This window comes from Triticum dicoccoides, chromosome 4A (genome assembly GCF_002162155.2).
Source record: "Triticum dicoccoides isolate Atlit2015 ecotype Zavitan chromosome 4A, WEW_v2.0, whole genome shotgun sequence".
In the NCBI taxonomy this organism is placed as follows: Eukaryota; Viridiplantae; Streptophyta; class Magnoliopsida; order Poales; family Poaceae; genus Triticum; species Triticum dicoccoides.
In genome coordinates this window covers 403,489,209-403,558,084 of record NC_041386.1, presented here as the reverse complement: position 1 = coordinate 403,558,084, position 68,876 = coordinate 403,489,209, and the positions used below count along the sequence as shown (strand labels likewise).

Here is a 68,876-nt window from a genome sequence, read left to right as displayed (position 1 = left end):
AGCCAGAGAAAAGGGGGAGAAGGCATGGGGAGAGTGCGAGGCCTGGGAGGGTGCGTGGCGTCGCGGACGGGGTCCAGGGCGATGAGAGGAAGCAGGAGGTGGCCAGGGGGAAGCAGGAGGTGGCCGAGGCCTCTCGGGCGCGCGCCACGCCTCGCCTCTGTTCGTCCTCCTGGCAAAGGAGGAAGATGACAAGGGGGGGGGGGAGGAGGTGGGCTGGGCCGGCCAGATGGGCTGGCCAGCTGGGCCGGCTACAGGTAAGTGGCCCAGGTAGGCTTCTGTTCTTTTTATTTTTTTTCTCTGTTTTGTTTTATTTAATTTATTTTGCCACTGTTTTGAATTTAAAATAATTCAAACAATGCCAAAAACTCCTCTGAATATTTTATATTGCTAGATGGACTTTTCCAAAAGCTTATAAAATATATCAGGGGTATTTGAAATTATATTCTAATTATATGAATATAATTCAAATTCAAATAGCTAATGAATTAAATCCAAAGTCCCAAAAATAATTCCTTAAAAATGTTCAATATTTTGGTTTGGACCAGAACCCTTACCAAAAATTATCAAACATTTAAGGAGAGCATTTTGGAGCAATGAATGAGATTTCTAGGGTTTTTGCCCCTCCTTTATTTAAGTTTTGAGGCTTCCAATTTCCCTCAGTTCAAATTTCAGAATTTAAACATGATGCACACATGAAGCTAGCCTAGAGCATTACCAGAAGCTAGGGATGTGACAACTCACCCCCACTAAACAAGAATCTCGTCTCGAGATTCAAGCGTAGGGTAGGATGAAGGGGAAACGCAAACTAGTACAATCTTCACGATCCAGGTTGCACTTCGAATGAACGTTGATTCGATCACCATCATTGTCTCGAAGTCTTGCTCTGAGAAATCCTGCCAACATGACATGGAGAGAAGAAAGAGACTCTAGAAGGGTCGATCTTCTCGAAGATCGAACAACTCCGGATTAACTCACGGAATGAGACATAGCAACCTCTCTCGAGCTGAGACACTAAACATACATCCGTGTGAATGGAGTGGAGTAGATGACGAAGGTTCACTAGGTAGACAACAATTCCAGGCTTAAGAATGTGGTGATCGGTTGTCAAGGTAGCGAGGAGTTGGATTGCCATGATACCACAACGAAATATCCTGGAGAAGGGTGATTCGTAGATTATTATCTTAAGTGGCAAAAAGAATTACCTTTGATATAGAGATCATTGAGACTCTCTATATCAGCCTAAGGCAAATCACAGCAATCGACTGGCGGGGGTCGGTAGAATGGCATACTTGGACATGGATGATGTGGATTACCTTGTTGAAGACAACGTAATGGATGAATTTGCTTATCACCGGAGATGGGAGGGACCCGTGGTAGAAGGGCACATTGGCGGTGCAAGCTGGGAGCAAAATGCAAATGCTGGGAATGATTCTGGTAACTGGGGAAGAACCCAACAATAGAGAGTGAATTCACTGTTTTGAGAAGTTATAGCATAACCGAGGAAGTTGAGAGCAACCCTAGTTAATGCCAATGGTAACGCCTAACGCTTGTGCGTGCTCTCAAGAACTTGAGCATTTCCATATTCCTCAAGGTTTTACCAACATCTGTGTCAAGGATCCTGGCAACACAACATACCACCATGATGAACAACGACGGACGATGCAGATGCATAGGAAGATAACATCAACTCAGATTTCACCCTAGCGAGGCCAAGGAAACAAAATCTGGATGAACGACCGAGAGACATTTAGCACTCCGCTTCTAGTGTTCTCCTTGACGTGCTAGTGTAACCCATTCATAGATATGGTTTGATAACTAGAACATCAAGTAAAGGTCGGACTTCGGGAGCAATAGAATCCATAAGGAACAGTTACGGAGGTAAATCCTACGAAATCCTTATGGGGAGGTGGCCAACTTCCTCAAACAAGATGCTACAATAATAGGTCTTCCGGCTGGGTGTGTTGGCCACGACATCCACTTTACCGGTTATCGAGGGACCAATATTATAGTTCTTGGGAAATGTTCCAACCATCATATCTGTCTGAGACTCAGATCTGGTTGGTGTCAAGATATTCCAGACTCATCGAGTCTAGGAAGAAAAATGAAAGTTTGCCGCACAAACCGACGAGATAATGTTGCGGGATTCTCAGGAAATGAACTACGATAGCAAGCTCCAAAACATGAGCTGGTTCTGCTACACACATGTGAACATGTTGTCCCAGACAAGCATGACCACATGGTAGTCTTATAATAAAACACTACCGAGTTCTGGTTGGGAACCATCATTGAGGATATAGGAATCTTGTGTATGACCTAGGATTAGCACATCAACTCCTTTTCCTTGAACAACTCAATCAGTGGCTTGGTGTGCTAGGGATACATATGGAATGAAGATGATCAGTCTATCAGACCATAGAATACTTCGCACATGCATGACTGACTTGGGATGATTCCAGAGGAGCAAAAACAAACTTTCTCGAATTCATCGGATCATAAACCCACAATTCATCGGATCTCGACAACCAGCAAGAAGATTCAGGAGAACATTGTATTGAGATCCAAAGAGAGAGAAGAAGCCATCTAGCTAATAACTATGGACCCGAAGGTCTGTGGTAAACTACTCACACATCATCGGTGAGGCTATGGTGTTGATGTAGAAGCCCTCCGTTATCGATTCCCCCTCTGGGAGAGCTCCGGAAAAGGCCCCAAGATGGGATCTCTTGGATACATAAGGTTGTGGCGGTGGAAATATGGTTTCGTGGTGCTCCTAGATGTTTTCGGGGTATATGGATATATATAGGAGGAAGAAGTAGGTCAGTGGAGCCACGAGGGGCCCACAAAGGTGGGGGCGCGCCCAGGGGGCAGGCACGCCTCCCTGCCTTGTGGCCTCCTCGTTGATTTCTTGATGTCCAGTCCAAGTCGTCTAGATCACGTTTGTTCCAAAAATAATTCTCCCGAAGGTTTCATTCCGTCTTGGATTTCGTTTGATATTCCATTTCTGTGAAACACTGAAATAGGTAAAAAAACAACAATTTGCACTGGGCCTTGGGTTAGTAGGTTAGTCCCAAAAATAATATAAAAGTGTATAAGTAATCCCATTAACATCCAAAATAGATAATATAATAGCATGGAACAATCAAAAATTATAGATATGTTGGAGACGTTCATTAGGGCATGAATATAACATTGACTTAAGCCTCCCCGAAGCTTGAGCGATACTTTCTCCTTCACGAGGCCAAAAATTATATATATAATTCCGATCACGATGAACCAGATGCATAGGATAAATATTCTGATGAAATTCCAATTTCAATCGGTTGTATTTCCATGATCCAATATCATCCAATAGCCTATACCATGTCAGTGATTTGCCCTTCAAAGATAAAGGGAAGACCTTCTTCTTGACAACATCCTTGGGCATACCTGCAACATTAAATAGTCCACAAACTTCATCCACACAGATTAGGTGCATATAAGGATGTAATGTTCCATCTCGTACACAAGGATTAGCTAGCAGTTTCTCTATCATACCCGAAGGAATTTCATAATAAATATTTTCAGAAGGTGCAGTAGGTTGAGGAAAAACTCTTTGTTCTTCCGGTCGAGGTGAAGGTACCCCGAACAGGCCCCTCAAAGGATTATTTTCCATAGTAACAAGTGACAGTAAATTTCAGCACACTATATAAATGTTTCCTTACCAAATTGCACTTACCAAAGGCGTTTCACTCCCCGGCATCGGCGCCAGAAAAGAGTCTTGATGACCCAAAAGTATAGGGGATCTATCATAGTCCTTTCAATAAGTAAGAGTGTCGAACCCAACATGGAGAAGAAGGAAATGACAAGCGGTTTTCAGCAAGGTATTCTCTCCAAGCACTGGAATTATCGTTAATAGATAGTTGGGTGATAAGACAATTCATAACAGGTAACAAGTAACAAAAGTAAACAAGATGCAGCAAGGTGGCCCAATCCTTTTTGTAGAAAAGGACAAGCCTGGATGAACTCCTATATAAAGCAAAATGCTCCCGAGGACACATAGGAATTGTTGTCTAGTTAGTTTTCATCATGCTCATATGATTCGAGTTCGTTACTTTGATAATTTCATATGTGGGTGGACCGGTGCTTGGGTGCTGCCCTTCCTTCGACAAGCCTCCCACTTATGATTAACCCCTCTCGCAAGCATCCGCAACTACGAAACAAGAATTAAGGTAATCCTAACCATGGCATGAAACATATGGATCCTAATCAGCCCCTTACGAAGCAACGCGTAAACTAGGTCTTAAGCTTCTGGCACTCTAGCAACCCATCATCTACTTATTACTTCCCAATGCCTTCCCCTAGGCACAAATAATGGTGAAGTGTAATGTAGTTGACATTCAGATAACACTACTAGAGGAGAGACAACATACATCTCATCAAAATATCGAACGAATACCAAGTTCACATAATTACACTAAAAAAAAAATACACTTCCATGATGATACGTGTTTGTCACAGTAGGTCACGTTTTCTATCATGCATGTACATCCATGAAGATTTTATGACAGAATCAAGATAGTAATACATGTGTTGTCGTAGAAGTGTTCTATGACATTACATTATCATCACAGAAGTGTCCACTTCCATGACGATAAATCGCGTGCGTCATAGAAGTGCTTTCGTCAAGGGTAACCGACACGTGTCATCCACCATAATGGGTCATCGTTAAGCTATCGGGTTCCGGTTTGAATCTGATAACCCTTTCACAGTGTTGACCAATGGGGATTTTCCATGTGTGAAATTCTCATTCGCTGGCAGTTCCACGTGTCATCTTGGCGTTCGGACAGTTGTCATCCAGCGAATGGACGGAACGGGCCTATGATACATCACACGTGTCTCGGCGCAACAGTGGCCCAATTAGGTTAAAAGGCCGTGCCTGTCAAAATAAGTGGGTCGGCCCATTAGTGGCCTACTTGAGTCAGGCCCATTCATGAGCATGGCTCCATACAAGTTACACATAATCGGCCCATCAAAGGCCCATTCTAGAATTGACAATTTCCAGCCCATCGTCAGTTTCAGAACGTTAATAGCCCGCTACCTCTTTGGGTCCAATTACGGCCTGAGCTTCTTTCAACCTGTTAGCAGCCCATCTTCAGTTCCAGCCTGTTAATGGCCCGGAACGTCTTTCGGCCTTTCTCAGCCCATTCTGCAGTTGGGCCAATTTTAGCCCATTGTGACTTTAGGCATGTCCTTGGTCCATTCGGTAAATGGGCCAATTCCTAGCCCATTTTGTCTTTCAATCTGTTAACGACCTGCACAACAGTTGGGCCTTTGACTTTGAGTCCATTAGGGGACAACATTCCGCAGGGCAAAATTTCAGCCCGACGCGACTTTTGGCTTGTTAAAAGCCTAGTTTGCAAATTACGCCTACTTTGGCCCATAACACTTTCGGCCTCTTACTGGCCCGTAAAGTAAAAGGGCAGAGACAAAATTGACATTTATTTCGGCCTGTAAGAGGCTCGCGGGCCTTTCCATTTATATGGCCCTATCGAGCTTTTGGCCTGTTAACGTCCTGCTAAGAGTCGTTGTTACGGTTGGCCACATCATTTGGGAACCACTAAATATTATTTTGACCATCCCAATAATGGCCCGCTTTGACTACACATGTTTGTTCATTCGTATGGCATCCAGGAAATGTTTGAGCATGTTGGCCCCCGTTTCAACGATATAGCATATTCAAGAATTATCCTACTCTATCCTATCGCCTCTAAAAAACATACACTATACAATAAAAAGACTAAGGCATAGAAACGTAGAATAATCCAACACTATACAATAAAGAAATTACAGTCGAATAAACCCACTGGCATTATAGTTTGGCACCAATCATAATAAAGCATACACAAACAGCAAAGTACATACACTGGACAAATAAAGCTCATACATCATGGACATGCATCAACAGAACTTACCATTTGAACTATAATCTCTTGAGAAAATATGTAGCTCATACATCTTGCTGTATTGGCCGGATTCAGATAGCACAAATTTTAGTCTACAAAATCTCCAATTCCTTCGTGGTTACCTTAGTGTCTCGTTTCATTTGTTGACTCATGCATCTAAAACCTAGAAGTCTAGTCTCAACTTGTTGATTGTATGTTGAGAATCATGTACACGTTGTCTTGCCACCTCTAGTTGATGCTCAAGAACATCAGCACATTCCAATTCCAATCCATAATCATTTGGTAATGGCCATGCCGCACTGCTCGCAGATCTTTGTGTTGATGTCAATTCATCCTGAAATATTTCTGTATGTACACATGACTAGGGCAAAAATATATTTACAACAGTGAAGAGAGCAAGACAAACTATTTTGTACATGGCAAAACAGGACCAACAATAATGTTACACGTCATGAAGCATAAGTAGGTGATATTATGAAACTGACAAAAATGGTAGTTTGTGTAGCCATCATACATAAATCTCTCTTAGCTCACTAGAGGATCATGATGTTGGGGCCAAATCCAAAACATAGACAAGTTGCAAATTTAGAAAGCACGTTGCGTATAAGTAAGCTAGCAGTTGGCCATTCTGTAGCTCAATTAAAGTCTTAGGTAGCATAATGAACAACAGAGGGATTCATACAAACATACTACAGCAAGCAAAACTATGCAATCATTAGCCTAGTATAAACTAGATTGTGAACCTCATGCAGTAATAGTTGGTTAATAGACTTCAAAGCTTCACGCACATTTCGCTAGAGTAATTAAATGGTAAGGGCTTTAATTATGTCAACTAATAGTTATACAAGTACCCAACATCAGGCATCATTGTTTGGGCATCTCATTAACCGAGGACAAATAGAGCAATTGAAAAGAGCAAATTAACTATGCCTGAAACAAACAAGCAATTGAACTATTGACTTGGATACAGTGACTTACCTTAACTAGTTGAACAGGCTCAGCGTTGCTCGTACTTCTCTTGCAAGTCTCCTTCCTAACATCTTGTACTTGGAAATCCTCAATCTTATCTTCATTGCACCCCCTCTGCAAGGTGAGACAAACTAGTTACTCGTCTCCTTGGAAGATAAATATGCATACTTTCTAGTCTGTGAACAACACAAAAGGATGAGATTATAACAAAACAACACCACATAATGAAACATGCCACATCTCTTGCACTTGCACACAATGAAATGAGTATTTACTATGTGTGCACTATGTAAAAACTAGGCATACCTTCGAACTCGATCTCCAGGTACTCTTGGAGAGCCTACTTTAGTGTACAACCAAACCTTTATGTCATCTATGAGTTAGGCAAGCCCCCACTATAGCAGGCATTAGTGTTTCAATCATTGACAAGCTCAGTTAGAGTGCTAGGTCAAGAACAACAAGTAATCGAAAGCAAACAGTCCTAGTATGGCTAGCTGATACAAAAAAGCAATTGAACACATGTGTGAGCAAATCTTACATATCAAGAAAAGAAGCAAAGAAGGAGGCTTGAAGGCCATCACTTGACTGACCAGATTTAAGCGGCATTTAAACATCATGTGTAACATATGAACTAACATAAACAATGCATATTCCAGATTCTACAATGATATGCACATGTATTAGGTTCTGCCATGTATGATGATGCCTAAATGTACACTATAGCAGGTTGGAGTGATTCATCAGTGCATGCACAATTGAATTGCAGGTTAAGGTCCAGTTCTCTTCCGCCTTTTCAGAGCTTATTGTCAAAATAAGCCATAAAATATGTAAAGAAGTCATTTTTGAGTTATGAGCTCGGGCTTAACTTACTTCGCTTTGGAGGGGGGTGTTTCGAGTACAAGCTTACAAAAAATGGAAGGGAAGGGGAATAGTGAAATCACTCTGTTGTCTGCCTATATTACACTCAAAATGCCATTGCTCACGACCGTGTCACACCTGACCCTCAAGTAAAAACAAACACACAAGCGTTCATTGCCCTGCCCGCTTGCATCTCCTCTCCCCTTTCTCTCTACCTCGATCCCCTGCCTGCAGCGCTAGGGATCCTCTAGCGAGTCGTTGCCACTGGTCCCATCTGGCCTGGTCCTCGATGATGCTCTGTCCAGCTAGTCCACATGGCCAGCGGTTAGGGAAAAATCTCCCTGGCTTCTCCTCCCTCTGGCGGGGCCCCTCATTCTCATGGTCTCCAGCAACTCCTCCATTGTGGTCCGTCCAACGCACTACTCCAGCGTGCGTCGCAGAACTACGGTCGATGCCACACTGCGGTAGAAGGCACCTCATTCCCCTTGCCCTCCTCCCAGGCCGTGGCCTTGAGGTGTTGTTAAAGGATGAGCTCATCCAACAAGGTGAGCAGGTCCTCTCATTCTTTTGCCAAATTTTCATTCTGATCCACTATACGATGAATTGCTATGAACTGCTTCTGCTGCTGCTATATGATGCATTGCTATGAGCTTCTTCTGCTGCTGCTATATGATAAATTGCTATGAGCTGTTGCTGGTATATCATGAATTGCACATTGTTGCCGCTGCTGCTGTATGATGAGTTCCTATGAGCTGTTGTTGCTATATGATGCTTTGAGGTGCTGTTGCTATTTGATAATAACCATCCACTTGGACCATCGAATTTCAATAAATAATTGTTCTTCATTTAAATTTGGGTCATGTGTTCTTCATTTAAAATAGGCAATGGGATCTATATGGAAGACATTGACCAAAGTAGATTGTGCCAAGTAGATGGTATCTTTGTATTTGCATTTTGAACAAATATTGATGGTGTTTTCCTATCATATTAATTACTGCACTGGGTTCAATTTTTCACGTTTGCAAGTCAAATTAATTTTCATATGGGCAGAAAAATGACAAAATATAATGCAATCTATACTTTTCACTAATCATACCAAACATAAGCTGAAAAGGAAGGAAATGAAAAGAACTGGTTGGCTTATTACCTGGAGCTTCTATTCACAGGTTCTTATTTTCTTAGAATAACTCGTAATAACTGTCCCTAAGAAACTTGGCCAATAGAACGGACATACAAATAACATGTCACGATGATTGCAATGGAGGCCTAGTTCTTTTGCCAGATTGTCCCAGAATCTGACCCCTACCCAGATTCTCCCAGAATCTCTGAGGCCCATTTGTTTTACAATCCTATCTAGTTAGGGTCTAATTAGGTAGGATTGTAAAACAAAAGGGGGTCAAAGATTCTAGGAGAAGCTAGAGAGGGGCAGATTCTGGGAGAATCCTGCAAAAGAACTAGGCCAGAGTGACCTACCATAGCACATTGTATGGGCTCACCGCTGCCTCTCCTTTTTTTGCGATGTTCCATGAAATTGCCACAGATATCTTGTACTTCTTCATTGCGTAACCCTATCTGTAAGTCGACACGACAAATTTCATACGTCTCTACATGATAATACATTGCATATCTGTTGCGCATATTTAAACCACCAATTAACGATTGTGTGCGTAGCATAAACTAGCCATGACTCTGTGTGCTGGACTAGCAGGCACTCTAAGGGATCCTAATGTAGTGCACTGGAATTCCTACATGCCACCTATGATTTTGTGTAACGTACTACCTCTGTTCCTAAATATATGTCTTTCTAGAGATTCCAGTATGGACCACATATATGTGTATAGATGCATTTTCGAGTGTAGATTCACTCATGTTGCTCTGTATGTACCCTATAGTGGAATCTCTTGAAAGACTTATATTTAGGAATAGAGGTAGTATCATGTATGACATCTACATATCCATTTTAGCAGCCAGTAGTAGAAATCATTGCCTACACAAAGGGGTTACTGGTCGAAAATCCAAGCAAAGCACGCTGGCAGGCACACAACAATACTAGAGAGAGAGACACTTAAAAGATCATAGCAATGCGTCAGTCCAGGATCTTGGTTTGCCAAGATGTTAGATACAGAAGAAACATCGTCCTTGTAGTTTTGGCCAGCTGCATAACATGTAACAGAGACCTGTTAGTATATTTCAAGTACATCGGGCAGGTGATGTTGAACGGGTTTAAAGGTGACAAGTACCTAGGCCATGGCGGGTGCTTGGCATCTTGCCATACGATGGGAATCAGGTTAGAAACATCAAGGGTGATGACGCTGCGCTGGCTGTCGGGGTCCGGTAAGGAGATCTAGAACCATGGAGTAGGGTGTTTGTGGAGCGACTCCGGTAGGGGGGACTATGGTGTGGGCGAAGCGGATCTGAGGCCATGGACGAGGGCATCGGTGAAGCTGCTACGGTGGTTGGGTTCAGGATGGTGTTGACGATGCGGATCTGTGGCCGTGGACGGGGCGTCAGAAGCTGCTCCGATAGGTTGGACGAGTGTGCGACGAAACGGATCTGAGGCCCTGGACTTGTGAGTTGGCAAAGCAGCCCTGGTAGGGTTGAGAATGGTATAGGCGAAACTACTTCGGTAAGGTTGATGATGGTGTCGGCGAAGCGGCTCCGGTAGGGCTGAGTAAGGTGTCGGCGAAGAGGACAAGAGTCCGTCGACGGGGGCATCAGTGGGGCGGCTCTATGGGGTGTGGACGAAGCGTCTCCGGTGGGGAGTACGTAAGAGCCACTGCAGATGCGCTGCGGGTGACGAGAGTACCAGCGAAGCAGATCCGGCGCGATGGACAAGGACGTCACTGAATGGGCTGTGGTACAATGGTGGATGATCACTCTACTTGTCTCTAGGGGAGGTGGGAGGGTAGATGCGGCCACAGAAGCAGATTCGGCGAGGTGGACGCCACTGGGAGTGAATTGGCACTGGTACGCCGGCGGATGAGCAGTCTAGGGTTTCGAGTGGGGAGGGGTAGAAATGCAGATGAAGTACGAAAGGAGTGATGTATGATGCTCTGGTGCTGCGGAGTTAGTCATTTTTGCGGGAGGGGAGAGGAAATTGGGGTGCCGTGTGGTGGGGGAACCAGAAGTTACCAAAGCATCCTCGACCTATTGTGTAAATGAGGGCGGTATTTGTAACTGTTGTTCTCCATGCACCAAGGACAAACGTGGAATTTCGCATGCTAATGACTAGGTGGCAGAAATTTTAGAAGGAGGCAGGAGATTTTGCCACATGTGGGATCGTTCGTATCTAGTTTCATCTAATTTTGGACAGTGCTAGTTGGAAGGTCATGCGAGACTGTGTACACGGGGCACGTGTCAGCAGTTAATAACTTGGTGTGAAGTCCACCCCAAAAAAAGACAATAACTTGGGATGATGCACCAATAACTTGGACGTCCATTACGGGCGTGCCTAGTCGTACGGGTGTAGAGGCGCGTTCACAAAAAAGGGACCAAACGCTCAGCCTATGTATTTCTAGTGTAAATAGATAATTTAGTACCATTGGTTATTTACTTTAAACATAATGCGTTTATGTGTTATTGTGGAGGTGCACAAAAAGAAAAGGATATTGTAGTCCCACAAAAGAAATGGATATTGTAGAGGCGCACAAAAAGAAATGGATGTTGAATTCATATATGAATATTAGATATATTACTTCATAATAGAACCTTAAATCATCCAAGACTAATGAATTTGAATGCAAGACTAACAATGGTGCATGTACATGATAGCTACATTGGTTGTTTAAATAAACATCATTGTAACTTTGGCATGCACAAGTGAAAAAGTATTATTTAGAAAAAATGTGATACGTGAGTGTCCAATCTTTATAGTGTTCAATCGATATTGTATCTTTGGCCACAATACGAAATATATATTGATTTACGTTCAAGCGATGCACATCCATGATCGCCAGATAGTGGTACGTGAATGAATTGAGCAATCTCTCTCACACTCATACATATCTCATTTCTCCGTGGGCATCGGAATCACACACGCGTACTTCGTGTATTTCTCTCCCTCCGTCAAAGTTAGAATTCGTCTTTCTAGCCCGTCCTACAAGTCTCTCACACAGAAACGCAATCACTCTCTCTATTGAACACGCCCACCCCTTTAATTCCTATCACCCATCGCCACTAATGTCTCAAAGTATAATTATGTCTCTCACACATATGCCTAAGGTTAACTCGAGTTCCGGAACCATATGAATACATACAATGGGATTCCAATAGAGCAGCTTTTGTTTTGAGATTTTGCTCTATCTCTCTCTCTCTCTCTCTCTGTCTCTTTCACAAACACACGCGCGCGCGTAGACATTGTTTCTCCCTTCATTTTTTTCTGACACTTCCATGCACACCATTTGTTTATCTCCATGATGCTTTAAGTATGCCTCGCACACATTCTATCTACATATCCCTTGCATTGCACGGTACATCAAGATGCATGAGTGTTTTATCTTTTGAGAGAAAAGGATGAACGAGGGAAGGCCTTATCTGCAAATGTGGAGAGGGGTGTGGGTATCTTTTTGCAAAATTGCCATAGTTTCCTTCCTATTCGTGAGATATAAATCCGACGACCTATATTGCAGGATGGCATGCACACCATCGCCATCAATTCTGTTTTCTACTCCCTCTGTTGCTAAATATTTGTCTTTTTAGAGATTTCAACAAGTGACTACATACGGAACAAAATGAGTGAATCTACACTCTAAAATATGTCTGCATACACATCCGTATGTGGTAGTCCATTTCAAATCTGAAAAAGACAAATATTTAGGAACAGAGGGAGTATAAGAGTAGACATAGATATATATCTCCAGCATGGTCCACAACAAAAATGTGGTGGACTGCTTAGCGCCGGATGCTCGCAACACAATGACCTGAGTTAGAATTCTGCCTTTAACTTTAGATTTTTATATTATATATTATTTATATTTAATATATACTTCTTTCGCTATTGTACTGATAGTGCAACCCACAACGTACTTAGAATACAAGATTAAGGATGGATGTAATTCTTTTTTTACTTTCTGTATGAAGCTCCAGCCAACGTACGAAGAGCAAAGAAACCACCTGAATACGCAGTCGTCGCCTCGGCGGTGGCCTTCAATGGACCAAAGTGGTGGCGGCCTCCCGTGTTCTACTTATCCTCCATGATGGCGGCGGACACAGAGATGCCGGCCACCGACTCATCGCTCTCCATGCACCCGGCTTCTGTCTCTTCCTGCATGGCGCTGCCGCGGGCACGGGAGGCGCGGCCACCGCATACACTGGTGGTGCGGAATGACGCAGCAGTGACGACGCACGTGCCGCCGTGCCGCACGTGGAGCAACTCATCACTCCTCATCGAGCTGAACTAGGGCGGCGAGTTTCTGAACCACGCGCGGGCTTGGGGCGGCAACTGGCACCATCGGGCCATGCGAGGTTGGTGAAGCACCGAGTGGCCTCACTCGTATCTAGAGGGCTCAGCGGGCCACCCATCCGGGTAGTATGCTGGAGAACGGCTCCTCAGAAGCCACCAAAAGAGTGGAGAAAATGGTGGATGAGGAGATGGGGCAGCAGCGAAGGGGTGCGATTCTTTCCCACTGTCTGTCTGGCCTCGTTTAAATAGAGGGCGGGCGGTAGGAGCTTCGCTGGCGTCTGGTCTCGTTTAAACTAAGGGCGGATGGGAGGAGCTCGGGCGGCGTTGTGTTTAATTCTGGCCCCCTCATGAACGGACGTGTGGCCTGAGTAGGTTTCTCAGTTTGCATGCTGTTTTAACAGAGGCGCTTGATGGAGGCGAGGAGGCGTGTTCAGCCGGGCGTGCTGCGGGTGGTGCAGTACTATTCAATTTGATAGTGGGTGGCGTAGTTCCCGATACACCTTTAATGCAGACGGGGGAGCGGGTAGCGGTTCCCGAAATGTTGAACGGCCAATGATGCATCCTCCTTCAATTAGCATCGTGAATGCATGAGGGATGTAATGGGAGGAGGACCAAGAAAAGTGGCAGCACGATCTAAATGCAACACAGTTTGCACTCATATAAAGGCGCCCCTCCATTCCAATTCATCTACAACATCGTACGCACCTAAGCATTTGCCTAAGCACCTACACTAAGTGCAAAAGTGCTCACTCCAAACCCATGGCGGCGATGCGCGCGAGCGGCCAGCGGCTGTGCCAGATGGTCCACGATGCCGGCTTGCAGCATGGCGCCAAGGATCGTCTCCAGACAGTGTTGGCGACCGGCTGGTAGATGGCCGATGTTGACGCCATCTATGACTCTCCGCTGGACCAGATGATCGTTGCCACCACCAACAAGTTCACCGTCATCAAGCATCTCACGAACGACATCGCCGTACTCCTCTAGCCCACGCGCCAGGGATCCTCATTGCCTGCCACCCTAATCGGCCTCCATGGGAAGAACCTCTTTCAAGCACTGGTGGCCCTATAACTTCCCACCGACACCATGAAGAATGTCCACCTAGAGGTCGCGCTCGCCACGAGGCACCTCGCCCTGCAAGAATTCATCGACCTACACAACCACGTGTACGAGCAAATCGTGTACATAGGTATCTACAAGGCCAGTGAGGATGCTACGATGTTGGCCTTCCTCAACCGGCTGGAAGCCTTGGATGCCTTTGCTGAGAAGCACCTTGACCTCGCCACAAAAGCCGCCGCTCCTTAGCCGCCGGTCGGTGGCCTGATGCACTAAGTTGAGGAGCAGGAGGTCATATATGAAAACAAGAGTGTTTTCTTTCAAGTTTGTGAACAAGTACTACCATTCTACTACTCCCTCCATTTCAAAAATATAGTGCGCCTGTCCTTCCCAAGGTCCAACTTTGAACATAAATTTGACCAACGAGACCGACTGCGACGGGAGAAAAAATATATAATTGAAAACTTCTTTTGAATACGAATTCACTAGTATAATTTTTGCTCCCGCCGCAGTGGGTCTCGTTGGTTAAATTTATTGTCAAAGTTGAAGCACGAGAATAGATAAGCACTATAGTTTGGAACAGAGCGAGTAGTACATTGGATCCGTTGAAACACACGGGCACATTGCTAGGAAAAGTAAAAGGCCCGCCGCATTCGTGTCGCACCCCCACATGCCCGGGAATTGGGAGTACTCCACGACCCATACGGCATGCCACATAGCTAGGGAAGGCGTGTTGCCTAGCATTTTCACTTTCATGTGGTACCGCGGTTGAGCAAACCGACTATTGGCAAACTGCACCCCCCCGCCGCGTCGGAAAATAGAAACGAGGAGGGGAAGATCTACCTGTAGCATGGAAGCCAAGAAATTTGGTGTCAGATGGTGCTCGTTGATAGAGTAGTAGCACTCTGTACTACTACTCCTACTAGTACTAAGTTTGTGCTACAACTAGTACTACCACTAAACCGCACCCCGATCTCGTGTATGTCACTCTTACTATGTAATAGTTGCCTCTATTTAGAATGTCATTCTCGTCTGGATCACGAGAGTCGGAGCGCTGTAGATGGGTGTATTTTTGTGGTGTAGCAAGACTTCTTATGAACTATCATGTCTTGATGTTTATGTCAGTAGTAGTCACTAGTCAGTGTTTGAATGTTGTATATATCGTTCTTTTGAACTGTTTATTGTCTCGAACTGCTGGTGGGCTAAATGAGGGATCACCATTCTCTAGTGTTCAGAATATATCTCCTTTTTTCAAGTTATAATTTGAGCTCGGTGTCTTTTCGATGATGTACACATGTTTGGGCCAGTGAGGTGTAGTTTAATATGGGCCAAGTAGTAGCGCAATGCCAAACAGGTCAATTATGACTCTCAGGCCGGGCTCTCCAAAGGTCCTAAAAAAATGGTCGGGCTCTTAAATAAAGAAAGAATAAGGAATCTTAGGCCGACATGTGGGCGCCACCGGTGTTTTCGTGCGCTTGCGCGCCGAGAGCATATTGGCGCGTGTTCAAAATTCATGCTACCTTTTCATCCCCAATCTCACATCCCTCCCCCACCTCTGGAATCTCCAGTACCCCCAAATCCTCCTCCTGTACTCCCTCTACTCAAGCGCACTATCATGTCGCCGGTCAACGCATATCTCCGAGCCAGAGATCCTGAGGTCCGTCCTGCCTTCGGGCGCTGCGTGCTGTTGCTCAATAGTGGCATGGCGGCGCTTGATGACCAGTTTGCCGGCAAAGTGGTGATGGTAACCATCAATGGCAACTAGCCTCCTGTCTCACCGGACGACCTTGTCAAAGCTCTTGGCATTGCGCACGACATCCAAATAAGTGACTTGCTCGTCGAAGTCTGTCTGCCACCGGCTGATTTCTTCATCAGGTTCCGGACAACTTTTGACTGCAGTCGTGTGTTCGAATCTTCCTGGCGTTTGTTATGCGATGGTGCACTGGTGAGCTTTGATCGGTGGCACCCAGGATGGGGCTTGATGCACTCTAAGCTTGAGTTTTTAACAAACCTTACCTTCGATGGCATGCCTCGACGTGCTTGGAACAACGAGTCCATGAATGAGCTTATCAACGACCTTGGAGGTGAGCTCTTAAGTATGTTTGTTCCTACAGACAGCTGGGCTCTGACGGTTATGGCATGGATGAAGAAGCCGTCCACCATACCGAAGGTGATTGTTGTTGATATACCGGTGCAGGAACCGGGGTTGTACTATTCGTCACCACCAAGGACGACGCGGACCACATTAGGGATGTACTTGTATCGAGTGTTCGTGCATGTCGAAAAAGTGGTCAATCCATCAATCGAAGTCCTACCGCCGTCGCAGGTGCCAGGGTCCATCGACGACGTCCATTACATGAGTCAATGTAAGACTTTCCCCATGTTGCATGGAACAATGAATGGCATAGGGCCTACTCCATCGCGTGGCGAAGGCCACTACTTCTTTGGGAGAAGAGGCAGGGCTAGCTGCCTGGATGTGCTCTAATTTGAGGTAACAACTAAATCTTTTCAGATACTAGTTAAATTGGAGATATGGGTGTGAAGCACTGATGTGCCACTGCACTTTATTGTGACATGTTCTATTTTTGTACCTGAACTTTTTTAGAAAGGGTTGTACGTCAACTTAATGTGCTAGTAGAACTTATTGTGTTGTCTGTTTATTTTCCTTTCACAACATTCAAGATATTTCCCTGTCATTGATAAAGATGATGAACCATTATGTACGAGTTCGTTGGTGTCAACATAGCCCTACCCGTAGTGGTCCACTGCTTCCACCATGATTGTGCCACCTGCGTGAAAATAGTGTATGCAAGTTCAGTGTGCTATGATGTTCTATATGATTGTGTCAACTATATAAGTTTTTACTGAGCATGAGCAACGCATATGGCTGAAAGATGTATTTTCGAGCATCGACCGATGGGTCTCTCTCTCTCTCACACACACAAACACGCACAAGTGGGACATGTTGAATTATTTCTTCGCTCGTGAAAACTTTTAATTTGGTTCCACTATACTCTAACTTTTTTCTTATGTTATTAATTGAGCTCAGTGACTTGAAGAAGTTATACAGAAGCCTTGTTTGGGCCTTTCTGGCGTCGCTGAATGTGGGCTGAGTAGCGTAAAGTTGAACTGTACTACACAGGCCTTTTTTAAACATCAGCAATGCAACTGCGCCGATAGTTGTACACAATATACGGGTCAACTTGTTATTCTCCGCCCCGCTGAGTTTCCAATCTTTCCTAGGAGGGATGCATTAGGCTTAACAATAAAACAGGCTTTAAGAAATAATAAATGCGATGTAATTATAAAAACTGGGCAGTAACTATATAAAAAAGCATCAAACACGTAATTAGTTTAAAAAATATTATTTTTGGATTTTGAAAATTTTAATTTCATTACTTGTTGCGCGCGCAATATTTCATTGGATTTTTACGTAATACAAATTTATTTTGAAATTATATTTAATCTCACTAGAAATTTCGGGATAAAAATATTTCAGATCCCATCAAAATGTGGGAAATTTATTTAATTCTGCTTTGAGCGGTTGATTGAAATTATTAATCGTTGTCCTAGCTAGAAAATGGGATGTACTTTTAAGAAACTATAAATGGGCTGTCGTAAATTCCATTAGAATTCAAAAATGGGTTGTACATTCTTACAAATCGCAAATGGGCTACATGTTCTCTTCCACACACTTGTGGGCCTACTAAGTTGACGCGTCCCCTAAAAAAACTAAGTTGACGCATATGCGAGGCTTTGTCAACTTATAGTCCCCACATGGTTATAGTAGGAGTGGCCGTTGAATGTCCATCCAACGGATGTGTGCTTCTTCTTCAATCTCGGATATTCTTGCTTCAGCCACCAAAAAAATGATTCCTCCCCCTGACATCTGGGGCGCACCGTTTCGGAGGCTGACCTGTGGGCCAACTAAGTTGACGGGTACCAAGGGCTTTGGAAAATTAGTCAATATAAATGACTCTAGCTCCAGTGACCGTACGATGTCCAACCAACGGCCGTCGCGCTTCTTCAACCTCTGGTCTTCTTGCTCCAGCCGCCCAAACCAGTGCCGGCCGTGCCGCCTGCTCTTGCCTCCCATGTCTGGTTGTGCTGCCACCACTGGCCATGCCATCCCTCTATACTCACCCACACCTTCTGTTATTCTCCGGCGACGGCAGCCTCACACCGCAGCCGGAGCAGTCAACCCACGTATTCCCCTCCGCGTGGGCATCCACTTCCACATCTTCCCCGGCTCCGCGTCGTTACCTTCCTAGTCCTCGCCGTTGTCCACCGCCTTGGTGCTCTCGGCGTGGCATGATCAACGTGGTCAACGATGGACAACCATCGGAAGAAGAGATTAGGCGGTGAGGCTGACAGCTGGACCCACCAGCTACATCTTCAAACACAAGGAAGTGCATCCTTATTACTCGCAAAATAAAAACTATTCCTCCCCCTGACAGCTGGGACCGACCAGCTATATCTTCGCATGCAAGGAAGTGTGTCCTTGTCCTCCCTAACCATTGGGACCCACCCGGTCAAAGCGTACGTAGCGTTGTCTGTCTGGTTGCAAATGTGTACGTACATACTGGTGATCTATCTCTCCGCAAGTATGAACCGTGGCCGAGTAAGTAGCGGCACGTGTTTTGTAGAGCACCCGACATAGCAGTTCATGCAGTCCCGTCTAAGTCCTGTACACGTACAACCATAGGGCAAAAAAACGACCACATACGTACATACGGGCGGGGTCTCAAGAGCGTACTCGCGCATATATACGGATGACCAGTTCTTGTGTACATGGAGAGGCAACGGATGGCAGCAATGACATCCTATTCATCACACAGCGAACCGACTGGGTCTGAATGGAGAAACAACATCGTATTCATCGGGAGGCAACCGACTGGGCCGGAATGCAACCTGTTCAATGGGAGCCTACCGGCATGGACGGAATAGCCGAAACGGGGTCTGGCGTACCGCAGAACAGAGGAAATGGCCTTCTGTTCGACCGTCCATGGTCGAAACGGGATCATGTTCATCGGGAGGGGTCTCGCGTACCGCAAATCGGAGGAAATGGACTTGTGTTCGAGTGTGTATGGTCGAGATGGGGTCCTATTGATCGGGAGGGGTGTGGCCTACCGCAAAACGGAGAAAATGGACTTGTGTTGAGCGCTACGGTCGAAACGGGGTCCTGTTCATCGGGAGGGGTGTGGCATACCACATAATGGGACAACACAGGCTACTGTTAATCTCCACCGTCGACTGCCTCCATGCGATACTGTTCATCCACCGTCAACCTCCTACACCCTCCATGGGCTACTGTTGATCCACGCCTACTGTTCATCTAGCCTCGTCCGGCTGCTATTTATACAACCTCCACGGGGTACTGTTCATCCACCCCCAAGTGGCTGGGGTGCGGCGGCCTCCTCGGGGTCCTGTTCATCCAGCGGCAACGGCCTACTACCACAGGGTCATGTTCTTCCAACCCCCACTGGGAACTGTTCATCCATAGCCAACCAACTGGCTCGACTCACCATGTCTCGACTCGTTGTATGTACCGTGCGTACGGTAGCAACGGTCACTGTCCATCGAGAGGCAACCCAACACCGGCTGGCTACATTTCACACAAGGGCTCGATCAGCTTTAGTAAGCAGCAGCAGTGATCGATCGCTCGGGTCTAGTTAGTAGAAGTAGCGAAGGAATTTCTCGGGTTCAGTCAGTAGTGAATGAATCGCTCAGGTTCAGTTAACAGCCAATGGATCGATCACTCGGGTTCAGTAACATGCGATCGCTCGGGTTTAGTTGGCCAATGCCTCGCACACACACGCGTACACAAGAGAAACTCGCAAACCACAGTGCATCGCTCGCCCTGACCACCCACCATAACAGGGAACTCCCCGATATTTACCTCGCCCTCGCTTCTACCATGGTTTTTTCCATCATGGACGGCCCAAAGAATGTCATGCAGCTGCGTCTCTGGCCCGCCAAGGACGAAGAACCAATTTTTTGTCATGATTTTTTGTCATAGAAGTAGGAGCCCACCACATCTATGATGATACCAGGTTTTGTCACAATTATCGTCATAGAAGTGTCATATGCATGATAGAATAAATTTTGTTCGGCCCAAAATGTCACGGATGTGTCTTTTTTTTGTAGTGTTACTTATAACAAGACTTCTCCCATGTCCACAGGAACAAACGTAACTACTCACAAAACATATTTATGATCAAGATCAGAGGAGTATTGATTATCATTAAGGATCTGAAAATATAATCTTCCACCGGATAAACCAACTAGCATCAACTACAAGGAGTAATCAACACTACTAGCAACCCACAGGTACCAATCTAAGGTTTTGGGACCAAGATCGAATACAAGAGATGAACTAGGGTTTGAGAGGAGATGGTGCCGGTGAATATGTTGATGGAGATTGAGCCCCTCTCGATAAGAGGATCATTGGTGATGACGATGGCTTCTATTTCCCCCTCCCGGAGGGATGTTTCCCCGGTAGAACTACTCCGTCGGAGCCATAGATTGGTTCTGCCCAGGTTCCGCCTCGAGATGGCGGCGCTTCGTCCCGAAAGCTTCCTTCTGATTTTTTCCAGGTCAAAACACACCATGCAGCCAAAGATGGCACTGGAGGCCTGCTAGGGGCCCACAGGGACGGGGTGGCGCGCTCTCCACCCTTGTGGCTAGCTGGTGCCCCCCTCTGGTACTTTCTTCGCCCACTATTTTTTATCTATTCCAAAAACATGCTCAGTGAAGTTTCAGGACTTTTGGAGTTGTGAAGAATAGGTCTCTAATATTTGCTCCTTTTCCAGTCCGAAATTCCAGCTGCCGGCATTCTCCCTCTTCATGTAAACCTTATAAAATAAGAGAGAATAGGCATAGGTATTGTGATATCTTTCCCTAATAATAAAGCACGGATTGACTCCGTGGGTTCACCGTCACAATACGCTTTTCCCCGTGAATTTACGCTTTCAGTTAAAAAAACTCATATTCAAGGTGGTACTAATTTTTTGCTTAGGTAATTTTCGGTTTCATCGGCTCCTACATCACGTTTGCCGTCAGTCACGCCTCCCTGTCTCAGCCCATACGTCACCTGCATGGGCCTCAGCCCACCGAATCGAATCCAGCATCCAGACAAGCCGATAGAAGAGATAGAAAGAAAATACATGTGTCCATACATGGAGCACGGGCTCTCGCCTCCTCTCTCACTCGCCGCCGCCACCACCCACGTCGGCCGCTTCTCCGGTGACCTCCGGCGCCGTGCAGCACGCCCCCGAGCTCCCCACGGTCCACGCCACCCTCCCCTCCGGCCAGAGTCTCTGCTCCCGTCCTCTACCGCCCGCTCGCAAGCCAATCCCCCATGGCTAGGGTTTCGGGTAGGGCTTCGCAGCCGCGTGTCCGGCTGCCCCAGGTTCGTTCCTCGTTCGTTCTTGGTCTCCCTTTATCTAACTAATCATGTTTAGGTTTTTTAGGGGATAAACAAGGGGAGGTATAGCAGGGCGTTGGAAATTTGCGGGAGTGGGGGAGATCGATGAGGACGAGGACTGTCTGGTGCACTGCTGGTGCGGGGAGGGCAGGGGAGAGGGATGGCTGTTGCGCTGCTATTAGCTGCATATAGTATTGCTCCTTTCCTGTTGTTTGTTGATTGATGCTGCTGCTGCTACTACTTTGATGCAGTTGCTGCTAATTTGATGTGGAGGACGTGCAGGGACGGACGACGAGCGAGCAGAGATTTATCCGGGACCTAAATTTGGCAGGTAAAAATTGGTCTATTTGCCGCTAGCTGGCTTCATGTGATGCTATAGTGTGCTATGGAGAGGTACAGAGGTTATTTTACAGGACCATGAAGGTTCATGATTGGCAATTGATCTTTGGCTATTGGCTTATTATGATCAAAACTAAGAGTATATGCGCCACTTTTAGTGGTCTTGCGGAGTTGGAATGTAATGCTTCACTGTAATTGCTTTACCGAATCTACAGACTAAGAAAATTTCTATTTCTTGTGTCAGGCAAATGGGTGAGCTCCCACATCCCTCTCGGTCTCCTTTGATTTGTTGCAGATTTCTTCGAAGCCCATGACCTCTCTGTATGTTGATTGCACCCATGTACTATATACTTCCAATTTCTTCTGTATCGTGTATATACCAATTGTTTTCCTTTACTTTGTGCACAATGATTATGCTCTAGCACTAATATAAATTTTGGATTCATAATTGCAGCCTATCATTAATTTGCCGCAAAACTACAACCAATGTCAAAATCCTTATTTTAGTCAAGACAAATAACTATTTAAAAACCCAAAACTAGCTGCATTCAATATTTGATAGGTCAATTCCATCATTCAGTATTTGGAGTAGATGCTACAGTTATAATGAAACAGTAGGATTCATGTAATTGTGCACAGCAGCAGCGAGGCGCTCTAAATTTCTACATGACACCAAACTTCGAACAGAACGCCTCCATGGTTGATGATGTGCTCTTAGATTATTAGTTTCTTTGAATTTCTCTGCTTCCATTAGATTAAGGTTATAATGCAAACGTATAGATAGATGTATCAATCCATTCAGACACAGTTTTCTGTTTCCTAGCCTCCATGTGTATGTAATATTATTATTTTGGGAAAGGATCATTTATTAAGGCAACAAGCCAACACAAATAAGAAAACTTGGCCGCTACATGTTACTAACTCTAAACTGAAAAGGTTCTAAATCAACTGACTTGACCGGAGCTCTATCTTAAAGATTTGATCATAACAGAGTTTGAAAGGTTTCCCCGAAAGAAGAAAGTAGAGTTTGGAAGGTTAGGTGAGACACGTCATTAGATTTCTTATGAGCATTGCGATATCCTAGGTTAGACAGGTACGCAAATTAATCAAAATTTTCATTTAACATGCAGTAGAAACAAATATATGTAATTATCAATATCAGTGTGCCGGTGAAGAAACTCAGTCACTGCCAAAGTACTGTTCTCCCATGCTAAATCTGAAAAAAACTGCATGCACATTTGTTTGTTTCAGCACAAGAAAACATTCAAACTTAATATACCTATCGCATCTCATGGTGTATGATTAACTTGCACTTCATTGTTTCTATTTCCAAAATTTATTATTCATGGTCGGTTATTGCCGTTTTAATACAATCAACCTTTTCAAATATATTTGGATTATATTAGGAAACTGCATCTATGTGTTTCTGAGTTAGAGCTCCTAACGGGCTACTTCTGCTTCCTTAGTTGCTTCCATTTTAACTTTAGATCGTTATTAAGATGGACCTCCGAGCCATATAGTCCATAAGGAAGTGTTCAGATACTTGTAGATCATGCAAGTGAAGAGTGGCTTTAATACTTTTGAGTGGACATAAAGTAATTTTAAGATCAATAGTTGATGTTCTCGCTCTTAAAAAATACTGACAATTGATGCCAACGACCCGAATGGTCCAACACAAAATATTTATTCTTCTTCGTAAAAGAATTATGTTTTCTAATTATTATATAGGAGGGCACATCAAATGTTTTCATTTGGTGCATCAGTTCAAAGCAAGCTAGAAACATTAAGTGTTCTATTTTTGTAGATCAGAATCCTAGATGTGGTCAGTTTATATCATTTTTCCGGTACCTCTGTTGTGCATATATTTCTCAAACGAATTCTGCCATTGATTAGGAGTGAAATCACCATGACATTTACAAGCTTTGTCTTCCATGCTCAGGTCAATGATACCTGAAATTCTTGGGACTTCTTTCGAATCGAAACATTAGAAGATAAGCTTGTGGTGACTTTGTTAGGTTTTGGCATTGGACCGTTTGAAACTTTAGATTGGCAGAGAGATAGAGACCCTGGTGCTCTGAAGGGTGTTGAATTTGAGATCAAAAATTATTGTTGTTAAATAATCTTTGCTTCTTTCAATTGGAAAATTTAGCGTTGTTGGTTGTTTGATGTTGCAGTGGGCCTTGGCAGTGGCGAGCTAGGTGCCGGCGAGGTAGGCGACATCGTCAACGAGGGCCATCATGGCCTCCACCTATGCCCTCTTGCAGGTGGACTGCTGGTCATCGGTGCAGCGGGTCGGGCTCTTGCAGCAACATCTATGATATTCTCTGGACGAGCTGCAGGTAGGCCAGTAGATGAGGATTCGACGGCCACCACCGAGGTATGACCTCCTCTCCTTGCCCTTGGGCTGGCATCTCTGATCAGGTTGTAATCTGCTGCTGTAGTGTTGCTCTTTGGGGATTCCTATGGGATCTATTTTTGATTGGTCAAAGCTGGTATGTTGGCCACTGGTTGGTTTAACATGATGCTATAATGCGCTACGGAGAGATATGTTATTCTAGTACAAGTGTCCGGTCAGTTAATTTGAGGATTTTTGCCTTTTGTTCTTCAGGCCTATAGCTTTGTGGTTTCAGTCCAACAGTTAAAAGTTGTATTGGCTTGTAAAAATTTATGTGACTGGACGAGTAGGTGAGGATGATCTCATATGGAAAATACTGCTCCATGGTATTAAAATCTGTTATAGGTGTTGGAAGTCAATGCTAGGAGCTCCTGGGATCTGCTCATGCATGCTTGGTCGGAACTTTTCTTTTGAATCAATTGATGAACCGATGGCATCAGATATGCCGTATGTGTACTCCACTACGTACGACCGGGTGAAAACAAGTTTGATCGATGGAGATGGATTTCTATCCTGTTGGTGCAATTGTATGTTCAGGTGGTTCTTTCATGTCCGTTCTCTCTAGCTTCTTGATGTTTTCTTTCTCAGGTGTAATTTAGTTGCCATTTGTAATAGCCAAATTTTCATGTCAAACATGATTTAAAGATTTTCTATGCCAGTTGACATGTCATTTATTTTCTAAACAGCCTATTGTTGATGGTGTTTGATCTCCTTTCTGACATCTTCCAAGAATAAGTTCTCATGTTCAGTAAATGCAATTTAGTTGATTATTTTGAATTATTGTAGTATGTTAATAGGATTTAATTGTACACAAATTTTGTTTTCCATAGGGATACAAACAACAATGTAACGACTCTAGAAATCTACATCTTAATACTGCCCTATTTTTGGGGATTCGAATCTTCATGGTTATGATAATGGTTCAAAACTCCATTTGACCTTGGAAGGGTTATGTTCTTCATATGTTTTTGTAGCCCTTGCATGAACTATTTTAAGACATGTTATTTACATTAAGGTCACCAATGTGCACGTTTCAGTCAAAACACAGTGCAAGGCTCCTTTCTTATGTTGATAACATACTTGGCAAACATTTCAGAAATGACATTTTGTAGTTATGGTTTGACCTACTTGACACAAATTAAATTTTGTTTGTACATTTCCTTTAGTTCTCCACTTTTAGAAATTTTAATGTCAGTTTTTTGTCAATTTTTCACACTGTGAATCCGACAAGAACCTTCAGATAAAATAAATAAGAGGTATTATATGTCTATTTACTAAAGCCTTGAGAGGCAATGGCAGACTGGCACTAAATAGCCTTATTTACATTCAGTACATCGCTGAATACATGCACAAGTAAACCAAAGTCACAATCATGCAAAGGTATAAACGAGACTGTTGGAGTAAACGACCACGGGTAGCCTAGCCGGCTCCCCCTGGCCCTTCTGAAAAAATTATGAGCCGATCCGGCCCTCAAGAATCCAAGACGTGGGGCCGCCTTCCCCTTGCTGGCTGTCTCCCAGGCCGACTATCGGAAGGCAGCCCGGTTTTAGCCCTCATGAAGAAAGCCGCGGGAGGGCCGGCTCCAAGAAGCCGGCCGCGAGAAGTCGACTCCCACAAAGCGGTCAAGATCGTACCCTTGAAGTCTGCATCCACATAACGGCGATGTGGCGGGGCGTGGCTACAGTAAAGCCTGCCACCCCCGAATCCCGGAGCACGCCTGGCACAGTGTGCCGTACGGGGTGGCCATGACCCGTCCGGCGCGACACTGTTGCCATGTTGACCCTGACGCCACCCATGACGGGCTGTCAGTGCGGCCCACGGGCGGTGGGCCCCTTCAGGCAAAGAGACACCCGAAGGCGGCCAGGCCTCCCCCAGTCGGCCCAAGACAGGGCCGGCTCCCCACAGCCGGCTTGCTTCCTCCCTCGAAGGAGACTCCCTATTAAAGAGACAAGACGAGGTGAGGCTACAGTGATCGCCCGCCGGGCGGCAGCACTGTAGCCACGCTTACCCCGGCGAAGCCCTCGTCATCAGGTTTGAGGCAACAGCAACCAGCCACCGACAAGGCCCTTGAAAGTGGGGCCTGCCTGTCGGCCAAGGAGCCGGCAGCCGGCGGGACCCACCAGCCGGCGGGCCCCAGCAGCCGGCGCAGAAGCCGGCGAGCGTAGACACTGACGGCTAGGGCCCACGCCCAGCCGGATTACCATTGTACCCCCGGGGGGCGGGCCTATATAAACCCCCCGGGGCACCCATGCAAAGGGTTGATCTGAGCTAGTTTTAGACACCACATAGAGAGGAGAGGAGAGCTAGCCGTGCCCTTCTTCTTCTTCTCGCCAAACAGCTCAAGGAGCATCTTGTAGCCACTCGTTCATCTAGTGATCATGCAGAGACCCTGCAGAGCAGCAGTAGGGGTATTATCTCCACGGAGAGCCCTGAAGCTGGGTAAGATTCGCCGGCGTGCATGTCTTCGCCTCATCCCGCTTCCAGGCACCGGCGACGTCTTACTGGCTCCCACAATGATAAGCCACCCGTTGGCATATGTCGCACGTACCACCCGACATTTGGCGCCCAGCATGGGGCAAGGTGCACCGTCGTCCAGAGACCTGTTCTGGACGGGAACCCTCTTCCTCCCCAGCGAGCGTAGCCAGCCCGGCACGTCCGATGGTGCTTGCCACGACGCGCTGCAAGGCGTCACCAACGTCTGCGCACCGAGCGGCCTCGCCGATCTCCCTGATGAGACCCTCATCCCCGACGAGCCCGCCTCTGACGCGGGCACCGACCACCTCGTCAACCTCCTCGGCCAGCTTCACGTCTCCGGCGAGCCTGCTGTGGACTTGGACTCTGTTGGCTCCACCGATCCGATGCCTGTCGACTCCGACACGGCCTCGCTCGACGCTTTCCCCACCGACGTCGCGATCTACAACGACCCGCTTCCCCGGGCCGATGGCTGCGACAGTGCCACCACCGAGGTGATGGTCATCGGCCACGGCGGCGCTTCTGGCGAGAATGCCCTCGACGCCCCGCATGCGGCGGTCCACGACTTGTCCATCCCCTTCCGGCCGATGCCGACGCCGAAGCACTGGAGGCTCGCCGCCTCGCCCTCCTCGCGGAGGGCCGGAAGTTGGCTTCCATGAGACGCCTCATTGAGGCCCACCAGCACGAAGCCGACCGCGCCGCCTTTGGCACGCCGCCCCCAGGAGGGCCAAGCTGAGCCGGCGTTGTCAGATAGCGCGGCGCTGCCCTCGCCGACACGCTAGGAGTCGACCGCCCAGTCTACGCCACTCCACTCGAGAACCTGCGCGCCGCCCAGGCGGCCGTAGACGAGCTAGACGGACCAGGGGCCGAAGAACTGAAGGAAATATGCCCTAGAGGCAATAATAAAGTTATTATCTATTTCCTTATATCATGATAAATGTTTATTATTCATGCTAGAATTGTATTAACCAGAAACATAATACATGTGTGAATACATAGACAAACAGGGTGCCACTAGTATGCCTCTACTTGACTAGCTCGTTAATCAAAGATGGTTATGTTTCCTAACCATGGACAAAGAGTTGTTATTTGATTAACGGGATCACATCATTAGATGAATGATCTGATTGACATGACCCATTCCATTAGCTTAGCACCCGATCGTTTAGTATGTTGCTATTGCTTTCTTCATGACTTATACATGTTCCTATGACTATGAGATTATGCAACTCCCGTTTGCCGGAGGAGCACTTTGTGTGCTACCAAACGTCACAATGTAACTGGGTGATTATAAAGGTGCTCTATAGGTGTCTCCAAAGGTACATGTTGGGTTGGCGTATTTCGAGATTAGGATTTGTCACTCCGATTGTCGGAGAGGTATCTCTGGGCCCTCTCGGTAATGCACATCACATAAGCCTTGCAAGCATTGCAACTAATGAGTTAGTTGTGAGATGATGTATTACGGAACGAGTAAAGAGACTTGCCGGTAACGAGATTGAACTAGGTATTGAGATACCGACGATCGAATCTCGGGCAAGTAACATACCGATGACAAAGGGAACAACGTATGTTGTTATCGGTCTGGTCGATAAAAGATCTTCGTAGAATATGTGGGAGTCAATATGAGCATCCAGGTTCCGCTATTGGTTATGGACTGGAGACGTGTCTCGGTCATGTCTACATTGTTCTCGAACGCGTAGGGTCCGCATGCTTAAGGTTTCAATGACAGTTATATTATGAGTTTATGAGTTTTGATGTACCGAAGGAGTTCGGAGTCCCGGAAGAGATCAGGGACATGACGAGGAGTCTCGAAATGGTCGAGACGTAAAGATCGATATATTGGACGACTATATTCGGACATCGGAAAGGTTCCGAGTGATTCGGGTATTTTTCGGAGTATTGGAGAGTTACGGGAATACGTATTGGGCCTTATTGGGCCATACGGGAAAGAAGAAAAAGGGCCTCAAGGGTGACCGCACCCCTCCCCTTGGTCTGGTCCGAATTGGACTAGGGAAGGGGGGCGCCCCCTTCCTTCCTTCTCCTTTTCCCTTCCTCTTTTCCTATTCCATATGGGAGGTGAAATCCTACTAGGACTAGGGAGTCCTAGTAGGACTCCACACTCGGCGCGCCCCCTCCTAGGGCCGGCCTCCTCCTCCCTTGCTCCTTTATATACGGGGGCAGGAGGGCACCTCTAGACACAAGTTGATCCGTGTGATCATATTCTTAACCGTGTGCGGTGCCCCCTTTCACCATAGTCCTCGATAATATTGTAGTGGTGCTTAGGCGAAGCCCTGCGAAGGAGTACATCAAGACCGTCACCACGCCATCGTGCTGACGGAACTCTTCCCCGACACTTTGCTGGATCGGAGTCCGGGGATCGTCATCGAGCTGAACGTGTGCTAGAACTCAGAGGTGCCGTTGTTTCGGTGCTTGATCGGTCGGGCCGTGAAGACGTACGACTACATCAACCGCGTTGTGCTAACGCTTCCGCTGTCGGTCTACAAGGTTACGTAGATCACACTCTCCCCTCTCGTTGCTATGCATCACCATGATCTTGCGTGTGCGTAGGAAAATTTTGAAATTACTACGTTCCCCAACAGTGGCATCCGAGCCTAGGTTTTATGTGTTGATGTTATATGCACGAGTAGAACACAAGTGAGTTGTGGGCGATATAAGTCATACTGCTTACCAGCATGTCATACTTTGGTTCGGCGGTATTGTTGGACGAAGCGGCCCGGACCGACATTACGTGTACGCTTATGCGAGACCGGTTCTCCCGACGTGCTTTGCACAAAGGTGGCTAGCGGGTGACAGTTTCTCCAACTTTAGTTGAACCGAGTGTGGCTACGCCCGGTCCTTGCGAAGGTTAAAACATCACCAACTTGACAAACTATCGTTGTGGTTTTGATGCGTAGGTAAGATTGGTTCTTGCTTAAGCCCGTAGCAGCCACGTAAAACTTGCAACAACAAAGTAGAGGACGTCTAACTTGTTTTTGCAGGGCATGTTGTGATGTGATATGGTCAAGACATGATGCTAATTTTATTGTATGAGATGATCATGTTTTGTAACCGAGTTATCGGCAACTGGCAGGAGCCATATGGTTGTCGCTTTATTGTATGCAATGCAATCGCGCTGTAATGCTTTAATTTATCACTAAGCGGTAGCGATAGTCGTGGAAGCATAAGATTGGCGAGATGACAATGATGCTGCGATGGAGATCAAGGTGTCGCGCCGGTGACGATGGTGATCATGACGGTGCTTCGAAGATGGAGATCACAAGCACAAGATGATGGTGGCCATATCATATCACTTATATTGATTGCATGTGATGTTTATCTTTTATGCATCTTATCTTGCTTTGATTGACGATAGAATTATAAGATGATCTCTCACTAATTATCAAGAAGTGTTCTCCCTGAGTATGCACCGTTGCGAAAGTTCTTCGTGCTGAGACACCACGTGATGATCGGGTGTGATAGGCTCTACGTTCAAATACAACGGGTGCAAAACAGTTGCACACGCAGAATACTCAGGTTATACTTGACGAGCCAAGCATATACAGATATGGCCTCGGAACACGGAGACCGAAAGGTCGAGCGTGAATCATATAGCAGATATGATCAACATAGCGATGTTCACCAATGAAACTACTCCATCTCACATGATGATCGGACATGGTTTAGTTGATTTGGATCACATAATCACTTAGAGGATTAGAGGGATGTCTATCTAAGTGGGAGTTCTTAAGTAATATGATTAATTGAACTTAAATTTATCATGAACTTAGTCCTGGTAGTATTTTGAAAATTATGTTGTAGATCAATAGCTCGCGTTGTTGCTTCCTTGTGTTTATTTTGATATGTTCCTAGAGAAAATTGTGTTGAAAGATGTTAGTAGCAATGATGCGGATTGGATCCGTGATCTGAGGTTTATCCTCATTGCTGCACAGAAGAATTATGTCCTTGATGCACTGCTAGGTGATGGACCTATTGCAGGAGCAGATGCAGACATTATGAATGTTTGGCTAGCTCAATATGATGACTACTTGATAGTTTAGTGCACCATGCTTAATGGCTTAGAATCGGGACTTCAAAGACGTTTTGAACGTCATGGAGCATATGAGATGTTCCAGGAGTTGAAGTTAATATTTCAAGCAAATACCCGAGTTGAGAGATATGAAGTCTCCAATAAGTTCTATAGCTAAAAGATGGAGGAGAATCACTCAACTAGTGAGCATGTGCTCAGATTGTCTGAATACTTCAACTGCTTGAATCAAGTGGGAGTTAATCTTCCAGATAAGATAGTGATTGACAGAATTCTCTAGCCACCGTCACCAAGTTAGTAGAACTTCGTGATGAACTATGATATGCAAGGGATAACGGAAACGATTCCCAAGCTCTTCGTAATGCGGAAATTGACGAAGGTAGAAATCGAGAAAAACATCAAGTGTTGATGGTAGACAAGACCACTAGTTTCAAGAAAAGGGCAGAGGGAAGAAGGGGAACTTCAAGAAGAACAGCAAGCAAGTTGCTGCTCAAGTGAAGAAGCCCAAGTCTGGTCCTAAGCCTGAGACTAAGTGTTTCTACTGCAAAGGGACTGGTCACTGGAAGCGGAACTACCCCAAGTGATTGGCAGATAAGAAGGATGGCAAAGTGAACATAAGTATATTTGATATACATGTTATTGATGTGTACTTTACTAGTGTTTATAGCAACCCCTCAGTATTTGATACTAGTTCAGTTGCTAAGATTAGTAACTCGAAACGGGAGTTGCAGAATAAACAGAGACTAGTTAAGGGTGAAGTGATGATGTGTGTTGGAAGTGGTTCCAAGATTGATATGATCATCATCGCACACTCCCTATACTTTCGGGATTAGTGTTGAACCTGAATAAGTGTTATTTGGTGTTTGCGTTGAGCATGAATATGATTTGATCATGTTTATTGTAATACGGTTATTCATATAAGTAAGAGAATAAATTGTTGTTCTATTTACATGAATAAAACCTTATATGTTTACACACCCAATGAAAATAGTTCGTTGGATCTCGATCGTAGTGATACACATAATCATAATATTGAAACCAAAAGATGCAAAGTTAATAATGATAGTGCAACTTATTTGTGGCACTGCCGTTTGGGTCATATCGGTATAAAGCGCATGAAGAAACTCCATACGGATGGGCTTTTGGAACCACTTGATTATGAATCACTTGGTACTTGCGAACCGTGCCTTATGGGTAAGATGACAAAAACACCGTTCTCCGGTTCTATGGAGAGAGCAACAGATTTGCTGGAAATCATACATACAGATGTATGTGGTCCGATGAATGTTAAGGCTCATGGCGGGTATCATTATTTTCTGATCTTCACAGATGATTTGAGCAGATATGGGTATATCTACTTAATGAAACACAAGTCTGAAATATTTGAAAAGTTCAAAGAATTTCAGAGTGAGGTGGAGAATCATCGTAACAAGAAAATAAAAGTTTCTACAATATGATCGCAGAGGTAAAATATTTGAGTTACGAGTCTGGCCTTCAGTTAAAACAATGTGAAATAGTTTCACTACTCACGCCACCTGGAACACCACAGCATAATGGTGTGTCTGAACATCATAACCGTACTTTATTAGATATGGTGCGATCTATGATGTCTCTTACCGATCTACCACTATCATTTTGGGGTTATGCATTAAAGATAGCCGCATTCACGTTTAAAAGGGCACCATCTAAGTCCGTTGAGACGACACAATCTGAACTGTGGTTTGGCAAGAAACCAAAGTTGTCGTTTCTCAAAGTTTGGGATTGTGATGCTTATATGAAAAAGTTTCATCCTGATAAGCTCAAACCCAAATCGGAGAAATATGTCTTCATAGGATACCCAAAGGAGACTATTGGGTACACCTTCTATCACAGATCCAAAGGCAAGACATTCGTCGCTAAGAATGGATCCTTTCTAGAGAAGGAGTTTCTCTTGAAAGAAGTGAGTGGGAGGAAAGTAGAACTTGATAAGGTAATTGTACCTTCTCCCTTATTGAAAAGTAGTTCATCACAAGAAATCTGTTCCTCTGACTACTACACCAATTAGTGAGGAAGACTAATGATGATGATCATGTAACTTCAGATCAAGTTAATACCAAATCTCGTAGGTAAACCAGAGTGAGATCCGCACCAAAGTGGTACGGTAATCCTGTTCTGGAAGTCATGTTACTAGACCATGACGAACTTGCGAACTATGAGGAAGCGATGATGAGCCTAGATTCCGCGAAATGGCTTGAGGCCATGAAATCTGAGATGAGATCCATGTATGAGAACAAAGTATGGACTTTGATTGACTTGCCCATGATCGGCGAGCCATTGAGATTAAATGGATCTTCAAGAGGAAGACGAACGCTGATAGTAGTGTTACTATCTACAAAGCTAGAATTGTCGCAAAAAGGTTTTCGACAAGTTCAAGGTGTTGACTATGATGAGAGTTTCTGACTCGTATCTATGCTTAAGTCTGTCCGAATCATGTTAGCAATTGCCGCATTTTATGAAATCCAGCAAATGGATGTCAAAACTGCATTCCTGAATGGATTTCTTGAAGAAGAGTTGTATATGATGCAGCCGGAAGGTTTTGTCGATCCAAAAGGAGATAACAAAGTGTGCAAGCTCCAGCGATCCATTTATGGACTGGTGCAAGCCTCTCGGAGTTGGAATAAACGCTTTGATAGTATGATCAAAGAATATAGTTTTATACAGACTTGCGGTGAAGCCTGTATTTACAAGAAAGTGAGTGGGAGCACTACAATATTTCTGATAAGTATATGTGAATGACATATTGTTGATCAGAAATAATGTAGAATTATTCTGCAAAGCATAAAGGAGTGTTTTTAAAGAAGTTTTTCAAAGAAAGACCTCGGTGAAGCTGCTTACATATTAAGCATCAAAATCTATAGAGATAGATCAAGACGCTTGATAAGTTTTTTCAATGAGTACATACCTTGACAATATTTTGATGTAGTTCAAAAAATGGAACAGTCAAAGAAAGAGTTCTTGGATGTGTTACAAGGTATGAAATTGAGTAAGACTCAAAGCCCGACCACGGCAGAAGATAGAAAGAGAATGAAAGTCATTCCCTATGCCTCAGCCATAGGTTCTATAAAGTATGCCATGATGTGTACCAGATCTATTGTATACCCTACACTGTGTTAAGCAAGGGAGTACAATAGTGATCTAAGAGTAGATCACTGGACATTGGTCAAAATTATCCTTAGTGGAATAAGGAAATATTTCTCGATTATGGAGGTGACAAAAGGTTCATCGTAAAAAGTTACGTCGATGCAAGTTTTGACACAGATCTGGATGACTCTAAGTCTCGATCTAGATACATATTGAAAGTGGGAGCAATTAGCTAGAGTAGCTCCGTGCAGAGCATTGTAGACATAGAATTCGCAAAATACTGACCGATCTGTATGTGACAGACCCGTTGACTAAAATTATCTCACAAGCAAAACATAATCACACCTTAGTACTCTTTGGGTGTTAATCACATAAATGATGTGAACTAGATTATTGACTCTAGTAAACCCTTTGGGTATAGGTCACATGACGATGTGAACTATGGGTTTTAATCACATGGTGATGTGAACTCTTAGTGTTGAATCACATGGCGATGTGAACTAGATTATTGACTCTAGTGCAAGTGGGAGACTGAAGGAAATATGCCCTAGAGGCAATGATAAAGTTATTATTTATTTCCTTATATCATGATAAATGTTTATTATTCATGCTAGAATTGTATTAACCGGAAACATAATACATGTGTGAATACATAGACAAACAGAGTGTCACTAGTATGACTCTACCTGACTAGCTCGTTAATCAAAGATGGTTATGTTTCCTAACCATGGACAAAGAGTTGTTATTTGATTAAAGGGATCACATCATTAGATGAATGATCTGATTGACATGACCCATTCCATTAGCTTAGCACCCGATCGTTTAGTATGTTGCTATTGCTTTCTTCATGACTTATACATGTTCCTATGACTATGAGATTATGCAACTCCCGTTTGCTGGAGGAACACTTTGTGTGCTACCAAACGTCACAACGTAACTGGGTGATTATAAAGGTGCTCTATAGGTGTCTCCAAAGGTACATATTGGGTTGGCGTATTTCGAGATTAGGATTTGTCACTCCGATTGTCGGAGAGGTATCTCTGGGCCCTCTCGGTAATGCACATCACATAAGCCTTGCAAGCATTGCAACTAATGAGTTAGTTGTGAGATGATGTATTACGGAACGAGTAAAGAGACTTGCCGGTAACGAGATTGAACTAGGTATTGAGATACCGACGATCGAATCTCGGGCAAGTAACATACCGATGACAAAGGGAACAACGTATGTTGTTATGCTGTCTGACCGATAAAAGATCTTCGTAGAATATGTGGGAGCCAATATGAGCATCCAGGTTTCGCTATTGGTTATTGACTGGAGACGTGTCTCGGTCATGTCTACATTGTTCTTGAACCCGTAGGGTCTGCACGCTTAAGGTTTCAATGACAGTTATATTATGAGTTTATGAGTTTTGATGTACCGAAGGAGTCCGGAGTCCCGGATGAGATCAGGGACATGATGAGGAGTCTCGAAATGGTCGAGACGTAAAGATCGATATATTGGACGACTATATTCGGACATCGGAAAGGTTCCGAGTGATTCGGGTATTTTTCGGAGTACCGGAGAGTTACGGGAATACGTATTGGGCCTTATTGGGCCATACGGGAAAGAAGAAAAAGGGCCTCAAGGGTGACCGCACCCCTTCCCTTGGTCTGGTCCGAATTGGACTAGGGAAGGGGGGCGCCCCCTTCCTTCCTTCTTCTTTTCCCTTCCTCTTTTCCTATTCCATATGGAAGGTGGAATCCTACTAGGACTAGGGAGTCCTAGTAGGACTCCACACTTGGCGCGCCCCCTCCTAGGGCCGGCCTCCTCCTCCCTTGCTCCTTTATATACGGGGGCAGGGGGGCACCTCTAGACACAAGTTGATCCGTGTGATCATATTCTTAACCGTGTGCGGTGCCCCCTTCCACCATAGTCCTCGATAATATTGTAGCGGTGCTTAGGCGAAGCCCTGCGACGGTAGTACATCAAGATCGTCATAACGCCGTCGTGCTGACGGAACTCTTCCCCGACACTTTGCTGGATCGGAGTCTGGGGATCATCATCAAGCTGAACATGTGCTAGAACTCGGAGGTGCCGTAGTTTCGGTGCTTGATCGGTCGGGTCGTGAAGACGTACGACTACATCAACCGCGTTGTGCTAACGCATCCGCTGTCGGTCTACAAGGGTACGTAGATCACACTCTCCCCTCTCGTTGCTATGCATCACCATGATCTTGCGTGTGCGTAGGAAATTTTTTGAAATTACTACGTTCCCCAACAAGAACTCCCCCACATGACCAGACGCATCCAGCAACTAATCGATGCAGCCGCACAGCGACACGAAGCCGACGCCCGCGCGGAAAGCCCTCCCCCGTGCCGAGAGCACGGCGCGATGCCCCGGACGCCGACTGCGGGTAAAACCCGCGCGCGACACGAGAAAGAGCCGGCTGCCAGCCGAAGCCGAACCCGGATCTCCATCGAGCGAGACGCAGAAGGCCGTCCTCGGGCCATGGAGCGGCGGGGCAACCCGCCTCCGCCTCCGCCTCGTGGAGAGAGATATCCCACCCCACCGCCTGTCACGCATCTGACGCTCAGCGGCCGACTAGGTCGCCACGAAGGAGTCGGCGAGAACAATGCCCGCCATCGGATCGACCGCCTAGCGCGATCCCTGGTGCTAGAAGAAGAAGATGATGTCGGCCCGCCTTGCTTCGGCCCCCGCATCCGCGACGGGCCTTTCCCCAAAGGGTTCTCGCTCCTAAGAGACACGCCCAAGTACAACGGCTCCGTGAAGCCGGAAGATTGGTTGATCGACTACTCCACAGCGGTTCGCATAGCAAACGGCAACAGGCGCGTTGCCGTGAAGTACGTGCCCCTCATGCTGCAAGGCATGGCGCGGACCTGGCTCAACAGCCTCAGGCCATACAGCATCAACAGCTGGCTAGACTTCACAGAAGCCTTCGTCCGGAACTTCACCAGCACCTACAAGCGGGCTGCCAAGCCCAGACGGCTCTCCTTGTGCGTACAAGGCCCCGCCGAATCCACTCGCGACTACCTCACGCATTGGGCCGAGCTCCGCAACTCTTGCGAAGGGGTGCACGAGGTGCAAGCCATAGAATACTTCACTGCCGGGTGCCGAGAAGGCACCCTCCTCAAGCACAAGCTCCTCTGCGACGAGCCGACTACCCTCGATGAGCTTCTGGTCATAGCGAACAAGTACGCCACCACGAACTCCTCAATGAAGACTGAACTCCGGGTAGACGCGTCTGGGAAGGTACTCAACCCGGCACCCAAGACGCCGGCTGGGGACTCCGGCCGACGCCCGTACCAAAACAACCACAAGCGCAAGGGCCCAGTTCCGCTCTCCACCAGTCGGCAGGTGGCGACAGTCGAACACGAGCAGCCTGAAGGGCGGCCCACACCCAAGAAGCAGAGGGGCGGCAGGCCGGCTTGGCAGCCGGCCTTCTCCTACGAGCAAACTCTCGACGCCCCGTGCAAGTTCCACAGCAGCGCGAAGCCGTCCAACCACACAACCCGGAAAGTGCCACTGGCTCACCCGAATCTCCAAAGGCGAAGGGCTCGCGCCGCCTCCGCCTGCTGGTCCGCCGCTTCCGGCTCCTCAGCTACTGACCGCTCGGCCAGCAATCGGAGCTGTGCATGATGAGTTCCCCGACGAGCATGCCATCTATGTCGTCTTTACAAGCCAGCCCGAAGGCCGGTGCTGCAGACGCCGAGAGCACCAGGAAGTCAATGTGGTCGCTACCAACCCCGCCGAGCACATGCACTGGTCAGAAAAGCCAATCAGCTGGAGCCAGGCCGACCACCCAGAGGTGATGCCATCTCCCGGCTCTTATGCGTTGGTTTTAGATGCCACCCTTGCAACGGACAGACGCGCCGCCCATTTCTCCCGCGTGCTGATAGACAGCGGGAGCAGCATCAACATCCTGTACCGTGACACCCTGGAGAAGCTAAACGTCAAGACAAAGCAACTCATTCCTACTCGGAATGTGTTCCATGGCATTGTACCTGGCCTGTCCTGCGCCCCCATTGGCAGGATCAAGATTGACGTTCTCTTTGGGGAAAAGGATCATTTCCACCGGGAAGCGATCTGGTTTGAAGTGTTGGACCTGGAGAGCCCCTACCATGCATTGCTTGGCCATCCTGCCTTGGCAAGGTTCATGGCTGTTCCCCACTATGCTTACCTCAAGATGAAGATACCGAGCGCCAAGGGCATCATCACCATAGCCGGTGATTACAAGAAATCTTCCGAGTGCACAGCAGCCAGCAGCCGGCTGGCCGAGTCCCTTGTGATTGCCGAAGAAAAGAAGATGTTGGACCGAGTCGTGGCCATGGCCGGCAAACAGCCGGCCCTGTCCCCCGATCCCAAGGAGTGTGATGCCCAAGGATCTTTCCAGCCGGCCAAGGAGACAAAGAAGATACCTCTTGACCCCGAGCACCCAGAAAGGTTTGCCGTCATCGGGGCAAACCTAAACAGCAAATAGGAAGGCGAGCTCGCCGATTTCCTCCTTGAGAATTGGACATCTTTGCATGGTCCCCTAAGGACATGCCGGGTGTTCCGAAGGAATTCGCCGAGCACAAGCTACATGTCCGAGAAGGCGCAAAACCAGTCAAACAACCCCTCTACCGACTGTTGGAGGAGAAAAGAAGGATTGTAGGAGAAGAGATAGCCCAGCTTTTGGCAGCCTGCTTCATTATGGAGGTTTTCTTTCCAGAGTGGCTCGCCAACCCGGTCATCGTGCTAAAGAAGAACAACAAGTGGCGCATGTGCATAGACTACACGAGCCTCAACAAGGCCTACCCCAAAGATCCCTTTGCCCTGCCAAGGATTGATCAAGTGATAGACTCCACGGCTGGATGCGAGCTGTTAAGTTTCTTGGATGCTTACTCAGGATACCACTAGATAAAGCTAGATCCGGCTGACCGCCTGAAGACCACCTTCATCACGCCATTCGGAGCTTTCTGCTACCTGACTATGACATTCGGCTTAAGAAATGCCGGTGCCACTTTTCAGCGTTGCATGCAGAAGTGCCTCCTCAAGCAGCTTAGCAGAAATGCCCATGTCTATGTAGACGACATCGTGGTGAAGACGGAGAAGCGCGGCACCTTGTTGGAAGACCTCAAGGAAACATTTGAGAACCTGCGCCGTTTCCAGATCAAGCTCAACCCCGAGAAATGCGTGTTCGGAGTGCCAGCCGGCCAGCTCCTAGGCTTCCTGGTCTCCGAACGCGGCATCGAATGCAACCCAGTAAAGATCAAGGCCACTGAGAGAATGGTGATTCCCACCAAACTTCGAGACGTCCAGAAGTTCACCGGGTGCTTGGCCTCCCTGAACCGCTTCATCAGCCGGCTCGGAGAGAAAGCTCTCCCCCTCTACCGCCTCATGAAGAAGACCACTCACTTTGAGTGGAACGACCAAGCTGACCAAGCTTTTCACGAGCTGAAGAAGATGCTGGCCACGCCGCCTGTCTTGGCGGTGTCGACTGAGAAAGAGCCCATGCTCCTCTACATTGCTGCAACCAGCCGGGTGGTCAGCACTGTCATCGTAGTCCAGCGCCCAGAAGAGGGCCGAGCCCGGCCGGTCCAGAGGCCGGTGTACTATTTGAGTGAGGTGTTGTCTACCTCGAAGCAGAACTACCCGCACTACCAAAAGATGTGCTATGGCATGTACTTCGCCGCCAAGAAGCTGAAGCCCTACTTCCAAGAGCACCCCATCACGGTCGTATGCACCGCCCCGCTTGCCGAGATCATAGGCAGCCGGGATGCATCCGGCCGGGTGGCGAAATGGGCCATCGAGCTGCCCCCCTACACAATCTTCTACCAGCCTCACACTACAATCAAGTCCCAAGCATTGGCCGACTTCCTTGTCGACTGGGGTGAGACCCAGTACCTGCCACCAGCTCCTGACTCCACTCATTGGCGCATGCACTTCGACAGGTCCAAGATGCGCACCGGCTTGGGAGCCAGCATCATCCTCACCTCTCCCAAAGGCGACAAGCTCAGATACATGCTGCAAATTCACTTTGCCGCCTCCAACAATGTGGCCGAGTACGAGGCGCTCCTACACGGGCTCCGGCTTGCCAAAGAGCTCGGCATACGCCGGATCCTATGTTACGGCGACTCGGACTTGGTAGTCCAGCAATCATCCGGTGACTGGGATGCCAAGGACGCAAATATGGCAAGCTACCGCTTCCTCGTTCAGCAGATCAGCGGGTACTTTGAAGGATGCGAGTTCCTCCATGTACCGCGAGCAGACAACGAGCCAACTGATACCCTGGCTCGAATAGGCTCCACTCGGCAGACAATACCAACCGGTGTTTCTCTGCAACGCCTCCTCAAGCCGTCTATCTAGCCGTCTCCAGAGTCCGATTCCATCTACATGCCGCCTAACCCTGACGCAGCCAGGTCCGGCTCGAAGAACCAAGCAGGTGACCCGGGGACTTCGATAGTCGGCCCGGGGATGTCAGTAGGCGGCTCGGGGACTTCCGTAGTTATGCCCGACCCGGGGACTGCCACACCCGGCTCGGGGACTGCGGTAGTCAGCCCGGGGACTGCACCAACACAATAGGCGGCGGCCAACTCCAGCATTTCACCACCCAGCCCGCCCGCCGTGGTCACAGTAGCCGTGTTGGCAATAGAAGAAGTCGCAGCCCCATCATGGGCCCAGTCCATCCTCAATTTCCTAATAAACCAAGATCTGCCGGCTGACGAAACAGAGGCAAGACAAGTCCAACACCGAGCCGGAGCATACACAATCATCAACAGAGAGGTCGTCAGGCGCAGTGTCACTAAAGTCTTCCAGCGATGCATCGAGCAAGAGAAGGGCATTGCAATCCTCAGAGACATCCACCAAGGAGAATGCGGCCACCATGCGGCCTCAAGATCACTCGTCGCCAAAGCTTTCCACAATGAGTTCTTTTGGCCGACTGCTTTGGATGACGCCAAGGAGTTAGTTAAACATTGCAAAGGGTGCCAAGTCTTCAGCTCCAAGCAACACATGCCGGCTTTGGCACTCAAGACCATTCCCCTCACTTGGCCCTTCACCGTTTGGGGACTGGACATGGTGGGCCCATTCAAGACGGCACGCGGCGGCATGACACATCTGCTTGTTGCCGTGGACAAATTCACCAAATGGATTGAGGCAAAGCCGATCAAGAAGCTGAATGGGCCGACTGCCGTGACATTAATCGCAGATATAACAACTCGGTACGGCGTGCCGCACAGCATCATCACCGACAACGGCACGAATTTCGCCAAGGGAGCATTGGCATGTTTCTGCACGATGCAGGGCATCCGGTTGGACTTAGCGTCCATTGCCCACCCGCAGTCAAACGGCCAAGTCGAGCGAGCCAACGGCCTCATCCTTTCCGGCATCAAGCCCCGACTGGTCGTACCATTGGAACGTTCGGCCGGCTGTTGGCTCGATGAGCTGCCGGCCGTCCTCTGGAGTCTGCGCACTACCCCAAACAAGTCAACCGGCTTCGCTCCTTTCTTCCTCGTGTATGGTGCCGAGGTGGTCATCCCAACTGACATCGAGTTCGACTCGCCGGAGCGCTAGAGGCGGCGGAGCATGCGGTGAGCCGGCTGCAGCCGGGCTCGGACCGCCAAGAGTTGCTCCTCATGCGTTCGGCTCGTGTCCGGCGTGATTTCAGTGCCCGCCTGCCAGCGCGCCTCGCGGTGGGCCTTGATGGTCTGGGCGGCAATGACGGAGTAGCCGAGGAAGTAGTCTGCACAAAGAACAAAAAGCAGCACAAGTCAGAACACAAATCAGGGGGCAAGGGGCAAGCAAGTAGTGAGGAAGGCGACTTACCATCGATCAGATCCTCAACCCGGCCGTAACCCTCGCTCAGCGCTTGTTTTGCCTCAGCCCAGCCCGCCGCTTCGGTCTCGAACTCAGCTTTGAGGGCGTCCTCGCTGTCCTGCGCCTTCTTCAGGGCCGCCTTGTGGCTCTCCTCCTAGTCGGCCAACTTCTTGGCCAGGAGGTCACGCTCCAGGACTAAGGCGTTGCACTCGGCTTCCTTGGCGCGAAGGGCGGTCTGGGCCCCACTAAGCTGCTCCCTCAAGTCGGCATTGGCTCCTGCAAGCATGATGTAGGATCGAAAGTATGTCTAGAGGGGGTGATTAGACTACTTGACCAAATAAAAAATTAACCTTTTCCCAATTTTAGTTCTTGGCAGATTTTAGTTATTATAGGACAAGTCAAGCAATCATCACACAATTCAAGCAAGCATGCAAAGAGTATATTGGCAGCGGAAAGTAAAGCATGCAACTTGCAAGAATGTAAAGGGAAGGGTTTGGAGAATTCAAACGCAATTGGAGACACGGATGTTTTTCCCGTGGTTCGGATAGGTGGTGCTATCCTACATCCACGTTGATGGAGACTTCAACCAATGAAGGGTAACGGTTGCGCGAGTCCACGGAGGGCTCCACCCACAAAGGGTAACGGTTGCGCGAGTCCACGGAGGGCTCCACCCACGAAGGGTCCACGAAGAAGCAACCACCCACAAAGGGTCCACGAAGTAGCAACCTTGTCTATCCCACCATGGCCATCGCCCAAGAAGGACTTGCCTCACTAGCGGTAGATCTTCACGAAGTAGGCGATCTCCTTGCCCTTACAAACTCCTTGGTTCAACTCCACAATCTTGTCAGAGGCTCCCAAGTAACACCTAGCCAATCTAGGAGACACCACTCTCCAAGAAGTAACAAATGTTGTGTAGGTAATGAACTCCTTGCTCTTGTGCTTCAAATGATAGTCTCCCCAACACTCAACTCTCTCTCATAGGATTTGGATTTTGTGGAAAGAAGATTTGAGTGGAAAGCAACTTGGGGAAGGCTAGAGATCAAGATTCATATGGTAGGAATGGAATATCTTGGTCTCAACACATGAGTAGGTGGTTCTCTCTCAGAACATATGAGTTGGAATTGTGTATGTGTTCTGATGGCTCTCTCCACGAATGAAGAGGAGGTGGAGGGGTATATATAGCCTCCACACAAAATCCAACCGTTACACATAGTTTTCCAATCTCGGTGGGACCGAATCAACTAACTCGGTCGGACCGAAAAGGTAAACCTAGTGACCGTTAGAGATTTTCGGTGGGACTGACATGCAACTCGGTAGGACCGATATGGTTAGGGTTTAGGCATAACGTAATCTCGGTGAGACCGATTACGCAAACTCGGTGAGACCGATTTTGGTAATTAGCTAACCAGAGAGTTGGTCAGGCAAACTCGATGGGACCGATTTGCTCTTTCGGTGAGACAAAAAGTTACAAAAAAGAAACACTGAATTTACATTGCAATCTCGGTGGGACCGATTCGCTCTTTCGGTGAGACCGAAAAGTTACGAAAGGGAAACAGAGAGTTTGCAATCCCATCTTGGTGAGACCGAGATCCCTATCGGTAGAACCGATTTGCTAGGGTTTGGCAGTGGCTTATGACAAGTGAAACTCGGTGGCGCCGGATAGAAAGAATCTGTATGACTGAGTTTGGCTTAGGGTTTAGGTCATATGTGGATATGGGAAAGTAGTTGAGGGTTTTGGAGCATATCACTAAGCACATGAAGCAAGAGGCTCATTAAGCAACACCTCATCCCTCCTTGATAGTATTGGCTTTTCCTAAAGACTCAATGTGATCTTGGATCACTAAAATATAAAATGAAGAGTCTTGAGCTTTTGAGCTTGAGCCAATCCTTTGTCCTTAGCATTTTGAGGGTTCCACTTTCACATCCATGCCATGCCAATCATTGAGCTTTCCTGAAATAATCATCTTGGAATAGCATTAGCTCAATGAGCTATATTTTGAGGGTTCCACTTTCACATCCATGCCATGCCAATCATTGAGCTCATCTTGAAATAATCATCTGGGGTCAGCAACTGGCACTGCAGATGACCTCGGACCTCGTGGCACTCTGGCAAAGGCATCAGTTGTAGTCCTGCCTCTCCTCTCCTGCATGTCATCTTGGAGCTGCTCCACTGCAGTCTGAATCTCTGTCACCTTGACATCCAAGTCATAGAACTTTTGTTCCATGATTCTCTCTAGGCTTGCCTGGTTCTGAGTTAGGGTGACTAGTCCTTTCACAATCCGCAGGGTGGATGCAATTAGGTAACCAAGCTGCTCTTCTTTGGTTTTCAAGAAATACTCAGATGCCTCCTCTTGAGTTGGCATCTTGGCAGCTTTCTCCTTCCTGGTCTTCTCCTTCTTTGCTTGTGCTTGGGAAGACGATGGTTCATTCTCAGTCATAACAACTTGATTATCTTCAAAATTTGGACGGATGGGCAAGTGTTCCTTGTCCAATAAGTATATGCCTGTGCCCATCTTAGAGTTGATGAGCTCCTGAATCTGTGGGGCATAACCATAGCTCCTCTTCTGATCAGCTGCCGTCCTCTTAATGGTCTCTACCATGAGGCTCATCACTTTGAACTTCCGAGGCACATCAAAAATATTAAGCAAATTTACTGCATGGCCTCTGATCATCTTGTGATCACCTGACTTGGGCAATAAGGTGTGCCTTATGATCCAGTTAATGGTTGGCAGCCCTGACAGAAGATAATGCACAGACCCAAACTTGAAAGTTTCAAGAGCTTCAGTTGGAATTTCCTTGTACATATTGGACATAGAGTTGTGGTCCATCTTCTTCTTGGCATAGATATCCAAGTCATCCTCATGCTCCTCTGGGGCATTGATGAGCTGTGCCCACTCAGCAATAGTAGATTGGTACCTCGTACCTTCAGACATCCATGTGATATTTCCATCTGGGTAGAAATGTGCTGTGGAGTAGAACTGCATGATAAGCTCCTCGTTCCACTTTGTGAGCTTCTGCCCAACAAAGTCTGCTACTCCACAAGCATTGAAGCTGTCTTGCACTCCAGGATAGTGCTCTTCATTGTCCTTGATGTAGGTCCAGTCGACCCATCTCATATCACAGACTATTGGCTTCTTATCAAGCAGCACTGTCTCATAGAAGTCCTGCTGTTCCTTGGTGTGAAATCTATAGTCAACAGCAGTCCTCCTCCTTGAAGCATACGGGTCTGCTTCTCTCCACTTCCGGAGTCCTGAATCTCTCCTGAGCTTCATGTCCTCAGCCACAGGATGAGCATCGTTGTGGTCTAGGATCTTGGGCTTGAGCTTTCTCAGAACATGCTCTTCATCATCTTCTTCAGCAGCTTCAGGCACTGGGGCCTTGTTCTTCTCAGTAGCTGGGATGCTTCTTGTATTTCTCTTTTGCTTTGGCTTTGGAGCTGGCTTGGCCTTGGAAGCAGCTGCCCCTGATCTTATGGCATCACCCATCAGCTTGGGTGCCTTAGGTGCTGGTGCAACTACCTCTTCTTCTTCCTCTTCTTCCATGATGGAAGCCTTTCCAAGCACTCTGGCTACGGTCTTCTTGACCCTTTCCTTTCTTTTCTTGCCTTCAGCAGCAACTGGCTCTATGGGAGTGGGCTTCTCAGTTGAAGCTCTGGCCTTTGACATAGGCTGCCTGCCTGCTGGCCTTTTGATTTTCAATCCTGGCTTTGTGCCGTGTGCTGGCTCAACTCTCTTTGATGTGGCTTCCTCTTCCTCTGCCACATAATCTTCATCCTCAGAATCTGAAGTTCTCTTCTTCCTCTGTCAGGTGGCAGCTTTTGGCAAATTGCTTGGGGTACTTCTGCTGCCATCATCTGAAGAGCTGGAGGGACTAGTGCCCTCACTCATCTGCACTTGCTGCTCTGACAAGTTCTGGCTATCACTTTGGTCTGACATGATGCAAACTCTGACTGCTGACCCTGTGAATAGTTTATAGATGAGGTAGAATAGATGAGCATCACAAAATGTAGAGATTTTTGCAAAAGAATGATCCAAAAACTCAGTTTTAGTTTCCCACTGAAATCATCTCGGATCTACCGATTTTTAAACTCGGTGATACCGAAGCAGTTTTGGAACCTAAACTAGTGAACTCGGTCAGACCGAGTCACAGTTCGGTGGCACCGAGACTGCTAGGTTTCACAAAGTTCCAAAATCGGTCACACCGATAAGTAATTCTCGGTCAGACCGAGTCTCACTTGTGCAATGGCATAAGCCAAATCGGTGGGACCGAGTTTTTCAACTCGGTGGGGCCGAGATGGTTTCGGCGGAAACCTAACCCTAAAATTTCCGAATCAAAATTAATCTACGAACGCATTGACTGGATAGGAGTGTTTCAATCATGGCAAGAATCATGATGATCACAATGTGCTAAGAATCGGATTGGGGAATAGCACAAAGATCGAGTCCATACCCTAGTTCGGCGGAGACTCGCTATGGCGGCAACGGCGGGGTAGAATTCCCGTTGACGGCGACGGAGACCAGCGACTGGAGGCGGCTGGCGGCGAGGAGACGATCCGGAGACCACGTTGGTAGAGCAGGCTATCGCGCGGGCGAAGGGGTTCGGAGAAATTTCCAAATTTTTGCCCATGACTATATATAGCCCGACCCTGTCGGTGTGACCGAGTGGAACAGCTCGGTGGCACGAGATGCAAAACTGTATACAGTTGTTGCAACTCGGTGTGACCGAAAGGTTCAAATCGGTTGCACCGAGATCGAAAACCTAGATCAACTTAATGATCTCGGTAGGACCAAAAGTGGGGTATCGGTCAGACCGAAAATCATAAAGAGGTTTTGGAAGTTTAGGTCTATGATGAATCGGGGACTCTGAGCGCTCCTCATACAGAGTGGTTCGAATCTGACTTGATCAAATTTTGTGATGTAGCATGAATAGAGTTTGAGACGAGAAAAGCATAGATAGCTACAGGAGGTTCTTAGGCATTCTTGTCCATCCACTTGGCAAAAGGAAATAAAACCAAACAATCAAAACAACAAGTGGATGTCCTTGAATGAGTAAAATATGCAATCAGCATGATCAAACAATAAGATGGCAAATGAAATATGTGACAAGGCATGCACAACCAATTCTAGCATCTATCAAGCAATTTGCGATGACAAGGTCATCTATATATGAGTATATTGACTTAGGAGTCAAGTGAGAACACTTGATCATAGGTCATACTCATCGTTTAAGCTCAAGTGGGGTTACCACTTTTACATAAAGCATTGTTGTGTTCACATCTTTAGAGTTGCTCTAGCTCAAGTCTTAGAGTAAAGCTCCCCATAGATGTGATATCCCCCCTTAGAGGGATGAACTAACCTCAGGTTTTGTCGATGATGACTTCATGTAGATGTTGAAGATGTGGATGCTCAATGTTGATGTAGATCACTTGGAGCTATCCATTTGAGTGAATTGCACTTTCAATACCTACATGGGTTAGTCCCACAAGGAACAAACAAGGATATCCATAGACATAGAGTGATGCACACACAAGATGATGTCCATGAAAACTTTTAGGTTACCTTGTCCCTTGTCTTACCAACAAGAGGGTTTGTGACTCCTTGAACTAGTGCAAGATGTGGAAGTTGATTGCACTTGTTCTTGCCAAAATGATAAGAGTGAAGTATGTTGGCGGAGTCACCCTCAAGAACTCTCTAGTTCTTCTTCTTTTGGATCCACACCATCTTGATGGGAATCCTTGGAGTTGTAGTCGTACTTGATGAAGTGGAACTTGAAGTAGTCTTGGGAATCCACTTGACTAAGGTCTTAGGAGCTTCTTCAAATGAATCAATTTCCTCTTGAAGCTTGTCCTTGCCTTTTTGCTTGTAGTCTTGTGGTGGAAGATCATCTTGAGCTTGTGTCCCCTTGAAAGAAGTATCATACTTCTCTTGTTGAGGAACAAACTTTGTCTTGGAGTATTGATCTTCTTCCCACTCAACTCCATTGGCATTGAACTTTCGTTCAAAACCAACTACTTGATTCTTCCGGTGCATTCCTTGATTGCGCACAATTTCCTCGAATTGCTTACCCCCGGCAAGGCTTTTGTACACTCCTTTCTCTATAATTCCCTTCAATAAGCTATTTTCTTGCTCAAGTGTAACTTGGCTAAGAGAATCATTAGTGGAATCAAGAGAACTACTAGAAGCAACAATATTGGATTTAGCATGATCATTGTTACTGGTAGAGGAAGAATCTTTCTTGTTCTTGTTACTAGACTTGACTTGAGGCATCTAAGTGGATAAGAGTAAACGCTTGGCAATGTAAGAAGAACTTTCCTTGCGGAGATCATCATTGATTGCTTTTAAGAACTCATGATCTTGCTCAAGATTGAGCTTTTCAAAGCGTAATTTCTCATGAGCTCTTAAAAGTTCTCGATGATCTTCGAAGATAGTTTCATGAGCCGTACACTCATTGGAATAGTGTCCGGGTCTTCCACAACTGTAGCAGTTTCGCTCTCGACTAGAAGATCTTTTGTCATTGTAGGACCTTGACTTGAAGCTTCTATCTTTGCTTCTACTCTTGTAGAACTTGTTGAAGTTCTTCACCATTAAGCTCAATTCTTCATTGAAGTTTTGTTTCTCACTTGATGATGTAGGGGCTTCACATGAGGCTTTGTAGGCACCACTTGATTTGTTGTGAAGTTCCTCTTTATCCTTAAGTGACATCTCATGAGCAACAATTCTTCCAATTACCTCCGTTGGCTTGAGATCTTTGTAATTTGGCATCATTTGGATCAATGTGCACACGGTATCATATTTTCCATCCAAGGCTCTTAGAATCTTCTTGATGATGAATCTATCGGTCATCTATTCACTTCCTAAGCCGGCAATCTCATTTGTGATGAGAGCAAGCCTATAGTACATTTCAGTGACACCTTCACCACCCTTCATTTTGAACTTGTCAAGTTGACTTTGAAGCACATCCAACTTGGATTCCTTGACGGAGTCGGTACCTTCATGCATATCAATCAAAGTGTCCCAAATTTCCTCTACATTCTCAAGACGGCTGATTTTGTTGAATTCTTCGGGGCACAATCCGTTGAAGAGAATATCACAAGCTTGAGCATTGTATTGCAACATCTTCAACTCATCCGCGGTAGCTTCACGGTTTGGTTCTTTCCCATCAAAGAAGTCACCTTGAAAACCAACACACACAATAGCCCAAACGGCGGGGTTATGTCCAAGAATATGCATTTTCATTTTATGCTTCCAACTAGCAAAATTAGTACCATCAAAGTAAGGACCTCTACGGTGATAATTTCCCTCGCTAGACGCCATACTCTCCTAGGTTGTGAAACCAAGACTATGACCACCAAAAGCTATGGAGATCAAAGCAAATGGAGACCAAAGCTCTGATACCACTTGTAGGATCAAAAGTATGTCTAGAGGGGGGTGATTAGACTACTTGACCAAATAAAACTTAACCTTTTCCCAATTTTAGTTCTTGGCAGATTTTAGTTATTATAGGACAAGTCAAGCAATCATCACACAATTCAAGCAAGCATGCAAAGAGTATATTGGCAGCGGAAAGTAAAGCATGCAACTTGCAAGAATGTAAAGGGAAGGGTTTGGAGAATTCAAACGCAATTGGAGACACGGATGTTTTTCCCGTGGTTCGGATAGGTGGTGCTATCCTACATCCACGTTGATGGAGGCTTCAACCAACGAAGGGTAACGGTTGCGCGAGTCCACGGAGGGCTCCACCCACAAAGGGTAACGGTTGCGCGAGTCCATGGAGGGCTCCACCCACGAAAGGTTCACGAAGAAGCAACCACCCACAAAGGGTCCACGAAGTAGCAACCTTGTCTATCCCACCATGGCCATCGCCCACGAAGGACTTGCCTCACTAGCGGTTGATCTTCACAAAGTAGGCGATCTCCTTGCCCTTACAAACTCCTTGGTTCAACTCCACAATCTTGTCGGAGGCTCCCAAGTAACACCTAGCCAATCTAGGAGACACCACTCTCCAAGAAGTAACAAATGGTGTGTAGGTAATGAACTCCTTGCTCTTGTGCTTCAAATGATAGTCTCCCCAACACTCAACTCTCTCTCATAGGATTTGGATTTTGTGGAAAGAAGATTTGAGTGGAAAGCAACTTGGGGAAGGCTAGAGATCAAGATTCATATGGTAGGAATGGAATATCTTGGTCTCAACACATGAGTAGGTGGTTCTCTCTCAGAACATATGAGTTGGAATTGTGTATGTGTTCTGATGGCTCTCTCCACGAACGAAGAGGAGGTGGAGGGGTATATATAGCCTCCACACAAAATCCAACCATTACACACAATTTTCCAATCTCGGTGGGACCGAATCAACAAACTCGGTCGGACCGAAAAGGTAAACCTAGTGACCGTTAGAGATTTTCGATGGGACTGACATGCAACTCGGTAGGACCGATATGGTTAGGGTTTGGGCATAATGTAATCTCGGTGAGACCGATTACGCAAACTCGGTGAGATCGATTTTGGTAATTAGCTAACTAGAGAGTTGGTCAGGCAAACTCGGTGGGACCGATTTGCTTTTTCGGTGAGACCGAAAAGTTACAAAAAGGAAACACTGTATTTACATTGCTATCTCGGTGGGACCGATTCGCTCTTTCGGTGAGACCGAAAAGTTATGAAAGGGAAACAGAGAGTTTGCAATCCCATCTCGGTGAGACCAGATCCCTATCGGTAGAACCGATTTGCTAGGGTTTGGCAGTGGCTTATGACAAGTGAAACTCGGTGGTGACGGATAAAAAGAATCGGTATGACCGAGTTTGGCTTAGGGTTTAGGTCATATGTGGATATGGGAAAGTAGTTGAGGGTTTTGGAGCATATCACTAAGCACATGAAGCAAGAGGCTCATTAAGCAACACCTCATCCCTCCTTGATAGTATTGGCTTTTCCTAAAGACTCAATGTGATCTTGGATCACTAAAATATAAAATGAAGAGTCTCGAGCTTTTGAGCTTGAGCCAATCCTTTGTCCTTAGCATTTTGAGGGTTCCACTTTCAAATCCATGCCATGCCAATCATTGAGCTTTCCTGAAATAATCATCTTGGAATAGCATTAGCTCAATGAGCTATATGTTGTTATGAATTACCGAAACCACCTAGGGATAGTTGCACTTTCACATGAAGACAAAGGAAAAATCAATAAGGAAGAAGTTGTCAGGAAAGATCTGACCCGACTGCTCAGCAGTCGGCCCGAATCTCGGGGACTACACCCAGTGGGTGTGCTAACGCGGCCCCACAAGAGATGAACGAGACAAAGCACGCACTCCGGCTGTTGGTCAGGTCCTCGGTTTTCCGGCCCAGCTCCTGAGCCTGGGAGTTGAAGGCAGCAGCGCGGAGGTTATGGTATTCCTGGAAGATCAGACAGGATGCAAGAATAAGATAGCTGTCAGGACCTAGTAAGTTCCAAGCCGCCTGCTCAGCAGCCGACTCGGAACTCGGGGACTACACCCAGTGGGTGCGCTGACGCGCCCCCACGAAAGAAATCAAAAAAGCAAAACAACCAAGGCCAGAAGGCTCACCCGGATGACGGCCCGCGTCGTGAGGAACTCTTGGGTATATCGCTGCAGCGAAGCGGCCTGGGCTTGAAGCCGGTTCCGGACCTCCTGGGCCGCCGTGTTCAGCTCGGCCGTCCCCCCGCTGGGCGTCCACTCAGACATGCTGGCGCTGGCCACCTCCAGGGCCTCTACCGTCCGGCTGGCGCCCGCAGCTCTACGCCGCTCCCGCACGGAGGTAGCTTCCCCTGCGCGTCGGCGAAATGCCGACTGCACCTCGAGGCCGGCCCCTGCCTCCGGCTCGCCCCCGGCCGGCTGCTCTGGCACCGCGGCTGGTTGGCCGCTTTGGCCCGCTCTAGTCGGCACCGTCTGCGGCGCCTCCTCCATGCAGACCACGTGATCCTCCCTCCTCTCCATCACCGGCGGGTCTCGGTCGACCTCCTCCGACGAGGGCACGGGGATGTCGGGGGCCACGGCACGGAGGGGAACGACGAGCTGCAGAGGCTGGTTGCGCGAGGCCTCCGCCTCCTTCTCCGTGGCCTCCGCCTCCACCCGGGCCTTGGCCGCCGCGTCGGCCTGCTCCTTCGCCGCCTGGGAGGTCCTTCGCTCCGCCGCCTCCCGCTCCTCCCGCGCCTCCCGTGCATTCCGCTCCGTGGCCTCCATGAGGTCGGCGCGGGGATCCACGTGGCGGGAGCCTGAGGACCCTCCAGTTGGCCCGACTATGGAGCCGCCGGGACCTCGCTCGAGGGAAAGCGGTGCCCTGCCCGGCGAGCAAAGAAAGGTTTAGAAGAGCCTCAATTGAAGAGGACAACAAAAAATACAAGATGTTTGACGCTTATGCCGAGATCGCCTGCGGCTGTTTCACCGCCTTGCGGAAGAGGGCCGCCTTCACGGCCGCCTCATCCCGCTTGGTCGCCGCCGTGGAACCCTTGGATTTCTTCGGCCGGCTGCCGAAGTAGGTCGACAAGGAAGGCGTTTCTGCGCGCCGCCACGGGCAGCTGGCGCGGCAGACGGGCCCGCGCCTTGATGATCAAGCGCCGGCTGGCGGTGTGGAACGACTTCGACCTCGTCATCGTCCGCCCAGTCCTCGAGGCCGGCCCTGAGCCCCGCGCTGCCTGCCTCGTCACCTTCCCCCATGATGGCATCTTCCATGGCGGCCACTCCCAGGTCCGGATCATCGACGTCCTCTACCGTGCGGTCGGGGAGGAGCTGGCGCTCTACCCCTGCAGCCCCGGCCGTCAGCGGAAGAAGAGGATTCTGCTGAGGACAAACCAATTGATCAGTAGTTGGCCATCATGAGGCCGGCTACAAAAAGGAAGAAAAGAAGAAAAACTTACAGCAGGCGGAGGGTTGGCGCGAGAATACGACCCCTTGCCGTATCGCCAATCCTCGGCGAGCTTGCAGTTGGAGATGTAGTTCACCATGTAAGACACCTCAACATGAGGCATCTCCCTGGTGCTCAGCCGGCACGGGTCGAAGCGGCCGCTCATTTGACAAATCATGTGAGGCCGGCCTTGGAGCGGAAGCACTCGGCGCTCCACGAAGGCGGCCACCAGGTCGGCTCCGGTCAGGCCCTCCGACTGGATCATCACCCGGAGCCGGGCGACGGCTGCGTTCCCGGCCTGAGACAACGACCTGGCCCGGTAGCTCCACGAGGGTTGCCTCCCAGCCGGCGGGCCGGCTATGTAAGCCGGCAGGTTGACGAAGTCGCCTTGCTGGGCGACATTCTTCACGTAAAAATAGGACTTCTGCCAGAGCTTCCCGACTAGATCAGCGGGATGGGCGGGAACGGATTGTTCTCGCCCGTTCGCCTCATGGCGATGAAGGCTCCGCAGGGGGCGGGCACGCCCGCGACAACGGTGCCGAGCTTGCACTGGAAGAATTCTCCCCAGAGCTCGAGAGTGGGGAGAACCCCAAGAAAGCCCTCGCACAGGGTGACGAAAGCCGACAGCAGCATCACCGCGTTGGGTGTGAGGTGATGCGGCTGGAGGTGGTAAAACTCAAGAAAAGCGCGAAGGAATCCGCTCGCCGGGAGGCCGAAGCCGCGCAGGCAGTGCGAGCGGAAGATTACCCGCTCGCCCTCCTCCGGTGCCGGCGAAATCTCCCTCGCCGGCGCACGACGAACCTGCACGTAGTTCTCGCCTGGCAGATGCCGCGTCCGGCGGAGGAACTCAATGTGGTCCTCATGGACGTTGGAGCCGTCCCACGAGCTCGACAACGCCATGGGAGCAACGCGACGAGGAACAAGGCGATGCGACGATGGAGACGCGCACGACCCCGCTACGACGGGACCGAAGGAGCCGAGAGGTCCGACGGCGGAGCGGCGCGGCAATGGGTTGCTGCGGCGGTGGAAGGAAGGAGAAGGAAGGTGAGAAAGGGTGGAGCAAGGGAGAGCGTGCGAGCCTCTGCCGTTCCCTCTCCTCCTCCTATTTATAGACCCGCGCGGCGGAGCCGAGGAGGCGTGGTGTGGGGGAACGTGGGATCAACTGTGCCCACTCCCCCACGTCCCGCGATTATTGCGCCCTGATGACGTAATGAAACCGCCGTGGGAAGGCGAGCGGACCGTTGTGGGCCGCAGAGGATCCGCGCTTGGGCCGAGGCCTAGAAGTGGCGGGCCCGGGCCTACGGCGGCGTCCCATCGCACGCGTGCATTGGCAGGCTTTCCTTGCCACGTGGCCCACGGGGTGGCGCGCGGTCAGCTCGCAGGCCGACCCACATTCCCGCCTACAAGATACGGAGCTTTCCGAAGATGGCGCGCATTAGCAAAACCGGCTCCTCAAGATAGGAAGCTGACCAAGCTTCTCATCCCTTTGTCAGCCTCGAAGCTTGATCCGCCTGGCCCTTCTGAAAAAATTACGAGCTGACCCGGCCCTCAAGAATCCAAGACGTGGGGCCGCCTTCCCCTTGCCGGCTGTCTCCCAGGCTGACTATCGGGAGGCGGCCCGACTTTAGCCCTCATGAAGAAAGCCGTGGGAGGGCCGGCTCCAAGAAGCCGGCCGCGAGAAGCCGACTCCCACAAAGCGGTCAAGATCGTACCCTTGAAGTCTGCATCCACATAACGGCGATGTGGTGGGGCGTGGCTATAGTAAAGCCTGCCACCCCCGAATCTCGGAGCACGCCTGGCACAGTGCGCCGTACGGGGTGGCCATGACCCGTCCGACGCGGCACTGTTGCCATGTTGACCCTGACGCCACCCACGACGGGTTGTCAGCGCGGCCCATGGGCGGTGGGCCCCTTCAGGCAGAGAGACACTCGAAGGTGGCCAGGACTCCCCCAGTCGGCCCAAGACAGGGCCGACTCCCCACAGCCGGCTTGCTTCCTCCCTCGAAGGAGATGCCCCATTAAAGAGACAAGATGAGGTGAGGCTACAGTGATCGTCCGCCGGGCGGCGGCACTGTAGCCACGCTTACCCCGGCAAAGCCCTCGTCACCAGGTTTGAGGCAACAGTAACCAGCCACCGACAAGGCCCTTGACAGTGGGGCCTGCTTGTCGGCCAAGGAGCCGACAGCCGGCGGGCCCCAGCAGCCGGCGCAGAAGCCGGCGAGCGTAGACACTGACGGCTAGGGCCCACGCCCAGCCGGATTACCATTGTACCCCTAGGGGGTGGGCCTATATAAACCCCCCGGGGCACCCATGCAAAGGGTTGATCTGAGCTAGTTTTAGACACCACATAGAGAGGAGAGGAGAGCTAGCCGTGCCCTTTTTCTTCTTCTCGCCAAACAGCTCAAGGAGCATCTTGTAGCCACTCGTTCATCTAGTGATCATGCGGAGACCCCGCAGAGCAGCAGTAGGGGTGTTATCTCCACGGAGAGCCCTGAAGCTAGGTAAGATTCGCCGGCGTGCATGTCTTTGCCTCATCCCGCTTCCAGGCACCGGCGACGTCTTACTGGCTCCCACAATGATAAGCCACCCGTTGGCATATGTCGCACCTACCACCCGACAGAGACCAACACATTCCAATAGAGCTACAAACCTGGTGTGCAATCATTGCATCATGAGGATCAAAGGTAGTAGTTGCTTACAAAATATGCTTATGAAGAAGATCGTCTAGACTAAACCCAGCGTCTTGTGAGATTGCAGAAACCTCTTGTGAGGCTTTGCATACAGACATTGTTGTGAGTTTTACGAGTTTGTATTCTATTTTGTGCTTTGGAATTGCATCGGGCATCTTGGTGAGTAACTTCAGTGAGTTTGTTTTGCATAGACTTATACAAATAACAAATGTTTGCTTGCATTGAGCATCTTGTGTAGAGTTAATTCTACACTTTGAAGGGAGTTTTTTGCTTTTCGGGAAACTAAAGTTGTTTATCTCGATCCAAATCTAATAATATATTTTGACCAGTTCCTGTATAATCAATGGAAGTGGCATATATTTCTCTGGATTATTGATAAGCTGTTATTTTTATTTTTGCAATATGTATCTGATGAAATAACAAGTAAACTAACTATAACTAATTTTGTAAAACTATTGCAATGCACGGGCTATAGTTCATGGTTTGGACAACAACCCGTAGCAACGCATGGGCATATTTACTAGCAATATGTAATAATAGCCCATAATGCAATAAATATGAATATAAAAGAACTACACCCCTCTAACGACGACGGCCGGAGGGGCGGTAGCATCTTCCGTGCTGAGCTTGCCCTTGGCGATGGTCGGGATGCCTCCAGCGACGGTGGCTCCTCCCCTGGGGAGTGCACGGGTCACAGTGCCTATGATGAGACACCATGCAGCCAAGCTTGGACCAGGGAGGGCGACAAGCCGCTTTGCCGCCACACCCCAGTAAAGCAGGTGGAGGACTCCGACTGAACGCGGGCATTTCTAGCGACCCGACCCAAATGGATAAAGTCTCTGTGCATCAGTATCATCCCTGGACCGGTAATGCTAACACACACAGTACTTGAAGGATTTAAAACGGAGTAGCAATCACACACTTATTACATGGAATGTCTCAAAAGAGAACTTATTACAATAAATATGGCTTAAGGCCATCTAAGTAAGATAATAGTGGAAGGCTTGGAAGATAAAGCGAGTCCATCAACTCCAACGGCATAGCTGAGTGCACGACAAACGACCTAGCGCACCTTACTCTTTGTCTGAAAAGTCTGCAACATGATATGTTGCAGCCCGAAACGGTTCAGCACATGGAATATGCTGGCAAGATAACACAGTAGAGCAATCAACAAGTAAATGCTATCACTACATGCATATATGGTTGGTGGAAGCTCTATGGTTATAATATTTTTGCGAAAAGCCAATTTTTCCCTACAACCAAGGAATATATTTTATTTAACTACGAAGTTGGTTGAAAAACATTGAGAATGGTAACCCCATCTCAATCCCAATTAAAAGTAATTAACATCCTAGCAAATTAATTTAGTGTGATGAGATCCACATGATAATCCAAAAACCAGATACTCAAGATGTCCATAAGCGGGGTCATGGCTAACCATGATTAGTTTGTACACTCTGTAGAGGTTTGTGCACTTTTTCCCACAAGTCTCGATCTCCTCCGTTTGTATTTCTCACACTGCATGGTGTTTGAGAAACGGATGACCGAGACACAGTCTTTCCGAAGAGGTCCCCTTAACCGATAGATAGGCCGGTACACCTACAATCCCCTACATCTGCTAGCCCATCATGGAAAGGTTCCCACAACATACTCAACTAACCTAGAGCTCATAATAGCTAGTGGCTGCACACGGAAGTTTGCAGCATGAATAATTTTATGATCCCTTTGAGCCTGGGTGGCGAACCAAGAACGACAGCACTGGTATATCCCCAGGTGCCCGCAACCAATCCACCCAGATGTGTGTTTAAATAGCCGCCTTAAGTAAACCATTAATTATTAATATCACATCTGTCATGGATACTCTCAAACCCAATCCACGTCTATGAGCATAGCATGGCAATAAGTAGCATAACACAAAAGTAACTCCCAGGGTTTGATAATAAAAAGGGTAATAGGTTCTAACTCATCATCTACTTCCCAAACCCACAAGTTAAGAGATCCTACTCATGCAATGTTTGAGGGGTTGAAACTAATGCATAAAAACTCGGTAAAAGGGATATGATCAAAGTGTTACTTGCCTCACAGATGATCCAAAAAACCTAGTGACTCGTAGTAGCACGCTGCGCACTCCGGGAATTCTATCGTAAACAAACAATAGCATACATAAGTACTCAAGCAAAGATGCACGGGTAAATATCAAATAAGACAATCGAATCTGAAAACTCAATGGAAGAGATTTGATCTGGAAAAAGAATCAATCGAATCGGAGCTACGGAACTGAAAATATGGTAAAAAAACTTTGAAAAAAATATTCTTTAAACCAATTTTTAAAATTGACAGAACCTTGTTCAAGTTGATTAAACAGAAAGAGGGTTTCGAGATGAAGATTTTGGCATTGGTTTCACTAGATTTGGACAAACGGTTAAGAAACGGCGAGCGTTTTAAGATCAGGGGCTAATCTGTGATAAAAATAATCACGGATAGGTCGCTGGCCGAAAATAAAATAAAATCAAAAGACTAATGAACAAACGTTCGCAATCTGAACCTAACCGACGAACAACGTTCTTTAAAACGAATGTCCGGACGAACGTACGCTAAATAAATAAATCGTCAAAAAACCGATGTAATAAAAATAAACCGGGGAAACTCAAAAAATAGATCTAAATCTAGATCTTGGGTTTACATTAAAAACCAAAAAACCCACGGCAACTCCGACGAAACTCCGGCAAAACTCCGTCGACAGCGGCAGTGAGGCAGTGAGGTGGCGGCAGCTGGCGGCGGCGGAGGCGAGAAGGCGGCGGCTGGCGGTGGCAACGACGCAGTGCGGGCAAGCGGCTAGGGTTAGGGTTCGGGCTGGGCGGCGTCTTGGTGGGCTGAGGCCTCGGAGTTGCCGGCATATAAAGCCTGCCCCTGGCGGGAGTCCGGGTCGATTATGGCCCGTTAGGTCGGTTTGACTAAGAAAACAAATTTCGCCGGAAAAATCCTAGAAAATAAAATAAAAATGTAAAAATATGACAACAAATGTTCACTGGCTAAATAGAATATTTAGAACAAAGTGAAAATTTTCTTGGCCTCAAAATGCAATTTTGAAAAATGCATTTTTTATAATTCAAATAAAATAGCGATAAAATCCAAATAAAATAATTTATTTAATTTTAATAATTTTCCTCCAATATTTCATTTATTTTGGAGAAGTCCTATTATCTCCTCTCATATATTTTAATATGAAATATTTTTGGAGAGAAAATAATTAAAACCAAAATGATCCCCGTTTCAATATTGAAAAAATTCAAATATGAAAATCGTGAAATCCCCAACTCTCCCCGTGGGTCCTTGAGTTGCTTAGGATTTTTAGGATCGCAAAACGAAATGCAATAAAATATGGTATGCAATTATGATGTCCTATGTATAACATTCCAAATTGAAAATTTGGGATGTTACAACGTTGCTGGTGCCGGGTCTCAGGAGCCATGATGGTCACGCGCCCGCTTTTGCTTCTTTCTTTTTCCTGCATCAAAAAGTAGAAAGCCCTACCAGGGCGTGTAATGAACAATGGAGCTTGCATCATTACATTATAGTTTTTATATTGCGTCATGATATGCGTGTTACTACTGATTGACAGGTTCTCACTGATCGTGATTGGGATGACTTAGCTTAGTGTGCTTGCGGTAGACTCTCGTGTCGCGAGAGCGTGCGTCTCTGAAGCTTGGACCTCCTGCGCGCCCCTCATTCCGTAGAGGTCAGGATTCAAAAGTCCTCAAGCCTCGGGAGGCACCTTGTGGATGCAGGGTTAGGGGACCTCCGGAGATGTCGTGCCTCGTGTAAGCCCCCGAGCCTGGGTCGGTTGTTGCTGGTACGCCCTGTCGCAAGGCCCGGAGGGACAGACTCAGGAGGGCATGCAGGCCCGTTGGCTCGTTTAAGAGCGTTACACGAGGATTAAGATGCCAAATGATAGGACACCAAGTCTTTGGCGAGGTGTGTTTGCGGGCGGGCCCAAGCGCACACACCGTGCCTAGCCCCCACGCTCCAGACGCGCGAGGAAGAGCGACGGACAACTATCACTCTCCCTAAAGCGAGGCCTGAAAGAGTGAATGCTGCGAGGAGAAAAGATTCCAAACCCTTTCAACTAAACACGCGAGAGCTTCAAATTTCATTCCAAGAAGCGGCAAATCAGATACAGAAAGCAAACAAAAGAACAACCGCGTCTGACACCTACACTAGTCTTCTGGTCTTCCCGCTAGCATGGAGCATGGGGCTTCCACTAGGACGTGGGTGGGAGCCCCCATGAGGCCTAGGGGGGCACTCAATAGACTTCGGGACATGTACAACCCCACTCATTATTACGTGAGAGTGTCATGGGCGGATACATGAGGGGCGCATGGCGCTTGCTGGTCACAGATAGAACTTCCAGAGGCGGTGAATGTTCCAGGAATTCTGGATGGGACCCCGTCCTGCGCCTCCAGGCGCATGGCGCCAGGCCTAGAGACACGGGCGATCCTAAATGGTCCCTCCCACATAGGCGAGAGCTTGTGAAGCCCCTCCATGGAGAGAACCCGTCTCAGGATGGGGTCACCCACCTCAAGGGTCCTGGAGCGGATGCTACGACAGTGATATTGCCGCAGTGCCTGCTGGTACCTCGCGGCACGTGGCAAGGCTTGGCGGCGGCCCTCCTCCCCGAGCACAAGGTCCATCCCACGCGAGGCATCCTAGCATGCCTCGTCAAACGCCATGACCCACGGGGAGAAATATTTGACCTCATGAGCGAGGACCACCTCAGCCCTGTAGACGAGAAAGAATGGGGTCGAGCCGTTGGGCTTAGTTGCGGTGGTGCGGATGGACCAGAGCACGGTATGAAGCTCATCGAGCCAACCCCTGCTGTAGGCCTCGAGTTTCTTCTTGAAGCTCCTCGCCTTGAGGCCCCTTAGGACCTCCGTGTTGGCGCACTTGGCTTGGCCGTTACTTTGTTAGTGCACCACCGAAGCGTAGCATATCTGCGTTCCAAGGCTAGCACAATATGTTTTAAAGAGGACGCTCATGAACTGAGAGCCATTGTCAGTGATGATACGGTTGAGGCCCTTGATGTACTTGACGGCTGAGCCTGCTGGGATGGTGCACACGGGCTCCACCACTGCCCACTTGGTGAACTTGTCGATGGCCACGTAGAGGTAGTGGTATCCCCTGACTGCTTGGGGAAACGGGCCCAGGATATCCATCCCCTAGACCGCGAATAGCCATGAGAGTGGGATGGTGGATCTGATTGGCATGGAATTGACATGCCTAACAGGATCTCACCAGCTCAGTGGCATCGTTGAGCCCGTGGGACAGTAGAACCCACTGTGGAACGCCTTCCCCACGAGGGTGTGTGACAAAGGGTGATGCCCACAATCCCTGCTATCGATGTCAGCCAGTAGCTCGCACCCCTGCTCCTTGGAGATGCACCACGGCAAGACGTTGGTTGGGCGACTTCGCTAGTGCCCGCCATCCTGCAAGCAGTCAGCGGTGGCATGACGGGCCACACGTTCTGCATCTTCCTCATTCTCCAGCAAGGTGCGTCAGTGAAGGTATGCCTTGAGCCCCTCGATTTAGCACCCCTCATGAGGTTGGAGAGCTAGGAGCAAGCGGGCTCAAGTGGTCGGATCCCGTCGAAGCAGCCACGGGCCTGCAGTGTGGGGGTGATGGCTTAAAGACCTGTTCCTCGAAGATGTTAGGCATTTGGGGTTCACGCCGGGATGCCCTCTTGGCGATGTCATCCACCTCTTTGTTCGTGCCACACGGTATGTGATGCAATACCAGGCCCAAGAATCGTCTTTCAATTTTGCGTACCTCTTCTAGGTATGCCTCCATGTGCTCGTCCTTAGGCTTGTACTCCCTGTTGGAGAAGTTGACGATGAGCTAAGAATCACCCTTGATGGTGAGACGCCTGACCCCTAGGGCCGTCGCAGCCCCGAGGCCGGCGATCAAGCCCTCGTATTCCATGATGCTGTTGGAGACCTTCTCGCCACGTTGGAAGTAGAGTTGCACGGCGTAGTAGAGCTTGCCTTGGGTAGGTGAGATGAGTACAACTACAACCCCCTCGCCTTGGCGCGTGAAGGCGCCATCGAAGTACATAACACAGCCATCGGGCACCTCATCTCCGGGTGTGAGGGAATGGTCTTCACCCGCTCCTCGGTTAGGCGCGTCAGTCCATTCTGCCACAAAGTCAGCGAGGGCCGTGCTCTTGATGACCCTGGTGGTGCTAAACTCTAGGTGAAACACCTGCAACTTGATGTTCCACTCAGCAACCGTCCCCGCGACATTGGGGCTCTAGAGCACCTTCTCCAGGGGGTATGCGGAGACAACTTTACTGGGGTGGCCTTGGAAGTAGTGGCCCAGCTTCCTGGAGGCGATGAGGAGCACGAGCAAGAGCTTCCGCGGCATGGGGTAGCGCACACACGCGTCATGAAACACCTTACTGATGAATTTCACGGGGTGCTCGACGAGGGAAGGGGTGTCGGTGATGTCCAGCCCTACTTGTGATCTGGGGGCCTCAGGAGCCTTGCCGTCTGACGGGGTAGTCGGGGCCTTACGAGCGCTGTCCTGAGGTGGCGACGGCGCGGCCGTGCGTGGGGCTCTACGCCGCACACCCACATGTGTGCACTCCTCCCGGACAACCACGAGCATTGCGCTGGCCGAGTGGGGTGTGGCCGCCAGGTAAAGCACCAGGGTATCGAGAGGGCGAGGCGCCACCATCACCAGTGGGCTTGTGAGGTATCTATTGATCTCTTGGAAGGCCGCCTCGGCTTCCGGAGTTCATTCAAATGAGCGCTTGTTTTTTATCAGCTTGAAGAATGGGAGGGCACGCTCTCCAAGCTTGGAGATGAAGCCCCCTAATGAAGTTACGCAGCTCGTGAGCTTCTACATCTCCTTGGGGGTCTGCGGTGGGCTCATCCTCTCTATCACCTTGATCTTCTCCGAGTTAGCCTCGATCCCTCTGTATGACACCAGGCAACCCAGCAGCTTGTCGGACGGGACGTCGAACACAGACTTCTCCAGATTGAGGCGCAGGTCTACCTTGCGCAAGTTGGCGGACATCTCTTCCAAATCTTCAACAAGGGTCCTTGCTTGTCATGACTTGACCACTATGTCGTCGACGTATGCCTCAGCATTTCTCCCGAGTTGTCGGCCCAGGCGATGTGCATCAACCGCTGGAAGGTTGCATCGGCATTGTGCAGCCCGAACGACATGCAAGTGTAGCAATACACCCCGCACGAGGTCAGGAAAGCTGTCTTCTCAATGTCCTGCACCGCCATCTTGATTTGGTGGTAGCCCGAGAAGGCGTCCTCAAAGCACATCAAGTCGCACTCGGTGGTGGAGTCGACGATCTGGTCGATGCGCAGAAGAGGGAAAGGGTCCTAAGGGCAAGCTTTGTTGAGGCTCGTGAAGTCGACACACCTACACTCCTTCCAACGCTTCTTGGGGACAATGACTGGATTGGCCAGCCAATCTAGGTGCCGCACTTCCCGAATGACGCTAGCTTCTTGCAGCTTGTGGACCTCCTAGATGATGGAAGACTGCTTCTCCGGGGCTTGCTGTCGCGCCTTCTACTTCACCAGGCGTGCACCAGGGCACACCATCGAATGGTGCTCGATCACATCTCGTGGGACGCTGACCAGTTCCATTGCCTCCCATGTGAACACATCCTTGTTCACGTGGAGGAAACCGAATAGTGCCTCTTCCTGGCCTGGGGAGAGGCCGGCGCCTATGGTGAAGGTGGGGCCTGAGCGCCTGTCGTCGGCTGGCACCTGCTTCATCTTGGCCCGATCTTGAGAGAACAACTGTTTCTTCTTTGCGGGCGCAGTTTCCAAGATCTCCAGAGTGTCTTTGCCGCCTGGTTGTGCGGCTACCGCAGCCATGAAGGCGAGCTTGAGGGCCAGGAGTGCATCCTGGGTGTCGCCCAACAAAGTAAGGATGCCGCTGCTCCCAGGCATCTTGATGGTGTTGTAGCCAGGGTGCGTCACCGCCATGAACTTGGCAAGGGCCGGATACCCAAGGATGGAGTTGTACGGGAGGCTGATGCGAGCATCATCGAAGTCGATGAGCTTGGTGCGTTAGTTGTCGCATGTGCCGAAGGTGACGGGGAGGCGGATCTGCCATAGAGGAACGATGGAGCCGTCGACCACCCGTGAGAAGGGTTTGGTGGGGGTGATATTGTCGTAAGGCACTTGAAGTTGATTGAAAGCTTCCACGGAGAGGACATGGCGGCTAACAGCACCGTCGATTAGGGGCCTGGTGACTGCAACGTTGCTGATGGTTGGCGTGCAAAGCATGGGGAGTGCGCCGGCACCAACCGTAGTCTTGGGGTGATCCATGGAGTCGAAGATGATGTCGGTCTCGGGCGCCGCCTGGCCTGGAGGAGCCCCCTACCACAGCTGGGAAGCCCCCACCTGTCGGAAGAGCTGATCAACGTGGCGGCTTGAGGCCAGTGCCTGCGACCCACCGAGAATGGCCGCTACAGCGTGGGGCACCGGTGCCACGAAGCGCACAATGAACAGATCGCGCAGCTCCTCCCAAGAAGCCGTCGAAGACTCTGGTAGGCTAAGCAGCCAGGAGCGCGGCATACCAGCGAGGGCCATAGGGAGCCAATTGGCCATGACTTTGGCGTTGCCGCCCACCGCTCAGATGGCCTCTAAATTCACCCGAAGGAACTCCGTGGCGTCCGCCGCGCCATCGTACCGTGGGGGCAACACCAGCCTGAAATTCAGCGGACACCGCACCTGTTGCAAGCTGGGGGGGGGGGGAATCTCGAAGTCCTGTGATGCCTCCGAATGTGCACAGTGGCTCCGCGGGTGGGGCCACGCTTGCCATGGGAACCACGCATCACGGGCTGAGTATAGCTGATAAAAGAGGCGGACCTTCGACACGCCCCTACCTGGCGTGCCAAATGTCAGATTCAGGGCTCCACGGACCCAAGAAAGGTTTGAACCCTGGGCCCGTGCGAAGAACTCGACCTCTCCAACCAACCAACTCATCACCCCCATGCCCTAGCTCGATGCACAAGGAAAAACACGGACACGATAGTTTCACCGAGGCTCGGGCCACCTTGCGGCGCAAGACTCTACTCCTGCTTTGTGGTGGATTTGCCTCACGAGGGGCTAAGGATGAACTAGTAGAAGGGATGAACAACCTCGCGAGGTCTACTCTGTTGGGGGAATGAGTCGACCAGGTTCAGATCCTTTTCTATGGTGGTGGCTAACCTATACTTATAGTGGCCTCGGTCCTCTTCCCTCAAAACGTAGGTGGGAAGGGATCCCATAGAGGCCAATTTTGAAAGGGGACAAGTAGTCCATCTTATCCCAACGAAAGGTGGCCTTCGCCTGCGAAGCTTCTGGTCGTGACACTACGGTGGGCTCGGTGCTAACATCCGTCCTGCCGTCCCGACGGTCTTTGTCTTGTTGCACTGAAATGGAAATCTTTGCCTGATTCCTTGGGGACTCACGCCTACGCTTGCCTCCTTAGCACCAAACAAGAAACTGCCTCGTCTGCGCCCACTAGCCCCCGCCTGGCCTGATTTGTCATGGCTTGCGTCACGACAACCTCATGATGTAGGGCACTTTCATGGAAATCTCCATTCCTCAGTGGCACCACCTGGGGTGGCTGCTCCCATCGGAGGTCTTGGCACCGCCCGCGTTGTGAGGCTTGGCCCCTCCCGAGGGTCTTGTCTTGATGGTCTTGTAGATGGGCCATACCAAGCCATCGATGAAGCCACGCCATGGGCCGCAGGCAGGTAATTCTGGGTACCCTGGTTCTCGGAACACCGACATTACAGACTATATCCTTAGAGGCTTCACACTGCCCAGGTCGAAATTGTTTTGGGATGTCTTGAACTACTTTAACATTCATCCTCAAGACTTAGGTCCAAATCCTATATCAAATATCTGCCACTTTCAAATTTTTTGTGAAGCATATCTGCAAATGGAGCCCACGATCACTCTCTTCGAAGAATTTTTGTATATGAACCGCCAGACTTAATGCACAGATAGCCCGAGCTTAACACTTGGTGGAGTATCAATCCAGAGATGCAGAGATGGCGGATTTCCTTCAGCCACCCTGCCAAGCCACCCTAAGGGATGGATTAAGACTTAGTTTTATTGCAAGAATACTATCCCAGCCAATGAGAACCCTCTGCCGGGTTATAGAGTTGACTGACATCCCTTGGATTTTGATCCGTCAAGCAAGATTATTCTAGAGGAACATGTTGAAGCGCTCCCGGCTTATTCAAAATTAAGGGCCTTTCTAGCCAATGGATTAACAATGGTTGATCTAACCCAATGCTGGGTTGCATGGAGAATCATCCCCTCATGCCACCGATCCGTCTTAATATGTGAATATTCAGGCGAGTCAAATGATCCTCAGTGGTACAACTCTGATAATTTTACCACCGATGAAGTCAACAAAACTGTAAAGAGTCTCCTCGGGGAGTCTACTCGGAAGCGGCATAACGAGGTGCCACATAGTCCAACTCCTTCTTTGCCCAACGACAACCTTATCAGGAAACCACTTAACCTGTCTGATTCCAATTATCAGGAGTCGCCCCCTTCTTTAGGAGACTAATCTTCTACACAGCTGCCTGCCTTGGTCATAAATCTTGGCTAAATAGTTTTACTTAATTGTTGGTGGCTTAACTTATTATCATACATACATACATACATACATACATACATACATACATACATACATACATACATACATACATACATACATACATACATACATACATACATACATATATACCAACTTGATCACAGGGCCGAATCCAAGAGTAAGAAAAGGAATATAGGCGGGTCTTCGATAACCCCCGAGATCCCTGAGTCAGAAGAGCAGGTATTGGTGACCCCTGAGGCCAATATTGAGAAACCTGAAGAACATCATGACAGTCAGCATGACCCACCCCCACAAACTAAAGTAGCGACCTCTAAGGCCATGGGTGTTGATACTAACCCGGCGGAAAACCTAACCCGCCAAGTCCCATTCTTGCCTCAAGCCCTGTCAAAACAATTGAAGGGACTCCTCCTGAGAAGAACAATGATGATGTCGTTGCCATTGTTGGGGTAGGTCATAAAGCACCAGAAATCTCGAATGTGCTAACTAAGCATACAACCAAGGAGGATATGCCCATGCTTGAGAAGGGTATGTCAAAACATGAGATGCCCAATTACAAAGATTTTAGTGCCGAGGAATTGCATGCTGGCTACTTAAGCCGCCTGGCTACAAGCCTGGATATGGAGGCAAGTTTGGTCAACATGATGAAGAAGAGATATGAGGTACACTCCATTTTCTCGTGTTATATATCCTTACGTAGCCCCCAAGTCTTGATCGTAGGAAAATCTTGAGTATAGTTAAGACTTAGAGAAAAACCTGTAGAGTCCAAAGTATAGCCCCCAAGGGCCGGGTTATCATGAAAATGATAACCCGAGTATTTTAAACACTCCTTGGAAGAAAACATCATGTAGCCCCCAAGGGCCGGCTTATCTTCATGAGATGAGTCAGGTCTTTCAGTATGACCACTTTGAAGAACTGTCTTGTAGCCCCCAAGGGACGATTTATCTTCATGAGATGGGTCGGGTCTTCTGCAGTATATGTTGAAAAAGTGACATACATTAGCCCCAAGTGCAAAGGATATTTCTAGCATTGTGTTTGGGACTTGAATCAATTTGCCATTCATAACATCTCCTTCAAATGCCTGTTTAACCGATCTACCAGACGTATATTGATCTCTTTGAGTAAAAAACTTCTTTTTAACTTTGTCATGAAGCTTTCAGCCTAGGCGTGTCAAACATGGATGTCTTAAAGAAAAATTTGGAATCTGAACAAGCTGAACGAACCAAGGATGAGTCAAGATTAAAATCTTCTTTGGAAGATTTAATGAAGATCAAAGCAGAGTATGATAGTGAAAGATCCGCCTTTGAAGTTGAAAAGGCCGCTTTATTGAAATGTGTAGAAGACGCTGAGAATCAACTTAAGCGGATGGCTGAAGAATTGGACGGCTTAAAATACCATATCTCTCAAATGACTACTGTTATCTTTGGTAATTAATACTTTCAGTCAATTGAAATAACTCGCATGCCGACTTGAAAATTTTGAATGTAAGTCGCCAGGAGATTCAACCTTGGGCAAAATATGCTGGAGAAGCTGAAACCCATCCATTCCTTGATGGAAAAATTATATGCTGGCAGTCTTCGCACCCTCGTGGCCACATCAAATAGCAAGAAACCACCACAGCTTTATCAAAGATGTACTGGCACTACTACAGGATGCTGCTAACGCGACACTACGATCAAAGACGCTTCGACAAAACTGTGTGTGATGCCATAATTGCAGACGCTGGTGTAAAAAAACCATCAAAAACATGCAAAACGTTTGAGATGGAGGATGCATCAAACACGGTTTAGATTTTAGTTGCATGTGCGATGTAGGTCATACGGTTTAGTTCAATTATCTGTTCGCGATGAGGAGGAACAAAAGAAATGGGAAGTCAGATGGAGGTGTGTGCGATATACAGCATACGGTTCACTCGGATGAACTGTTTGTCATTAGGCAACACAAAAGAAAAAGAAATGGTCAGCCAGATGAAGGTGTGTGTGATATATGGCATGCGGTTCACTCGGATAAACTGTTTGCGTTGAGTCATGAGAACATAAATGGTTCAACTTAACAAGATGTGTGAGATACGTGGAAAATAGGTCTGTAATCAGAAATGTGTGTGAAGACCGGTAATAACACACACGATTGCTGCTAATAAGACGTGTGTGTTGTGCGATGGGATAGCATACAGAACAACAACATATATATACACACACACACTTATAATGACATGCGTGCATAACCAAATTAAACATCCACTTACATAGGTGGCTACTACAACCATTGCATTTGCACACACCAAGGTAAACTATTACATGCATAATTACATAGGTGGCTACTACACACATGACATTTCCACACACCAATAAAGTAAACTATATATTACATGCATGATTAACTAGCATAAACGATCATCTCATCATCATATACTTCTTGTGACGCTTGCTCTGCTTGTGGCTCGATCCGGGCTCATTGATTTAGGTAATGAGGCACTTCGTCATGTCAATGATCCACCTATGCATCTCGTAGCAAGTGTACACGCTCTTGGCCACGAACCTGAAGTGAGGTTCATCCAGTTTCCGCATCCAGACCCTGTCCGACGATAGGGGACTTGTTCTCTGGGCATCCTGCTTCATCTTTTTGTAGTACGGGTCGATGATGGCCAAGGCGAGTTCGACCAAGGAGTCCTTCTTCGTGCTACCCCAGACCCTGTAGTGGTCACGGATTTTGACAAAGGTTCTTGCAGGCCGAGCCCATAACACTGAGCACATTTACGTCGTCTTTGGTTTCCACTGTGGCGAACTTGTAGTCGGTGCTGTTGACAAACCTGTTTAAACGGTCGCAAGGCTCTGTGGCCATGCAGTAGTGGTAGATGAGGACATGAGGCCGCACACACAACTGGGTGA

At 48.1% G+C, this 68,876-nt stretch overlaps 1 long non-coding RNA gene across 4 annotated transcripts; it reads left to right on the top strand.

The window, feature by feature from the left end:
• The first annotated feature begins 21,392 nt into the window (after positions 1 to 21,392).
• On the top strand, positions 21,393 to 25,061 carry LOC119285982. Of its 4 annotated transcripts, none has more exons than XR_005140109.1 (4): positions 21,393 to 21,631; positions 21,898 to 21,977; positions 22,230 to 22,306; positions 24,160 to 25,061. It is a non-coding gene; the product is annotated as an uncharacterized LOC119285982 (long non-coding RNA). The 4 variants fall into 4 exon arrangements; XR_005140106.1 differs by having other exon boundaries at positions 21,395 to 21,596; positions 21,693 to 21,977; XR_005140107.1 differs by having other exon boundaries at positions 21,395 to 21,596; positions 21,684 to 21,977.
• Positions 25,062 to 68,876: the final 43,815 nt, after the last annotated feature.